Below are 70,800 nucleotides of genomic sequence, written 5' to 3'. Positions count from 1 at the left end.
GGACAGATATCGGCTGGATATTTTCGGGTTAGGTGAAGTCAGATGGCTTTTAAAAGGGAAAACATTGCAAAGTGGAAAACTAATGCTTTATTCAGAAAGATCGAATGAATCAATCAAAAAGGAGTAGCAATAATGCTGACAAAGAAAGCTAAGAAGTCATTGATGGAATGGAAACCTATAAATGAGAGATTGATGTGCGCAAGATTCTGCTCATCAACCCTAAAAGTAAGCCTTATTGTTATATACTAGTATTCACCAAGAAAAGAAACCCTGAAGATACAAAAGAAGCATTCATGGAATAATTTCAGGTAGTCAATAATAACATTCCAAAGCATGAATAACTGCTCATTATTGGAGATTTCAATGCAAAGGATGGCAGCTACATCAAAGACCATGAAAGTGCTATAGGGAAGCATGGGATAAGAGAGCGAAATGAAATCGGAGAACGACTACATGTATTGGAAATTTTCGAGATCAACAACTTTTAGTGATTACAGGAACAAAATTTCCCCATAAACAAAGGTAAAAGATCTCCTTAATCTCACTGATGGGAAGACAGAAAACCAAATTGATCGAGTGCTAATATACAAAATAACACAGAGCATCCGTCGTAAATATAAGGGTGATGAGTGCACTGGTGCAATCAGCGATCAGAAACTGATAAGAAGTGGTGTGATCAGAATAAAATTAAAACTAGATGTACTGTGAGCAATAAGTTCACTAAATGATACCCCCGCCTCCCACATGAATACAGCCTCCCTCTTGAATATAATGGCAGTGCCCATGTTTTGCTATGGGAAACCCAAAACATGTGTCGGATCAAAAAGTAAAATAGAAGGTGCACAATGGCAATGTGTAATAAAGATTCTGTGAAAGTCTCATCAAATTTCTTTCAGTGGTATGAGAGTAGTTGCGGATAAGAGATGGGTACCCCAAAGCGTAACAGACGGACGTACAGTGGATGGACGGACATAACGACTACTATATACCCTCCCACTTTTCAATCGTGGGGTATAATAAAACCTATAACAAACAAAAGCGAAATGTAGATAGGGGTTGAAAAAATATGTCACAAATCTACAACAGCTAGAGAAAGGGGCTAAAATTTGATTTTAGGTGCTTGAAGAATTGATAGCCGTGGAAGACATATGGAAAAGCATGATAAAAGATTACAACGAGAAAGCATACAGCATACTTGGAGTGAAAGAAAAAGGGATAAAAACTTTGGATAAGGCAGATACTCCTGGAAGGTGGTAGAAGTAAAGAAGCAACTAAAGGTCCAACTAAAGGCAGATCGGAAAGGATGAAAAAGCCTAAGAAACAAATATTCAACTAAATACAGAGAGGTAAAACTTAGCCTGAGATATGAAAGGAGAAAGTGGACAGAAGACATTTTTATTTAAGCAGAAAAATCAGCAAGTTTAATGGACACACGGAACAATGTATGAGATATCTATAGCACTAAGTTTTGAGAATAAAGGCATGACAACAACAATAAACGACAAAGAGGATAAGATCCTGAACAGCTAAGATGAAAGAAAGAAAAGATGGAAGGAGCACTTTCAATAAATATTAAACCACCACAACCAGAACGTCCGTTAAAGGTTAAAAACAAAGGACAAGCAGTAGATGAGATAGATACAAGCAGCCTCATACGGAAAGAAGAAATTATCAAAGCTAAACTAAATGAAAGAAAATCTGGAGGAGTTGATGGGATAACAGTTAAGATGTTAAGAACAGACACAGAAGCAACAGTAATACATGTATATTAGAATTTGGGGGGATCTCTTCCCAACAATATGGAAACAAGAAACCATATCATCGATTTGGAGTAGCAAGAAACCATATCATCGATTTGGAGTAAAGGCCTGATTGTGAAGATTCCATAGAAAAGCGATATATCGGTCTACCAGTAATTAAACAGGTATCACACTTTCGACCATGTCAAGCAAACTAGTCATCTCCAAAACAGTGATAAAAAGGATCCAAGATGAAGTGGAAAACCTTTAGAAGAGGGAAGGTACAACAGAGGGAAGAGGGAGGGGGACAACATGCAGAACAACTATAAAGTATTAAAACACCGTAACATGATGTGACATGTACGTAATGGAACACTACATTGTTTGTAAACTCAGAATAAACAATGAGAAAGTCAAAGTGATGAGGTTCAACTCTGACATAACAGACTCAGTCAAAATTGATGGATACAGAAACAGTTACTTACCTTGGAGGCGTTACAACACAACGAGGATCTGATGAAGACACAACCAACATGTTTTGAACAGCTTCTTATATAGAGGGTTAAAAAAATCTGGAGCTCATCAAAATGTTCCATGCAATTTGTTCCATTCAAACAAAAGTTAAACTATATAACAATCACTCCTGACAGTTCTAATGTACGCAGGTGTAATATGGCAAATAATAGACCGAGACAAACAGAAGACTGACATCCTCCAGAATGGAAAAAATCTTGAGAATAAGATAGCTTGATAAAAATATCAAATGAAGTACTCCAACAAAGTGTAATCGAGTTCGCCGTTTACTAAGTATGGAGTACGCCAGGATTTGTACCACTGTACTAATATGGCAACCTGATGGAAAAAGGAAAGTGACAGAAAACAACGTAGTCAAGAACAACAGAACAAGAAACACTGCATCTGGATTGAAATAGCTGGGTACCAGCGAGGGCAGTAGACAAAGACAGAGGCAGGTGTAGGCAGTGTATTGGGGTCTTATGTGCCCACGGACACGGAGAGGATAGGTGAGGTTAGGTGATGTTCCATTTAGGAATAACCACAAAATCCTGCAAAGTAGATTCATAGTTTGATACGCATTGAAATCATTCGATTATACTGTCAAATAACTATTTTTAGAATTTTCAAATGACAGTTGTCATAAACAATTTTTAAAAAATCTTTTTTTTTAAATATAGAGAATAATACCCGGTATTTTAAAACAAGTCCACAGCAAAATAAACCACCACACATTTTTACATGCTTTAATTGGAAGCCAAATCTAAGAACTACACATGGACCAAAGAAGGTTTAATTTTTATAGCAGCTATCTGTAACTTTGCTTTCCAAATCAGTCCTAATCCTATCGCCATGGTTACAACAACAGTCACCGACATGGCAGTCATAACCGTCAACTGAATCGTGCGCCATTTTGCGGGAATGTCCGTAGTTTTAGATGGTGCTGTGCTCGTCATGAGGCCATATGGCACGTTGGTTGTTCTGTTTGGTTGTTTAGGTCTTCTTGTCTTCGCCGTTTGCCTTGGAAAATTCGTACTTTGGTGTATCGGATGTTTATTAGGCCTGGGTCTTCTTGTTTTCGATGTCGTCATAATCAAATGGATTGGATTTGTCTTTTTGGATGTTTTTATTGAAGAAGTAACTGTTGGTGTTTTACGCTGGATTCCGTTTCGAAAACGGGTCGTCAAGGTCATCGACGTTGTAAGAGGCTGTACTGAATTGCTTTGAAATGTAGGTCGACCGGTAAAAGGTGCGTTTATTCCACTAGTCTTGTGATCACCTGAAACAGCAGAAGCTACCATTGCAGTTAAAGCTGAGGTATTTGTGACTGGCATAAATGAAGAGGTTATACGGTCAATTTCCTGTGTTCTTCTTGGAATTGTACTAGTTTGATCTATCTCTGTTGTCCTTCCCGATGAGTCCGTACTCTGGATGGGTTTAGATATAGCTGATGTACTATAAGCAGTACTAGAAACGGACGAAGAGAACATTTTTGTATTAGTAGAATCTGTCAATAATGTACTTTTGTCTGTTCTGTACGGTACTTTCGCATCCACAGGCATGGTTGTTAAGAATAGCAAAGAAAAGACGCTGGAGTTAAAAACTTCGATGTTATTTGATGGTGTGATTTCAGTGTATTTCTTGCCATTGTTGACCGTAGAATGTAGCACCGATTGAGTGCTTTGGCCATCCTGAAAATTCGGTTTTAAAATGCTGATTTGTGCTGATTCCTGCGTAAAAGTGTCTGTAGTTGAATATTCATTCTCCGTGGTTTGTGCGTGTTTCGAATTTAAAGAGATCTTTTCAGTAGTTGTGTCGAAAAGTTTAGGTTCTGAACCTGATGTTGTGTTTGAATTGGTTCCATTATAGGTAGTTGTTTCGACGTAAACTACGCTGTTTTGCGTTTTATTCTCTAAATCTACAGTAATTTCTGTAAAATTGTCCACATGGACCGTGGTTTCCCAATTAGTAAAGGACGAAGTTTTGATTGTTTTTTCAATATCTGTAGTAAGCATTTCTTCTGTAGAAATTTTGGTTGGAAACGGTTCACTTGAATGAAACTCTAAAGTTGCTCCCGATAAAGGAGATCGTGTTGTATTTTTGGTTCCGTCGGTTATATTTTCTCGCATGTATAAAGTACTTTGTCTGTTTATGATCGATTCTGTGGTTTCGTCTGTTGAAATAGTTTTACTGAGGAGGGTCGAAGAATAAGGGACTGCGGTTGTTTTATAGGCAGGCGGGGTAGAGGTAGAGAACCCTTCAGTTCTAATGTCAGGAGAAGCGGTGGTAGAGAGCACATCAGTTTCATCAGGTGTAAGCGCTTTAACGGATGACATTTGTATCGTGTTGGAGGACTCTGTGGATGAATTTGAAAACTTTTGAACGAACATGTTTGTAGACTTAAGTGATTCATCAGTAGAAGAAAATTCTTCAGTTGTAAAGGGTGACGAGGAGTATCTATTTTGCAGAGAAGATGGTTCGTTTGGTGTGCTCTCCGTGGTCAATTCATTCAAAGTTGCATGACCATTAAATGTTGAATATGTGTCATCGACATTTGTTGTGGATGTTTCATATGATGAGTCTAGAAAAAGAAGATATGCCACAAATTGTATATAATTTTTTTCTACAGAATGTACATGTACATTATATAAATGGTGCCTGTTTTGGAGGGTAACATTTGAAATTATAAAAAACCATTTTCAACCGACGCGTATTTTGAAATTTTTCCGAGGGGTGTCAATTTCAAATGTTACCCTCCAAAACAGGCACCATTTATTTTATTATACTGAATGTCTTATTGATTTAGGACGTCAGCAAAAAAAATACCTTCGATCGTCTTTACGTTCATGTATAGAAAGCTTTCACACTCACCGGTTCACTAACCTCCTTATTGTTTGTTTGATACTCGAATTAGAGTCATTTATCATATAAAGTTTCGTTATTTCTGGCTCGCAAGTATGTATCGTCTGTCGTTTGTTGTTTTCAAGTAAGCTATATCGGACGCAAGCTTTTATTGATGTCAAGTTAATTCCGGTTCTTTCAAACGCGCAACTGATGTTTTGAGAATTCTACGGTGAACCGTGCGCGCATAATTTCCACGCATGTGACATTACCGTTGTGTTACCCGTTGTCATATGTGTTGCTAAGGCTCAGGGTAATCGAACGGATTGTTAACTGCGTGTAAACCAATCAGATTTTAGTATTTAACATGAAAGTATAATAATAAAAAATGTTACACGATTATAAAATGCATTATACTTCAAATTTATTTAATGCTACTAACAGAACATAAAAGAAGAAGTGACGTTCGCCGTTCCGGTTCCACAAAGAGTTTCGTATCCGGATTCACATAGCACTTCCGTATTCGAGTCATCCGATGTTACTTCCAGTGATAGAGAACTGTGTTGTTTGTAATGATAACCATTATGGGACATCGACCTTGTTGTTGTGTTGTCATGAATGACTGCAAAAGTTGTGTCTTTTTCTCGCTTGATACACCATCTTATTCCCTATATTCAATATCAAATTAAGTGAATCTTGATGAAGGTATTATTACTGATTTCATAAAGCACGTGATATAAATGGGGATTAATTTTGCAAAGTAAGAAATAAAGATTAAAAATGAACTATGTAACACGAATGGCACTGTTACGTAAAGAACTTTGGTGAAAAATAATAAAAATGATGAAATAAATTCGTACATATAATTACTTTTAAAAAAAGCCTTGAGATTACTTTTTAATTAGAAAAAATCCCTAAAAAGCTAACAAATGTATTTTTTCTTACAGAATTAAGGTAAGCATCTCCTGCACAATACAGAACAATACTCGTGCCCTCGGAAAAATTCCGTGATGGTAATTCCAACCCATTACTGTCACGAAATAAAATAGGTCCCAGGTTTTCTGGTGGTTCTGTCAAAATGATAAAAGTAATTAATATGTTTTTCTACCTCTGTAATAAGGCACTTAAAAGGGATTTTTGAAACATCTGCACCTGAAGAAATATATTGTAGTTTAAACGTTCATGTAGTTATGTACGTCAGGAAACCAAGAAATCCCATTGTTTAAACGTTAAGGGTTTTCTCTCTAAAGGGTTCAAGAAATGACGAAAGATTCTCAAATCATGCCATTTTCTAGAGATTTTCTAATTACCGACAATTTTCTGAGGAACATTGGTTTTTTTAATCACTTTTCAGAACTGTTTTTAAAAAATTAAATAATAGATTTAGTTAATCAACTGTTATGTATATGTTCTGTTCTATTTCTATAGTCACAGTTTAATTGTAGAAATATAGAAGTACATACTTGTAACCACAATCGTTAATTCTTCACTTCTAGCATTGGCAACCACACTGAGATCCTTTTTAATGGCTGTCATGGCACAGAAGTAGACCCCAGAGTCCCTCCCACACCCGATCTCATTTCTGTCTATCACAAGGGATAGCCCTGGGATACCCAGCACTTTCACCAGCCCCGTCACTTTAACCCCGGGTCTTCGACCGAACCCCTCATCCTTCCATTTTATGACGTCATAGTCAATAGATACCAGTGATTTTTCGTTTTGTCCGTTTAGATCTTTCTTGTTCAACTGGATGTTAAAATTCCTGTTGATTTCTGACAGTCGCCCTATTGGTACTCGGCATATGAGTATCAAATCATCTTTCCCAGCTCTCACTTCCTTTTCCGCGTCAATATCAATCCAGCTCTGAGGATCTGAAAGCAAACAGAAAATGAATCGTTCATAATTACATTTGGTAGAAAGGATCTTCCAGCTTCATCTCACAATTGCAATCCATTACCTGAGCTGACTATTTTCAGAATTATTGCATAGTAAAGAAGTGCATGGAAACCAAACCTGGAAAAATAAACAAAATCGACAGTTTTGAAAATTATTAAAAAGGTATGATATTTTTATAGTACTTAAAATAACCAACGGGAAACATATAAATATCATACATCACATGAAGTTTAGTATATGTCCTAAGGAGTGCACAATGCTCGTTGAAATGTAAAAAAAGGGTCTGCAAAGTGTAGTTTCGTACTTGGTGGTACATTGTCATTCATATGATCAATAATAGTTCAATATTATGCCATGTCAATTGTACTTTACATGGGTTTTGTTTACTTATACCCCAAAAATCCCTGATTCTAACATTGTCTTATCTCTTTAAACTTCATAAGATTCCAAACGGTGTTAACTTTGATCAAGCCTGTTTGTTTGACGATTTAACTTACTGTGTCCATACAAATTAATTCTACACAGGAGACGACAATACCATTTTTAAAGTATTTAATAGCCATCAGTGAACTGTTGATGACGTCATGAGTATCGATTCAAAAGAAAAGAAATATGCCGTTCAGTACTAAGTATTTTTCATTTTCTTTCATTACATTATGTATTTTTTTTTCAAACAAGTTTAAAATCTTATTTCTGGAAACGAACTGCTTTCGTATAAGTTTTCATATCAAAGTTATGGACATGACAAAATTTACTTTGCTTTCATAAATCCCTTTCACCTTGACGATGGATCATAGTTCTGAAATATCACCGTGTCATAATCTCTCCAGTAGCCTGTGTAGAGCTGTGGTGAGAGCGTTTGCTCTAGACTCGAGAAGTAAGACCTCTGCGTCGTTGGCTCGAATCCACTGCGGGACATGGAGAGCGGTTCTTCAGACGAGATCGAGGAGGTTATATACAAGATCAAAGGGAAGGTCATGGTAAAATAAATTGACACAAATTTATTGCTTACAGTTTCGTTGGGATTAATTCAAATTAAAGGACATGCTATGGGTAAGGGCTGAAAAAGCTCAAAGTTGGAAAAGCCATGAATACGGTCAGACAACACGTCTTCGAATATCAGTTCTGTATTAAATCTCTTCATATTTTAAAACAGTTCTTTTGAGATTTTGAATGCCCTAAAAATAAATATATGTACTGTTCTTCGATTTTTATATTATCAGTTCTGGAGGTTACCAATGGAGTTACATAAAAGACACCTCTGTGATCTTGCACAAATGCCTGGTAAAGTACTTCAATTTTTTGTGATGGAAAATTCTTAGGAAAGATAATATATTTCAAGAAACGTGTCATCTGACCTACAAATTGGAGTCACAAATTTGGAAAAGCCAACTTGTAAGCTAAGATAATAGACAATTCTCAAGTGGAATTACCAGCTTTTAAGTTGGAATTTCAATCTTTTTAGATGGAAAGGCAAAGATTAAAAGAAGGAATTGCCAAATATAAAGTTGGTTATTCTATTCCATCTTTAAAGAAACATTGATAATTCCAACTTTAGATCAAAGATTACAGTTTAGCATTTTCCACTGTAAATTTAGAATTTCCGACTTAAACGTTGGAAGAACAAAGACTGAAGTTGGAATTACCATAAACTTTGAAATTTTTATTTCCAGCTTTAAAGTTGGAATTACCATTACGCTTTATTAGATATTTTAGTTGGCACTTATCTGTTTCTGTTTTTTTTTCACTTGGATCAAAGTTTAATATTGTTTTTTTTTCTCCCATTTAAAAAAAATGAATCCATTTATAATTGTATACATAATGTAATTGTTACCTCTTATTTTACTTTTTGTTCTGAAACTTACTTTGGTTCTCCCAGAGCAAAACATAGACTTTGATTGTATAATCATATGGGAGGCGGTGGGTATCATTTAATGAGCTATGTGCTCAAAGTACCACTGGTTAAACAGACACGATAATTCATCTAAAATACATGATTTTTTAGTCTGTCTTACCTATATTTTGATTTGAATATTTTCTGATATCATGCTCCCTTTGTTGTTGTTATTGTTTGGAGGTTGCCTCTTCATGGGTATATGTAAACTGGTATCTTAATTTATACCCATATATGGTCAATATCTGAAACTTATCAGCAACAACAAAAGGAAAATCCTATCAGAAATTGGAATATATATAACATGATAGAATAGGAATCTATGTATTTTAGATAAAGAATCATGTCTAATAACAATCCTCAAAAAGTGGGAGGGGCGTTATTCATTCGTCAGTTGCTTGTGATTATACGTAGTCCACATACATGTACTTGACTATGCATGCATAGATGTATATCCATTTGTGTTCTAGTGTTTTCTTGGAAAATGAAAAAAACAATACATGTATGATAAATGAAAAACAAGGATTTTTTTTGATTCATTCAAAAGTTTAGAATTCAGTAAAAAAAATTCTGGGGTTGTGTGAGGATATTAATGCAATGATGCAAGGGGACGTTTACGCTTTAGTTTGACCCTTTTCGGTTTTATTTAATTGATTTACGATGATTGATGGGAATTGTTTATTTATATACTAAAAATCAATATCACTCTTGTGTCGAATATCTCAGATGATAACGATTCGATACAAATTGGTACTCCTGTACTTAGAGTTAAGTAACACAAAATGTTTTCGAAAGTCATCTACGATTCCAAAAAAATTACTAAGTGTCAATAAGGGGAATATATATAATCAAATGGATCAAATCAAGGGAACTATTATACATAATTATTTAATAATGCAATCAAATTAATTGCTTAAGATATAATTTTTTGATAACATTATATTATATGATAACACCATTTTAAAGAACTAAGACATATCAGTACACATTTCATTTTTTATCTGTGATTAGAAAGGTTTCAAAAGTACTAGTAAGTATATTTAAGTTTATTTCACACAACAATTTTAGGTCTATGGGGATTCCTCGACGTCTTTGTTAGCTACGATGGTCCGATGACCTTAAGAATTGGTAAAGTCAGTACACGAAGTTCTAACCAACCCAAAAATGTTGAGGCATTACCTAACCACCATAAACAAAATTACAAAACCAGAAAAAAGGCCATGCCTTTGGACACGTGAATAGAATGGGTCCCAAAGGGAGGAACAGTTGAAGAAAGGGGAAAGGAAAAGATTGCCAAAGACCCTCTGTATTTATTGAACACAGATAAGAATTATATCTACACGAAATATCCAGTGACCATTGAATTGTAAAGGTTATAGATAAATTTTGATCCTTTCCCCCATTCTGGACCCCTGATAAGTTCTATAAATATTCGAAATGTAACACACAGATTCTGTTGAACACATGTTGAACAAGATGTTGCTCCTTGTCATTGTTGCCTCTTTTGTCGCTGTGTCACAGGCTCAAGAATTCGGCGCCTTTGGATGCCCGACCGTTTCTACAAAAGACAATTTTAACCTCACCAGGGTAAGACATTAAAACGTTTCTAGTATGTTGAATTTAAGATATAAGAAAATCTGCCAAGTTGATGGTGTTCATATAAGGAGCACTTTAAAGCATTTGAATTTTTTTTTCAAATGTAATTAAAAAGGCATTTTTTCATGAAGAAACTTTTATGTTTGTAGTATCTAGGAACATGGTATGAAATTTACAAATTCAAAGCCAACTTCGAAAACAACGAAAAATGTATTCAGGCAAACTACCAGTTGAAACCTGATGGCCACATTCGTGTGAATAATACTGGAGTTTCAATAAGGTATGAATTGTTAAAACATGCCCTTTTCATTTAGATTAATCCAATATTGTCATACTCTCTATTTTGCTAACCACATTTAAAAGAATTATGCATTTTCCCATGAATTGTTGAGATTGGCATCATAGACTATATGCGTGTACATAAAAATACACATATTAGCGTCTTAATTAAGCCAAAACAAACGTGAGAAAAGACATGAACGTATAGATTCTATGAATTTTCAAGTTATTTACTTTTTTGTAGTGATGGAAGTCCAAGCACGGCCATTGGCGACATCTACATTCCTGATCCTAGTGTTGGATCCAGGCTTAAAGTTAAATTTGCTTCTGGTAAGTCAGCACATACATGTTGTACAATTTCATCAACACATCAAATACCGTATAGCGAAATATTGGATGGTATCATGCACAAGTCATCTTACGTTAACTTCATTTAAGTACTATAGCAATCACGTATCTTGAAAATTTTCATTTGCAGCTGCTCCATATGGAAATTACTGGGTATTGGACACAGATTATGAAAACTACACACTGATTTACTCCTGCACAAGCATCCTCGGGATCAGCCATTTTGAATTTGGATGGATTCTGGCGCGATCAAGAACACTTCCAGATTCAACTATACAAAAACTTTTTGGAATCATGAATGGATACAAAATTAATACACATCATTTTATGAAGACTGATCAAAGTGGTTGCTAATTATTGTATGTATTATTGTTGTTTTCATTTGAATGTAACTCAAATTCTTTAAAAGCCTCATTGTTTCTTTTCCATTAACTTTGCCAAAAAAGATGCCATTTCTCAGAAAGAATATTTTTGTTGCAATAGCCTATGTCATGTTATAAAAGTGGTTGTTGTTTTGTAGGTGCATATACATGTATACCTTTAGTGCACGGAATTCTCAATTTTAATTTTATACTTGTTCAAAATCAAAGATATGTACCAGTATACCTGTAAAAATCTAAAAAAAAAAATTTTGCTGTTGAAGCAATTATTTTATAAAATGTGGCTGTAGTTTGGATTATTGCTAAATTTCTTTTAAGATGTATTATCTTTAAATGTTATATATGTTTTTGTTCATAATCGTTTAATTGTTCTTTGTTATCTAATACTTTTATGAACAAATAAATCATGAAATACTTATCTATAGTTCGTGCTTTTCTGGATCGCAAACTGTTTAACAACGTGTTCTGGGCTACCTCAGTACTCCGTATATGTCCACATGCAAACTCTTTGCAGGATGAAACGAATTTTCTGCCATTGGTTAACCGAAAATGAAAGTACGAGGGTTGTTCGAAAAGTTCGTGGACAACTGTCATATCTTTTTTTTAATTTGATGTCATATGTTATCCAATTTGGTAGAAATATTTTAACAATAAATCCAAATGATTTGTATCAAAATTTTTCCAAATATGCCGATTAATTCAAAATTTATCCAGATTTTAAAAATGCAAAAATCGGGTCGAAATTTAGCAAGTTACAGACAATATACTAACTAATTGTCTGTAGTCATATTCTCTGTAAAATGGAGCAAAAACGAAAAACAACCTAGAAATTCAAATAAAGAATTGCTACATCGATTCGTATTCCAAATTTTGGCTTTATATTTTGCTTTGTTGAAAAGAAATCAACTTGAGATGATAGGTAGTTCTTATTGAAAACGACAAAAACGATGACGTATTAGGACGTCACGGAGCAGCAGATAAAGATGCAATTTCGTGTTTTTCTCAGGAAAAATCCTGAATAAACTCTAAAGATGTTGGAAGAATCAAGAAAATATGTCACAAGCGAGTTGTGTTTGTATGTACAAATAGTACAGGCAGTATTTGAGTGACAGAGACTCTGTATCGGATGAGAACAATCTGTGAAGAAACGGTTTAACTGTAAAAATCTTCCCAAAAATTCTAAAAAGTTGGAACGTCAAAGAAAGACATAGGCGCTTCAGAGCTGCTTATCCTGTGGAAAGCAGAGTTAAGTAATAAAAGAAGTTAAAACCTTAACAAACTAAATTATTCTACGATAGCAATTCTTAAAGAAATAAATTTAAAGTATTAGAAAAAGGATTTAATGAGTGGGCATTATACTGAGTGAAATGTAAAAGGATAGTATTTTTTAGAAATTCTTGACGCTTTGTTTGACGTTACATTGCCGTTAAGTGTGCTCCGCGGGTACAAAACATGATGTTGATTATTGATTTCTGTTAAATCGAATGGAATGAAACTTCACACATCAACAAAACAAATATTTTTACATATCATATTATGCTTATTTAAAATTTCTTGTGAGTAATATAACAAAGATTGACATCGTCCACGAACTTTTCGAACAACCCTCGTATATCTTTTTTTTCTTCCTTCAGATTTTTTAAAGATTACAGATGCTTTTATTAACAGCCTGGACGTAACCTTGATCTTTTGGTTTAGAAATCGATCCGTAGGTTGAATGATATGGCGCAAATTTTGGACACTGTTCTAAAAGATTATTAAAGAAAAATGGAGGAGAAGTGATCTCTATCAGGAATGGGGGGGTCCTATCCTTAAGCACCTGTGTAGTATGAGGGTTTCAAAGAAATTTCGAAACGTTGAAATTGTGAAAACGCTAAGTTAACGATAGAGGCGTCTATTTCTATGGCAGGAATTCAACTCAATACAGGAAACGAAATTCCTACAATAAAAAAAGATATACATGAAAGGAAAATCAACGAGTGGATACTTACAAAGCGTAAATAAACTCAAAATGAACGACAATCTTTACAGAAGGTACAATTAATAAAAACAAGACGAACCCACTACAAAGATAATCGGTCATTTTGTATTTCAATTGTACGTTATGTATCATTTCGTCAATTATGCTTTCATATATATACAATTTATATTTTGTGCATCATTATTTTTTTTGGTACGGAAGCCCATTTAGGACCTATCAAAAAATATTTTTGAATTCGTTATAACTATTTTTAGAATTCGTTATAACGAATTTAATTTGTTATAACAGATTTATTGAATTCGTTATAACGAATTTAATTTGTTATAACAGATTCATTGAATTCGTTATAACGAATTTAATTTGTTATAACAGATTCATTGAATTCGTTATAACGAATTTAATTTGTTATTACAGATTTATCGAATTCGTTATAACGAATTTAATCTGTTATTACAGATTTAATGAATTCATTATAACGAATTTAATCTGTTATTACAGATTTGTTGAATTCGTTATAACGAATTTAATCTGTTATTACAGATTTGTTGAATTCGATATAACGAAATTCTTGAATTGATTATAACGAATTCAATAAATCTGTAATAACAAATTAAATTCGTTATAACGAATTCAATAAATCTGTAATAACAAATTAAATTCGTTATAACGAATTCAATGAATCTGTAATAACAAATTAAATTCGTTATAACGAATTCAATGAATCTGTAATACTTAATGAAATTCGTTATAACGAATTCAATGAATCTGTTATAACAAATTAAATTCGTTATAACGAATTCAATAAATCTGTAATAACAAATTAAATTCGTTATAAGGAATTCTGAAAATCTGTTATATTAAATTAAATTCGTTATAACGAATTCTAAAATTTGTTATTACGAATTCAAAAATATATTTTGATAGATCCTAAATGGGCTTCCGTATTTTGGTCAACAAGATTTGAAAAAAAAACATTTAATTTCTTCTCTGTTGGTATTTTTGCCCTAGCTTTCCACCGCCACCGCCCATAGCTTCTTTGTTGTAACTGAACAAGTTCATCTGGTCAGAATTTGTTCAGTTATTCAATATTCTAATACAAATAAACAACCACTGATAAATTTTGCTTGATTTCTTGTTTCCTAACAAGAGTTTGTGCAGTATTGAAAGTCGTGGTGACAATTGTCGTAGCAATGTCTTTGGTTGATTAGTTCCACAGCTCCGTGACATCCCCCGCTACACAATCCATAACACTTCGCCCTGCAGCCAATAGAGATGTCTTCACATTCACACATACACGATTTCCCCTCATTCCACACACTGCAGCCACCCACAAGACTTGTCATCAGAACTGCAATTCCGATTGCTATATGACATAACCTGAAAAATAACCAAAAAATTATATAGTTCAAAGGCGATTATACAGTACTTGTGCAACCATTAGAAGAATAGCTGCAACGTCTAACTTTTTATATCCCTCCCTTCACTATAGCTTACATTGTTTTAAGGATTCACTGTCTAGTTAGTATAGTATGCCAGGGCATCAACGATAGTGGTAAACATGAGATATTTTGCATAACGGGCGAAGCCCGTTATGCATAAATTATCCCAGGTTTCCTAGTGATTCCATATATTTCCATTTCATTGTGAAATAAAATTGTAGATTTAGATTTTAAAAATGTAGACTAATAGTTTTAAATTACCCGCGGCCTTCCATATCAATTTCAATAGTCTTCGCCCACTGATGTCAAACACAAAGACAGCCGCGTGAGATTTGCATGCATATTTGGCCTACTAGTACTTAACGTCAGATACAAAAACAGACGCGCCCGAGATGCACATGCATTTTAGACCTCCTTGGCCCTTGGCCTATCGATTTTCCTGATTTATATTTCCGGTGGAATTATCAAAAAATTGACTCCACTAACTTTCAAAGAGTTATCACAGAGAAAACATATAGAATTGAAAATATAATGTATATATCAGTTTCAATCCATATTTTGCCACCACTTGTCAGTTCGATAATTTTTAGAATTATTATGCCGACTTGTCAGAGAATAATGTTGATTTGTCAGATCTCTTCGCCGACTTGTCATATAATCATGTGTTTAAAATTCTTTAAAACATGAAATATGTCCATGCCCAGTTTGAGCCATCCAGTTGACATATGATAGTTATACATTTGTCCGACAAGTGGACAAAAGGATCGGTCAAATCTTCATAATTACCTAACAAGTCGACATAAATATACCGGTACGCATATACATGTGCATATATGACAAGTCAACATATTTTTTGACAGTTTTACAAATATGATTATCCAAGAAGTTGACACTATTATTTGAAAAGTCGACTTAACATTTGACAAATCCTCTTGTCAAACAGTTATGTCGACTTATCAGAAAATTATAGTGGCTTTTGATATTATTAAAATCATTGAATTATAATGTCAACTAAAAACGAAAAAAATGTTGAAAAAGCTATGATATAGTTTTAAAATTTACGATGCTGCCTGTCTTCCTTGATATATTTTCCTCTCTAATTTATCGTATTCTTCCCTTTTTCATTCATCTGTCATGTTTTTATTGTATGTATGTGTACCTCTGACCAGTTTGTGTATGAAGGATTTGGAAAAAACGAACAGTATTTAATATCAAAGTCCATAAAACAATACAAAATATGAGCAGAGCAAACACGGACCTCCATAACATCAGAGGTGGGATCTGGTGGTTTACACCTCTTCGTGAATATATTATTGCACAGTACTCTTGAAGTTTTTCCTTCACTACTTAATATCTAGGTGAGGAGTAAAGAAAGAGGCTTGGTTGAACATTTACGGAACCCTCTATGTTCTTATGAAGTTTCGGAATCCAATATACTAGTATATATGGTAGTTCAAATTCATTTTGGTTTTTGATGATATTAAAAATGTTCAAAACTGACACGATTTTAAAGAATTTCTTTCTTAGAAAGGGAACCATGAGTATAAGTTGGGTTACCATTTGTACAATGCAACTGTAGAATTAAATCCAATTCTAAAATACAATTTATGTAATGAGCCTTACAAACGAAGACAATGTAGTTACCTACTTTGTCAGCAGGGACCAGTACGTACTGATATATCCAATTCTTTTTCCACTTCTGGATTATTGAATACAGTAGGATAGATGGTTTTCATATTGCCCGTCTATCTTTTAAATACGCGATTATAAAATGTGTCTGATACATTTAATCCATTCTGGCAAAGTGTCAACGTCTTCTTTTTCATATCTGGTTCATCGTTTGGCGTAATATTTAACAGAATCCATAATATTTATGAAATTCCGACGCCAATTGAAGGAGCATGGTTTCCCATATTTAAGAATTATCATTAATGTATTTTGATTCCCATTTGCCAATTTTTAGGTTTGGGTTAATAAAATGAACTTGGATCTTGAACTTGGAACTCAGATATAATGATGTCAAGTAAATGTCAGTGGAATTAACAATCTCTGATATCAAGATACCGAGTTCCAAGACGTGAGGATTTATATCTGGCAAGTCAGCATAATTATCTAGTAAATTACTAAGGCATTTAAGGAACTTCTAAGTGAACATTATTATCTAACAAATGGTGACAGAAAAACGCCACCATATAGTAAACAAAACAGTATGTCTTAATTTAATTGTATTGCCTAATATTTTTCAATAAACATGCATGTTTATTAATATTTATACATTATAACAGATTTGGAGTCATATTAAACATATACATATCTCTCTCGAAGTGATTTCATTTCTGCCTGCATGATGGCCTTGTCTTACATGATGTATAAAAATATATAAAACCATATGCATATACAAAAAAGATTATTCTCTCATCAACCTTTCTGTAACTTGGTTTACAATAAAATCAATACATATTTTTTTGTAATCCAAGTGACGTTTTGTGACAATTATTAAAAGTACTTTAATATAAATAGAATTCATCTGCCTCTCAAAGCCACTTATCTTATTTTGAAATTTTTCCTGGTTTTATCAATTTATACTCTTAATTAATAATCTCTCTGTTCTATTTTATACATGAACAGCCGTATGTTCACACAGCTTTATGTATGACATAAAGACAGCTTTAAAAAGTGGTTCTAACCTGAGCTTATTCTTTCCTATTGACATGGCGCCTTTATCATGAAGATAAGACAAAAGAAATAGAGCACCACATCGAAACATGGCGGCTGTGTCACGTGTCCTTTATACCAAAGAGAAACGTACATCAGTTTAACAAACAATCACATGTATAGGAAGGGCAGGATACCAGGGACCTATATACTAATAGTTGATATATAGGTTAATGGGGATACAAAGAAATCTTTAAATCAAGTGTACATGGTTAAATAAAAATAAATGAAAAACTTGAATTTTGTACTGTAGACAACTACAGAAAATTACCTTAAAAGGTTTGGGGTGGTGGGGTTTGTTTATTTGTTTGTTTGTTTGAAAACCTATTATGGAGGAAAATCTTACTCTGGCAGGGAAGTAGGGCTCTACAGTGTTTCTTACAAGCGGCTCTCCTCATACATACCCCCCCGGGGGGGGGGGGAGGTCTCACTCTAGAACAAAACTTCCAGACGAAGTCTTGCTCTCGAACATGGCTTACAAAATGGAATCTGACTATGGAGGAAGCTAGTCTCACGATCTCAAGAACGGAAAACAAAAAAAAACTGATACAACACGGCCTCTGTGACCGTGTCGGAAGGGAGTGTTCACTCCTCTATTGCACCTCATTTCACCTCAGTTAAATTTGGTCCATGTTTGCTTTGCTCCTGATTTGAATTGTTTGAGCTTTTAAGTTTGAATACTTTTCGTTTTCTCCACAAATCATCATCTGGAATAGGACTGGTCTAATTCTGGTGTAATTCTGTAAATATCCATACATTAAAGTTATAATCCATTGGGTTTTAATGGTAACATCAAAGGTCCCTAGGCCACATGTAATGATCTATTTGATATATTTACATTTGAATTGAAGCTGTTGGTTGTGTCTTTACTTGTTTGCTTCTTTATATCACGTTTAATACGGTGTCATTCCTTATACGTCATCAAATTCATCAAACAGAAAAGACGTACTGATGCCCCTTTTGGCAGCTCAAGATGAAGGTCATAAGGTTTTCAAGTGCAAGTCAAACTCCAAGATCAAGAAATCAAATAAGCTGTTACCCAAAGAAAGTTCTCGCCCCCAAGAAATATCATTGTAAAATATGAAAGCGCAAGCACCAACCACTTTAATAATCCGCAACAACATTCACCTCGAAGTTGGAGATTGGCGTACTTTTGTAAAACTTTAATCTTGGCCATGTCTTTTGGACAGTTGGCGCTAGGGCTTTTATATTTCACATGAATGATTATTTCTTTTGACAAGACCTTGCATATAGGTATGGTTTAATTTGACTCTTTGACCGCGAGTTTTGAGTTTGACACACTTTAAAAAGAAAACTTAAACACTGGTCATAGCTTTTGAAAGATTTCTGCTTGGGCTTCCATATTTCACAGATATTCATTAAAACAAGTTCTTTCTTTGGGTATGTGCATGTTAAATACTAGTACTCGAACGACACATTGCTCCCCATGATAGAAAATGAAAACTCTGAAATTTTAGGCCTTATTTACTTGACATCACCGTTTACATTTTATAAATTAAAATGTCATAGCTTATCAAATGTTAAGAGATAGGAGATTGAGGAAGAAGATAGTGCGACGGTTAGACTAAGCGGGATGACAAAGTACCCAAATTTTCTTTAGAAAGTACGATATTATCAGTAAATCCTTTCCTTTCTTTGTTTAATATTGTGAAGGGGAAAATCTTCTCTTTTGTTCCAACTTTATTCTACACATCTGTATGTTAAAATACACCAATCTTTGGACTAGTTACACATAGTGATATCAAAAAACAAATGCGTTTATTTCTATTCGTATTTATAAAGAAACAATGAAATTCACAGACAAATGGAAGTCTTTCCTCATATACACGGAATCTCTCTCTCTCTCTCTCTCTCTCTCTCTCTCTCTCTCTCTCTCTCTCTCTCTCTGAGATCAAAAATGTCAATTTGTAAAATCATTCTTTATCATTTATCGTATCTTCAAGCTTTCTCCAAAAGATTTCTACGCTCCTAAAATTCCCTCCATCCGGGTATTCGAGATACGATTTGTTTTCAATGACGTGAAGGAGAGACAATGGCATCTCTCCAACGATATGGTTTTCCAATAAAACTAACAAAAGCATATTCTCTCCCCCTCTTGAATAGATGCTCTCCATTCGTGCCATATTTAACTCAAACATGCACCAATATGATTTCAAGAAATGTGATGTCATTACACAAACTATTCGTCTGCTGTTGTGAATGGTATTTGTAATGTTTTCAGCGATGTCTTTTCCAGGAATAAAATCACGGTCATGGATGCAGAACCTTAGTCCGTTTTCCTCCATTTTTTTCATCTGTTTATAAACAAAGCCTCTGTCCTGTTCTGCATATGAGATAAAAGCATCGTACTCGTAGAACACTTTCCTACGTGAACGTTTAACCTCCGGAAAAAATGATCTCTTTGTGAGGTAATAGATATAAAGAACGGTCCATCGATAACGATAAATGATTCGATAAATTGTTACGCTTAAGAAGAGGAAAATAAGTGAAGATATCCACATTATAAGTAAGGTATATGAGGAACAAGTCTTTTGTAGTTTTTGCACTATATAGGACAAATTGTGCAGTGACAATCGAGAATCGTCCCTATAAGAACACGTCATGTTTTGTAAATATATAAATCTAGAGCGAGGCTGTCTATTCATCCATTCAAGAAAGAACTGAGTAGCACACGAACAGACCAAAGGGTTTCCTGAAAGATTGATTGTAAAATTGTTATGTTGTGGCAACAAATTAATAGCTGTGTCGTCCAGTTCGGTCAAGAGATTGTACGATAGGTCAAGGTATTGAAGCTGGGACATATGACGTATGTCTGCTGTCCATTTCTCCATTCTATTGTACGAAGTGTTCAGGAGTTGTATTTCTGAGTTATTTTTAAAAAGTTTTTCTGGTAAAGCATGTATTTTATTGTCGTGTAAATTCAAAACGGTTAAATTTCTATGATTGCCAAATATTTCACCGTCTGTGTCCTTTTCTAAGCTGAAACTGAGATCATTTTGCGAAATATTCAAAATTTCTAGCTGTGGTGAATATTTAAGGGCTTGAGCTGAAATGTATGTACAAAAGTTATTGGACATATCTAAATATCTGACGTTATGGCAACCAAATATTGGACCATGAATTTGAACAATAAAGTTGTTTTGAAAATGTAAAAACTCCACATTATTGTTAATAAAATGCAGTTCTCCAACACTAATATGTAACTTCATATTGTTTGCATAAAATATTTTTAGTTTTGGAGGCACATAAAATGATATGTTTGAAGATCCTTGATGTCGATCTATGTTTTGGCCTTTATGATCCATTTCTGGACCGATATGACACGAATAAGAATAATCGTTGCAGCCATCAAAATAATTTGTATGAGAATATATTTGAAAACTAACATTCAAACTAAGCAAATTATGCAAGGAGTTCGTTTGTAACACATACATGCCGTTATCAATCTTGTTGTCTCCGACAGACAAATGCTTCAGTGATTTGGGTAAATTTGGTAAAACCCCAACCTCGATGATTTCCAATCTGTTGCTGTCAAGGTATAATTCTTCAAGGGATGTACTTTGAAGATATTTTGTGTGGTTTCGTAGCAGGATGGTACCTAGCCCAAAAGTGCAGTGTAATTTGGCAAGTCTAAGTACCTTGATTGCAGTATCCTGGAGGTCTTTAGAGATGTTTGCAAGCCCTCTGAAACCGAGTCGTTGATTATATGAAATATCTAAGTATTGCAAGTAGGTCTGGGCATCCATAGCCCCAATTTCAATGGATCTTATGTTACAAAAAGATAAATCCAGATATGTTAAATTGAATTTATCCAATACATTAAACCTCAAGTGAGAAATTTTGCATACACCATTGTAGCCAGATACATCCAGGAATTTTAAACTCTCAATTTTATCTTCTAAAAATATATCCCCAAAGTTTCCATCCTGAACGCCATCAATTCTGAGATGTGATAATGAAACTAATCCAAAAAGCAAGTTGTCAGGATATTTGGTATACCGCTTATCAATATTGCCTTTTATGGACAGGAATTCTAAATATGACATGTTAGAAATCACTGTCAAAAAACTAAGATTAGTAAGCTTATTGTGATCTAAATTGAGGTATTTCAGTCGTCCATAAATCGTGTATAACATTGGTGATTCACCTGAAATTCTGTTGTATGATAAATCAAGATATTCCAGAGCCGTCGGTAAATGAATTGGAAATTTCTCCAAGTCATTGTAACTCAGGTTTATGCGTGTTATATTTGAAGATCTATTAAAACAAGGAGGATGTTGAAGATTTAGTGATGAACAATCAGTGGTTTCCTCGAACGTTTAATAACAAGTGGTGTTCGATATGCATTCTGGTTCCGTGTGAACACCAGTTATCGCCAACAAAAGAAGTATGTAATCACCACTAGCCATTACGTCTCCCTAGAAAATACAAGAACATGGAAAGTCAGGATTTGATATTATACCTGGAACTTTCCTACAGGTTATTTCTATTGAAACAAGTTTGCCCTCTACGTAGTCTTCATCAATATTTGTTGTTGTTGTTTTTTTATTGCAGATTTTTGCCATAAATATGTCATTGAAGGTTTTCTGTTTCTTGTCCTTTGTAAGGATGATTATATGAATATTCTATCATTAAAAAGAGAAAATATCAGACTGGTATCTGGAGAAAATTATAGTGATTTTCTTTCTTTTTTTTTTTTAATGTGAGGAAATGAATATAGTTATCTTTGGAATGTAAAAAAGTATTACAAGCAAAATTGATATTATCTATTCTTGTAAAAATTTCTTCATATACTTTTTTTTCGCAGATTTTGCTTATTATTTATTTGATTTTATTAATTAATTGATAAATTAATTTGTTCAGTTGTTTATTTATTTGTTTTTTTTTTTATTAAATTTGTTTTTATTTAATGGAATTCATTTTATATTCTGATGTGAAATTATACAAATTTAAATTTCTCAAATCATACACGTTTTAAAATTTCTCAAATTAAACCTTCAAACCCAAGAAGAAATGACAAAGATTTAGTTTTGCTTTACATGTAAAATATCATTGATTTTACATCAAATAATGCGGTCTTTTATTAATTTTCAACCTAAAGTCGAAATTGATTTCATGACAAATTATTTGTCATGTAATATTTTAAAATTTAGACTGAAAATTAATATAATACAATGCTTTACCTTTAATATGCTGCGGTTTTGTTGATCTGTCGATCTAGTGAGTGGTTGAAATCCAGTTGTCTAACCGTTTATTTAGCAAAAATTCATCCAGACATTGTAACACGGAAAATGAAATATGCTAAAATGACTGCACATAAATTGTATATTTTATGGGTTAGTCCTACACTAGTAGTTCGATCCTCTCAACTTGAAGGGCTATTAATTACAGCTTTGGAGTTACGTTGAAACTGTTACGACCAATGTATGAATACAGTTTATATAATAACACATGTTGTATTCATAACCTGAACCTTTATTTACACAATACACACAAGATAATGATTTCTTACGATGTCTATGCAAATCCCTTTTAAACCGACTTAATTTTTTAAGGTCATACGTAACGTTCCTTAAATGGGTTCTTCATTCATTAACCTGTGTGCAGTGCTTTTAATATATATGGATTTACACAAACAATTTATGACAATTTTTCTTTGATAATGCAAAATTTTTCCTTTGATATCTCTTTAAAACCCCTGTAACTCATGCAAAACATGTAATGGTAATTTTTTGAGGTAAGGTACCTTGTATTTTTTTAAAACCCAATATTTTTTTTTATTAGTTAGATCAAAGTGATACCTCAACTCATTTCCTTATGAACTACAACCAATAAGTAGTGCGATAATAGTCGCTTATATATCTCAAATGAGAAAAAATGTTGACAGTTTGTGTATTCCAATAACAAATAGTGATATAATAATTTTTTTCGGGGGGGGGGGGCAAAAAATAGAAATATATCGTCTTCCAGGAAGAATCTGTGGATAAACCCAATTCTCGAAATATATCTACTTATAAATCACTAATTTTTTTCCAGAAAAATGTGTGAAATCACTGTCTATATACGTGTAGTAAACCACCAACGTTAATTTTCATAACGGGAGAGGCCATATATATCTGTGAAGTATAAAAAATCACTAATTTTTTTCCAAGCAAGTTGATGAAACAAGTGTGAAAGACATCATTTCTAAGTTCTATATACATGATACTGTCAGCAAATACAATTTATCATTTCATATACTGGATGTCCATTATTAATACCATGAATTGACGACGGATTTTTCCGTTATTTCCTGATCATGACGGGAGACACGGCGGTACGTGTGACCGGTCTTGTTTCCAAGGCACACATCTGAATGATGTTTCGGATATCCGTGTTTGCTCTGCTCCTATTTTGTATTGTTTTATGGAATTTGAGATTGAATACTGTTTTATCTCCATATCCTTCTTCTAACTGTTCAAAAGTTATGGACAAGGTTAAAGTTTTAAAAAGTGCATGGGCCAAACTCTAATTATAATGTCAAGGTCAAAAATATTCATACCCACTAAAAAGCCATGTCACAATGAATATAATGTGAAGTATAAAAGCCCTAGCTACAACTGTTCAAAAGTTTGTGCCAAGGTGAAAATGTGGTATTTTTTGTAAAAATAGGTCAAATTCCACGGTCAAGGTCAAATTTTGTGTTACCCAAAGAAAGGTCTTTTCACAAGGAAAACACGTGTGAAATATGAAAGCAAAGCACCACTCACTCAAAAGTTATGAGTAAGGTTTAAAGTTTTTGCGGACAAACAGACAGACAGATGAAGAGAAAGACACACCTGAAACTTCGACACGGAGGCATAAAACATCACACTTAAACCTTGACCATACCCTTTGAACAGTTGGAACTATGGTTTTCATACCTCACATTGCATTCATTGTGATAAGACCTTACAGTGGGTATAAATTAAAATATTTTTGACCTAGACCTTAGTGTTTGACACACTTTTTCAAAACTTTAACCTTGGTCATTACTTTTGAACCGTTGGTACTATGCTTTCATATGTCACAGATGTATTCCTTGTAACAAGTATTCCTTTTGGTACTAACACCTTTGACCTTCTGACATTGACCTTTGGAGTTTGACGTGCATTTGAGAAAATTCAACCCTCGCCATAATTTGTCAAACGGGGGCATCAGTGTTTCACAAACACATCTTGTTTTCATTTGTATCAAAGCTTTTTAAAAAGCATATCAAAAACTTCAAGGTCAAGATCACAAGGTCAAGGTTAACTGAAATCATGACCATTGAAGGTTAAAGCTTTTGGGTTGGACAGACAGCTGAATGGGTGTTATAACACAGTTTTTGAGAAAGAGGGGGGGGGAGGAGGGAAGGAGAGAGAGAGAGTGCAAAACTGAAACATAGGAGTTCAATCACTTGTAGTCTATAACAATAAATTCAGTGTATGGTTTTTTTCTTACCCGTGTTCATGCACATCTTTTAGAAGGTAATGAAATACTGAAAGGTCTTGTCACAGATAATACACATATTCAATATGAAAGCCCTATCTGATCTCTTCTCATTTATTGATTTAAAAGTCATGGCCAATTCAAAGTAATGTCTAATTTTCAATTAAAGTACCGATAGGTCAAATTGAAAAGGCTGCCGGAAAAAAAATTGAGCAATAAGATTTCTAAAAATGTTTTTCTTTTTTTTTCAAGATTTTTCCAAAATGTCCCTTTGCGGGGTCATTTTTTTTTTATGCCACATAACATTTGGGATTGCTCCAATAAAGGAGTGTGTCTTTCCAGGTATACTTCATAGGCGTCGGAAAAAGGTAAAACCCAATTTTCAATGCCTATATATTATCTATATATTTGCAAAAAAAAATTTCGGTGGGGGGGGGTTCTCCCCCCTAAAAGTGTGTGTCTTTCCATGTATGTACGCTATTGTTTTAGTGTATACACTGGTATAGGTCCCTGGTCTTTCTCTTGATATTAAAATCCATTATATTAAATTATATATACAGCATATTAAAATCATATGTACCTCCTGATACTACATGTTACGTACCTGAGAAAACATTAAAACCTAACGGATATAGTACTTGGATATTTTCAAAGTAAATACAGTAAATACCATTATACAATCTAAGAAAAATATGTAATGTTACAAACGGAGTAATCATCACATGATCATGCAACGTAATAAAAAGGTTTTTGAAAAACGCTAGTATGTCATGTAACAAGAACGACGACTCTGGGAGATTATAAAACTCTCCAGTTTGTGAAGGTTTAAAAAGTATAAGTTATGCAAAGCTGTCTGCCAATGTCGAAGTGTAAGTAATGAAATTTTTTTGTTAATTGCATCAGATTTAGACTCAATCGGATTAGGCACTGATTGTGATAATGAAGTATTTCCTTGAGTAAAAAGTTAAATGTCTATAGAATATTTACTTACGCGTTCGTTAGGAACTTACGAGTAAAACTGAAAGTTATGTCAGCTCTGATCAAAGACTAAAATGTTGCATAATTGCGAACCCCTGTCGTAGTAGTAGCATGGAGTAATATCTGTTGGTTAAAAGGTACATATATAAACAACTGCTACATGCTTGAAAATGTTAATCATATTTCAAATTTTAACAATCTGTTGCGTTATAATACGTTGTTCTCACGCAGAACACCTGATTCAGGGGGTGAAGGTTTGAACAGGTCCAGCACAACCTCTTGATTAAATATGTAGCTTTAATAATAGTTTTATTAAGCTATTCAAAATAGCTTATAAAGCTATTTATATGCAGTTTTTCACAAAAACGTTTTTGCAAGAAATAAACAAAAAGTCGCAAGTTTTTTACAATTCATGTATGTACTATGGACTATCAAAAATTTTCTCCTCTCCTTTGAAATGAACCGAAGTTCCTATTACACTCGTTTTAATACATGTACCTTATTTTCAGAAAGCAGTGGCTCTAAATGGAGAAGTTGTTATCAAGATCCTGTCTCTGCTGTCAGTCACTGAGGAGTTTCTCAAGACAGACTCAGTTATTCCAAAATGAATTTCACACATCAACAGTATTGAGACAGAAGACTGGCACTGCTAAAGTCAGTGGATGGAAGCGCATAAGGAGCGGTCTGAAATATGGACTTGTTGCTGTAACATTGTCTTCTGGTGTACTGTATGCCATAGCAGAAGAACCCCAAAAACGGAAAGTCAGAGTGCTTTTTGGTGGAATAAAAAGATTTTTTAGGTAAAAACATTTCTTCTATATGCAATGCTTTAGTTAAATTGGTAGGTAAAGTTCAAAGAACATCTATTCTGATTAGAAGAAGTATTAGATCTTTCTGTTTGAAACCAATTTTTGAAGTTTTTTTTTTCAAAGTAGAAAGTAGCCTAGAATATGAAGTATGAAAAAACCCATATCCAGTAAAAGAAAGATTCATATTCTAAGTAAAAATAATTTAGTTTAAATGTTTTCTTTGTACCTTTCAGATCTCTTTCAATAGGAACAATAATTTCTTTGGATTACAAGTACAACTTACGGGGATTAAAAGAAGACTCAGATGAATATAATGAAGCTTTAGGTCCATGTCATAAAAGGGCAGCTGAACGTTTATTGGCAGGTTGTTTAGCTAATGGAGGGCTGTATGTAAAGCTGGGACAAGGCCTTGTATCAATGAATCACATATTGCCCAGGGAATACTTAGAAACACTAGTAGTTCTTCAAGATAAAGCTCTTCCCAAGAGAGCCCATGATGTAAGTACTGTAAAGTTTGTTTATATATTTATCTGACCAATCACACTGGTGGGAAAACTACTTTGCTAAGTTGGGTGGTTGGTTTGTTGCTTGATTTATGTCCCTATGAGATTAATTTACTCATGTTTGCCTGGTGTCCCATCATTTCTGATGAAACAATGCAAATTAGGTTTGTACTTGGCACTTGTGACCTCATCTACTGCTGTACATGACCCCATTTGTATGATCTTTTCCAAGACCTCTATCTAACTATTGCACCATGCAGGCTACTACATGTATGTCAGCATCACAAAAAAACACCAAACAATTTTGTATTCATAGTTCAGTTATTTAGTATAATAATTGGAATAAATTTTATTTCTGTAGATGTGTCAGATTTACCATAACTACAGTAAAACATGCTAATAACAAACGTGCTTTTAATGAATTTACAATATACAGCAAAGTGATTTTCATTCCTCCTGGTTCTGAATAGTACTATGAACTTAACGACTATTACGTTTATAACAAAGCAAAATTGTCATCCCTCTGTTTTACTGTACAAATAATACTCAGCTTGTTTTAAAACTAAATTTGTCGCCAGGCAGAAAAAAAAATCTACTGGTATATGATTTAAAAGAAATTTTCTTGTCTTTAACAAAATGTTGAATCATTCACATCACATTCTATATTTCCCGATCCATGTTTTCAGATAGAACAGCTCTTTACTGAGGATTTTGGAAAAACACCTCAGGAAATGTTCAAGAATTTTGAGGAGGAGCCGATAGCAGCAGCCAGTTTAGCTCAGGTCCATAAAGCTGAAACTCATGACGGACAGAAAGTGGCAGTCAAGGTTTGTAAATAGGACATTGATATAAAAAATGCACATAAAAATACCCAATAAGTAAAAAAAATGACCATATCAAACTCAAGAGGAACATCAATGTATCATTTATTTTACATACGGGTATATAGGATTTTTTTTCAAGTAGAATTATGTTGGGATATATTTCTCTGTTACGCAGCATTGTTAAGGCTTGAAAAAGGGGGCGGGGCCTAATTTATACGGGAAAAGTTTACTGTGACATCACATAGAAATATGACTTTTATGTATTTCTCATATTACCTTAAAATGAAATAATTTGCAACTTTTAAGTGTTTTAGCATAATAAACAACAATATAACTTATCAATGCATTAAACAAAGTTGCTAGTTAAATTCCATGTAGTTGGTAATAAACAAACACTGATCGCGATGAACTTGTAAACATGACGTCATATGGGTAAAAATGACGTATTTCATGTGTTGTGAGAGGCAGATTTAGGAATTTTTTAACAATGAAAAATGCGTTTTATTATTAAATGGAATATTATTTACGGGTTTTAAATACTCGATTAATACCAAATTATATCCTTTACTTAGTGCGATTATTAATTAACTACCAAGAGAATGTATTTTATTAATTATGTCGAGTTTTTATGTACAGGTTACGTTTATTTTACATCAAGATGCCTCATAAAATCGTACTTTTGCAAGGGCATACACTGCATAGATCTGAACCATTTTTTGAATAAAGATAAAGGATATTTTCCTTAACTTGAAAAGTACTGCTGCTTTCTGTAAATCGAGGGCGTGATTTTATAAGTACACAAAATATTTGGTAAAAGTCAAACATATTTTGACATTGGCCAATTTACTTTAAAATTTAACTATTAAAACGCAAATTCTATTCAAAGCAGCAGCACTTTTCAGAAACTACAAAGTATGCAGAAACAATTAATAGCTTGTTTATTTAATTTCAACTAGGGTATGCCCTTGCGATATTGAAATTTGTTAATGACCTACATTCAGTACACGAACTATGCATTCATCAAGTGACTGTCCATCAATGGGACTAAACTTCATACAGTACAGAGTGGGTTATACTATGCTATTTCCATAAGTATTAAAGTTCTGTGATAATAAAAGAACTTAATTAAAATAAATTCAATTTTAAAAAAATCCCCCTTTTTTCCATGTCTATTTTCCTTTGATTTCTCATAGTAGGCCTTAACAGTGCTGCATAATAAATCTTTATCTTTGAAGGAAGAAAGTTTACTTTGTCTGTTTCTTTAAGAGTCTCTGTAAAGCAGAAATGGTCTTTATTTTTGCTATTTTACTACTTCTTGTTAATTCAGAGACAAAGCGCTTCATCTTACTTTAAAGAAGATTAAATTATGGAGAGATCATTTGTATGACAAGAAGCATCAGATTTCATTTTTTTGTACGAAAACAGGTGCAGTACATAGACTTACAGGACAGGTTTGCCGGAGATGTTCGGACATGTGAGATTATACTGAAGTTAATAGGATGGATGCATCCAAAGTTTGCCTTCGCCTGGGCTTTACAGGTTTCTTTGATATCATTATGTATTGCAAAAGAAACAGAAAGAAAATATCACATTTATTTTTAGTTATTCTAAAGTTATTTCAAATTGATAAAGAATTGTTATTTTATTCCATAGGATCTAAAGGACACATTAGAACAAGAATTAGACTTTGTAAATGAAGGAAAAAATTCAGAGAGGTGTCAACATGATCTAAGACATTTAAAGTATGTTTATGTACCAAAAGTTCACTGGGACAAAACTTCAACAGTAAGTAGATATATTTGCATCCAATCGTAATGATGGTACATTGTATTTTAATTTCCTTGAAATGATTGACAAAATCTTGAAATAGATTTTATAAAGTCAAATTGATACACATATTAAATACTGTATACAGGGAAATTTTCGCCCCCATTTTATTTTCGCCCTCTTCTTGAATGGGTGAATTTAAGACTGAGCAAATTGAAATTACACAGCATAATTTCTTAAGCAGAACTATGATTGGGCGAATTTAAAATGGGGCAAAACTGTTCGCAAGTGCAAAAGGGCGAAAATACCCTGTATGCAGTAGTCTGCTTCTTAAAGAGATGGAAATAAGTATTATTTTAGAATGACAGAGTAAATGTTTTGGCTTTCAGAGAGTTCTAACTGCAGAGTTCATAGATGGACACAAGATAAGTGATAAAGAAGCCATCAAGAAGATGGGACTGTCATTGTATGATGTAAGTAACTTCAAATTTTACATTGTGTTTATGGTACTGAAGTTGTAGCTCTGACACCTGAATTAAAATCTCTAGTGAGCTTTTCTGATCATCATTTGTCAAGCATCTCCTGTAAATTTTGACCACTTTTTAAAATTTAGCCAAAGTTTTCATAAATCATTCTTGGGGAAAAAAGTTTCCAATTTTTTCAAATGAAGTTCCAGGTATCCTTCCAATGGGAGATAATCAAGACAAGGTTGAAAATAGGGTGTGTTTATTAGTACTCAACTACTCAGCCAGACTAGGTGAAACTTAAAATAATTCAAATCGTGGCATTTTGCCAGGCCTTTAGTTTGGGATAAGTTAGGCATCAATGTTTCACATAAGAAAGGAAAAATCTTTCAAAAATCTTTTTCCCAAGAACAGCATGGCTATGTATTGTTGATAACATTAGTACCAGGGTGAAGAGTGGGAGCACAAAAGGTGATCAGAGTAACATGCATACATATATTTATGAAAATGTGAAATTATGAAAGATGAGCATTGCGGCCCATGGGACTCTTGTTTTTTAAATTTTTTTTAAATTCTTCATTGTAGATTAAAATTCCTCATTTGAATTTTAAATCTGAAGGGAATATAAGGAATGAACCTATACAATATACAAAGCAAAATTCTGTTATTTTAAATATTTTCAATGTTTATTTAGGTTGACACAAAGTTATGTAGAGCCTTTGCAGATCAGATATTCCTGTCCGGATTTGTCCATGCAGATCCCCATCCAGGCAATGGTAAAATGTTTCTTCTTAAGATTTCAGAGTCTGATGGACTCTCAAATATAAAGATTTATTTATTAAAATTAAAGTAATGGAATTGATATTTTTAAAAATGAGATATAAATTCAAATTAGGATGTTGAAAGTAAAATTTGTATAATTTGGTTTTGTGCTATTTACAAATGTGAACTGCAAGGATAGAGAGGCATTGTAATATGTACTTTTTAGCTCACCTGAGCCGAAGGCTCAAGTGAGCTTTTCTGATCACATTTTGTCCGTCCGTCCGTCCGTTCTGTCTGTCTGTCCGTCCGTCCGTCTGTCTGTCCGTCTGTAAACTTTTCACATTTTCGACTTCTTCTCAAGAACCACTGGGCCAATTTTGACCAAACTTGGTACAAAGCATCCTTGGGTGAAGGGAAATTTAAATTGTTAAAATAAAGGGCCAAGTCCCATTACAAGGGGAGATAATCAAGAAATGACAAAAATAGGGTTGGGTCATTAAAAAATCTTCTTCTCAATAACCACTGGGCCAGAAAAGCTGAAACTTATATGGAAGCATCCTGGTATAGTGTAGATTCTAAATTGTTCAAATCATGACCCCCTGGGGGAAGGGCGGGGCCACAATGGGGAATCAAAGTTTTACATAGAAATATATAGGAAAAATCTTTGAAAATTTTCTTCTCAAGAATTACTGGGCCAGAAAAGCTGAAACTTATGTGGAAGCATTCAGGGGTAGTGTAGATTCTAAATTGTTCAAATCATGACCCCCGGGGGAAGGGCGGGGCCACAATGGGGAATCAAAGTTTTACATAGATGTACATGTATATAGGAAAAATCTTTGAAAATCTTCTTCTCAAGAACCATTGGGCCAGAAAAGCTGAAACTTATGTGGAAGCATCTTAGGGTAATGTAGATTTTAAATTGTTCAAATCATGACCTCTGGGGGAAGGGGGGGCACAATGGGGAATCAAAGTTTACATAGAAATATATAAGAAAAATCTTAGAAAATCTTCTTCTCAAGAACCACTGGGCCAGAAAAGCTGAAACTTATGTGGAAGCATCCTGGAGTAGTGTAGATTCTAAATTGTTCAAATCATGACCCCCCGGGGGAAGGATGGGGCCACAACGGGGAATCAAAGTTTTACATAGAAATATATATGGAAAATCTTTGAAAATCTTCTTCTCACGAACCACTGGGCCAGAAAAGCTGAAACTTATGTGGAAGCATTCTGGGGTAGTGTAGATTCTAAATTGTTCAAATCATGACCCCCCGGGGGAAGGGGGGGGCTACAATGGGGAATCAAAGTTTTACATAGAAATATATTGGAAAAAATCTTTGAAAATCTTCTTCTCACGAACCACTGGGCCAGAAAAGCTGAAACTTATGTGGAAGCATACTGGGGTAGTAGAGATTCTAAATTGTTCAAATCATGACCTCTGGGGGAAGGGCGGGGTAACAATAGGGAATCAAAGTTTTACATAGAAATATATAGGAAAAATCTTTGAAAATTTTCTTCTCAAGAATTACTGGGCCAGAAAAGCTGAAACTTATGTGGAAGCATTCTGGGGTAGTGTAGATTCTAAATTGTTCAAATCATGACTCCCGGGGGTAGGGCGGGGCCACAACGGGGAATCAAAGTTTTACATAGATGTATATAGGAAAAATCTTTGAAAATCTTCTTCTCAAGAACCACTGGGCCAGAAAAGCTGAAACTTATGTGGAAGCATCTTAGGGTAATGTAGATTTTAAATTGTTCAAATCATGACCTCTTGGGGACGGGGGGGGGCACAATGGGGAATCAAAGTTTACATAGAAATATATAGGAAAAATCTTAGAAAATCTTCTTCTCAAGAACCATTGGGCCAGAAAAGCTGAAACTTATGTGGAAGCATCTTAGGGTAATGTAGATTTTAAATTGTTCAAATCATGACCTCTGGGGGAAGGGGGTGGGGGGCACAATGGGGAATCAAAGTTTACATAGAAATATATAGGAAAAATCTTAGAAAATCTTCTTCTCAAGAACCACTGGGCCAGAAAAGCTGAAACTTATGTGGAAGCATCCTGGAGTAGTGTAGATTCTAAATTGTTCAAATCATGACCCCCGGGGGAAGGATGGGGCCACAACGGGGAATCAAAGTTTTACATAGAAATATATATGGAAAATCTTTGAAAATCTTCTTCTCAAGAACCACTGGGCCAGAAAAGCTGAAACTTATGTGGAAGCATTCTGGGGTAGTGTAGATTCTAATTTGTTCAAATCATGACCCCCCGGGGGAAAGGGGGGCTACAATGGGGAATCAAAGTTTTACATAGAAATATATTGGAAAAAATCTTTGAAAATCTTCTTCTCACGAACCACTGGGCCAGAAAAGCTGAAACTTATGTGGAAGCATACTGGGGTAGTAGAGATTCTAAATTGTTCAAATCATGACCTCTGGGGGAAGGGCGGGGTAACAATGGGGAATCAAAGTTTTACATAGAAATATATAGGAAAAATCTTTGAAAATTTTCTTCTCAAGAATTACTGGGCCAGAAAAGCTGAAACTTATGTGGAAGCATTCTGGGGTAGTGTAGATTCTAAATTGTTCAAATCATGACCCCCGGGGGAAGGGCGGGGCCACAATGGGGAATCAAAGTTTTACATAGATGTATATAGGAAAAATCTTTGAAAATCTTCTTCTCAAGAACCACTGGGCCAGAAAAGCTGAAACTCATGTGGAAGCATCTTGGGGTAATGTAGATTCTAAATTGTTCAAATCATGACCACTGGGGGAAGGGGGGGGGGCACAATGGGGAATCAAAGTTTACATAGAAATATATAGGAAAAATCTTAGAAAATCTTCTTCTCAAGAACCACTGGGCCAGAAAAGCTGAAACTTATGTGGAAGCATCTTAGGGTAATGTAGATTTTTAATTGTTCAAATCATGACCTCTGGGGGAAGGGGGGGGGCACAATGGGGAATCAAAGTTTACATAGAAATATATAGGAAAAATCTTAGAAAATCTTCTTCTCAAGAACCACTGGGCCAGAAAAGCTGAAACTTATGTGGAAGCATCCTGGAGTAGTGTAGATTCTAAATTGTTCAAATCATGACCCCCGGGGGAAGGATGGGGCCACAACGGGGAATCAAAGTTTTACATAGAAATATATATGGAAAATCTTTGAAAATCTTCTTCTCAAGAACCACTGGGCCAGAAAAGCTGAAACTTATGTGGAAGCATTCTGGGGTAGTGTAGATTCTAGATTGTTCAAATCATGACCCCCCGGGGGAAGGGGGGGGGGCTACAATGGGGAATCAAAGTTTTACATAGAAATATATTGGAAAAAATCTTTGAAAATCTTCTTCTCAAGAACCACTGGGCCAGAAAAGCTGAAACTTATGTGGAAGCATACTGGGGTAGTATAGATTCTAAATTGTTCAAATCATAACCTCTGGGGGAAGGGCGGGGTAACAATGGGGAATCAAAGTTTTACATAGAAATATATAGGAAAAATCTTTGAAAATCTTCTTCTCAAAAACCACTGGGCCAGAAAAGCTGAAACTTATGTAGAAGGATCCTGGGTAGTGTAGATTTCAAAATGTCTAAATTATGATCAGTGGGGTAGGGTGGGGATGCATTATGTATTACAAGGAGGAAATCTGGTAAAGAACAGAAAGGTCAAAGCTTCTCAGGTGAGCGATGTGGCCCATGGGCCTCTTGTTGAATTTGTACACATTTGTTTAATGATAATCTTTATGTCCCTGGTATTCACTGATAGAGGAGGATATTAATTAGATATCACATTTTCAGATGAACTCACTAAGATTAAATCCTATTGATTTTGAGGTCAAAAGGTCTAGGTCATAACTTCTTACATTCTGTCCCTATGTAACACTCGTTTCCAAACAATGAAAGAGTTACACAAAACTACCCATTACATGTTAATTTTGTTAATTTTACTTGTTGACAGTGTTTATTAGGAAGGATGCTAAAGGTAAAGCTCAGCTGGTGCTACTTGACCATGGACTGTATGACAAACTGTCACCGCAGGACAGACAATCCATGTGTAATCTCTACAAGGCCATTGTCCTCAACAATGAAGACAACATGCAGAAGTTCTCAAAGGCTCTGGGAGTTGATGGTAAAATTTTAAGTTAAAATTAAAATCACAATTATTTTGTTTTTGATGAATGCTGGTAGTTTGTTAAATTAGACTGTTAGTCGGGACATTTCTTCTTTGATATATTTTTGAAATGAGGAAAATATCTTTAAAAGTTTGTTTTGTACTGAACATATTAGAGAACTTCATTTTGTAAAGTATTAGGATTATTGGTAATGCATAATTTAGTTGAAATACACTTTATTATGCATGTGGTACATACAACAGATGTTCGAAAAGTTTGTGGTTACAAAGCGTTGATTTTAGAATTAAGTACATATGTAACATGTTTACCATTTAATCCCATGGAATGTCACACCAACTGAAGTATTTTTCCATCTATCAAAGTGAATCCTGAATTCTTTTGAAAGTAATATATTATACTTTGATATTGTCCACAAACTTTTGAACAGCCCTTGTACATGTGCACTTGTCAATTAAAATTCTACAAGTTTGGTCAAACTGCAGAGATGTTTCTATATTTGTAAATTATGTGCACTGTAAGCTTATACATGTATTGTACAAACTTGGCCCAGATTTAGTTGATTTTCCACGGAAATATCCGGATTCGACACAACAACATGTCTGAATAATTGGTAATGGTAATGCAATGTAATGGCACACTCACTTATATTAAAATTACCACAAGTTTATACTTCTAAAGCCATTGACTCTGTTTTAAAGCAAGTACAAAGTACATATATATGTTTGCAGTACACTGGAATGTAATATGTACTCTATACTAATACTTTTATTTGTTTTTGTAAGACTACCAGGTATTCTGCCTTCTAACAAAGCAGGGCAGGGTTGTGTTTGAGAAGGCACCTCCACTATTTCGACACAAAATCCTGACAAAGAAGGAGTTTTATGACCTACCTCCGGAGATCAAGGCGGAGTGGCTGGAGGACTACCACGCCCTACACGACCGGATACGTCTTGTAGTGAGACAAATGCCCACTGGTCTTTTCTTTATTTTTAGGTAAATGTGAATCACATGCAGTGTTGAACTTCCATATATATTCCAGTGTTTTCTTTGCCAAATGAGGGCCTACATTTTACTTCTGAAGCACTGTGTTGATGTGATATTTGGTTTACTAATGCTATCAGTATAGGGAGTGTTTATATAATTACATGTATCAGATACCTATAAGTAAGTGCATTTAGCTACCTTGCATGTACTTGCAGGCTGGTGAAAAGAGACTGTGATGGTTTTAATTAATTAGGGTTTAAGGTATATAATGAAATAAGCTTGGTTATATTAAGTTTTTTTGTAGATATTTGATTCCAGAAGATCAAAGTGGACATTTTTTGCAGAGATCATTCAGGAACATTATTTAGAGAACACTGTATTAAATAATGGTTAAAAGGATATTGAATAATAATGTGCATTACTGTACATTTTAGATGATGAAATATTTTGTGAGATACTTGTGCAGCGCCCAGTTGCTAGGTCTGCTACGTACTTACCAAGTCACATGACCAAAGAAGATTTTGATCATATGAGAATAATGGCACACAAACATTTTGATAAAATCATGCAAGTTTTGAAAGACATGCCTAGACCTATACTTCTTATAATTAGGTTTGTTTGATTTTTTTCCTGCTTTGCCTAAAGTTTATATATCAGAAGCTTATTTCATTATATACATTTAAAGATCAATGAACAATGTGTCAAAATGAATGCCAGTCAAACTCTTTCAAAAATGCCACTTTCTCGGAAAAGAATTGCAAAAATATGAGTCTACCTAGGGAAAGTTGAATATGAAGAATAAAATATGTAACAATCCTCATTTAATCAGTTAGATCTAAATCACCAACATTGTGTGCTGTCATAAGGCTAATAATGCTATTGATTTTGCAATTTATCATCTATTGATTCAGTATTTAAAATAAAATTTGAACTTTTTATCTAAAAGCATTTGCACTTTATGTCACTTTTTAGAATTTTTTTACTTATCTTTTATTGAAAAAAAATATATAAATGAATCAAATCATCATCTGAAAAAGTATGGCAATTATTAAGAAATAATGTACATGTAGTTAGAATTTGTAAGAATCCATTGTTGATATGTATATTTACAGGAACATGAACACCATTAGAGCTATATGTCAGGAACATGGACATGTAGTGGACCGATACGGGATTATGGCCAAAAGGTAATAACGTGAACAGCAAATGATTGAATTACATGTACAGTAGAACTTTGGTATCTCGAACTCCGATATCTTGAATACCATTGATATGTCAAAGTGATATGGAATACCCAACAACATATTCTTAAAGTATTTAACCCTGATATCTCAAATGAAGGTATCTGAAGTTTCTTCTCTGCCCAACCAGCGGAGATAACGAAGTTTGACTGTATCTCTTATTACAGTAAAACATGCTTGTAAGGAAGGGACAGGGACCAAAAATTACGCCTTGTTATAAACATACTTTGTTATATCCATTAAGATCACAATATATTTAAAGACAAGGGGAATTAAAAACAATCTGCTATAAGCGTCAATTCCTCATAAGCATGTTTGTTATAAGCATGTTTTGCTGTATATCATATAGGATTAGTACATGTGAATGCAGAGTTGTGAAGTGTATAAAGGTTACAATTTAAGCAGTTTAAATATTAAAAATCATATTGCTTTGGCCAATTTTCTTATTTATTGTGTATAATTTTGTAAGAGTATTATATTTTGCTTCAGTGCAATGAGAGGTGCCCGTAAGTTTGGAGTTCAGGATATAACATGGTCTGGGAAGATCAAGGCATGGCTAGAGGTGCTACATTATGACTATCGCATCAGGGCTGAGAACTTTAAAATTTGGCTGGGAATTCTATATCTTCGTATTCTGGTCTGGTTAGGAAGGGTGCCATCCTTAGAAGAAATTAGAGGAATCATAGAAAAAGAGCAGAAAAGGTAGGCAAAGTGGTGAAAATCAATTCGTAAAAAAACTTTAAGTTTATATGCAGGGGGAAAAATCAGTTTCAATGTAGAATAAACAGGTAACTTATAGTTTTTCTTTTTCAGATTAAATCCTGTATGAGAAAAGTACAACTTAGGAACAACAGTATAGAATTGTTTGAAGAATATTTTATTTTTTTGAATTGTATGCACAGTGGTTTAAAAAGCAAATGTCTTTCGATTGCCATAGAAATGTTAGACTCCCTCCATATTTTATTTTTCTTGAAAAAAGACAACACAAGATGATATTACATAAAATATATTTTACTTAGGAGCTCATTGTTATATTTTATTATTTGAAATATTGTAGTAGAAGTAACAGTAGTCTTATGAAAATGTAAAATAGATTATGAGTCAATATAATATAAAGCCAATGTGTGTATTCTGCATCTGGCATTAATGTGTGTATTCTGCATCTGGCATTGACATAGATTATTTTATATATCAGAATCCCAGGGAAAGAAAAAATCATGTAAAGATGCACATGCACTTGTTATATTTATACAAAAGTTTACTAGTTATTTTATAGAGCCATGTATTTATACTTGATTGTGCACTGCAGGCCGCCAGTGTGTACATTTTAATCTGTGAATGTAAATGGAACTTTTTGTTTTAAAAAAAAAATATATGAGCATTAAATATTCTATGCATCAATTATTTAGTTTTGTTCTTAACTTCAAGTTGAAACAAAACAATAAAGCTTGTAAATTATGCTTTAAAGGATTTGACTGAAGCAGAAACATACAGTAAAACATGATTACAACAAACATGCTTATAAAGACTTCATACTTTATAGTGAGTGGTTTTAATTCCCATAATACAAAAATGCGTTAAGTGCTTATGTGTTATAAATTTTGTCATGACAAATTATTGTCCCTGGCACTTACCCAGAAGCAATGAATTCATTTGTCGATCAGTGATTGGAGTACATCAAACTGTGCTGGTCATATGATGGGTGTAAAATGGCTAAGTAGCCAATAAAGTAAAGAAGTAAAAGACAAGAATTCTCAATAGTTATTAGACTTGATCAAATCTCTGTTTTTGTTGTTGGATTTATATATATATATTTTTTAAAATTCTTCGTTCATTTTTGCATTGCTGTCCTCTGCTCTCTATCATAGTGAAATGTTATCAAACATAGATGTTTGACATTATTTAAAAGTATGAAAGAGAGCATTAAAACTTAGAGACTTGAGATAGTCTAAATAATTATCAAGTGATGTAGATATATGTTACTGTTTGCATTGTGTCCCAGCAGAACAAGAACTGTCCAAAATGGACAAATACCCCTCATTGAGTTTTTCAGAGAAGGTGCCAAGTTACTAATATTAGTAATTGATGGATCTGAGATGAGTTAACAATTTGTTTAAACATTTAGAGTGAAAATTTACTGGTAATTGCTCATTTCTCTAATGAACAAAACTAAGGCAAAGCATATTAAAATATCAATTCCCAACATCAATTCCCAACATTATTTTCTATGAGAAAGATACAGACCAGATGCTAATGATGAACTTTCTCTGCTATTGACCTTGAACTTGGACAATTGACCTTGAATCAAGTTTTGCCAAATTACGAAATTTTTCTGTCAGTGACCTTGAACTTGCCCAAATGACCTTGACTCAAGTTTATGACACACCAACCGGTCATAAGCAGTAGTTGAGTAAAATCGGAAAAGTTATCCAAGTTTGTCCATAAGAGAGATGAATTATGAATTTTCTTTCAGTGATGTTGAATTTGCCCAAATGACCTTGGGTCAAGGTCATGCCATACTCTCAGGTCATAAGCAATCTTTGTGTAAAATATCCATAGCCAAAACTATTCAATTTCTCCCATCTAAAATTGTCTTCACCCTTGAAGACACAACCCAAGTATTTATTTCCCCTGGCAGCCCTTTCATCAGGGGTGATCAACAGCATCAAATTATATAGGGGCTGACAAATCCATTGCCCGATGCCTGTGGCCTAGTGAATTTAAGGCCATAACCTATTACATGTACTGTATTTATCTTTTAAAAAAGTAGGAAGACTGTTAGACAAATACTTAGTAGATCTTGCAAGCCCCCATGTCCAGCATTCATCTTATGACTTGCACAAGGATTTTATTTTTTTAAGTCACTTGCATTTGGGCAAGTGCTTGATAAATAAGGAAGGGCTAGTAAAATTTGACCGTGCACCTGCCCTTGGACAAGTGTCTCAAAATGTATTTGTCAGCCCCTGAATGTAACAGAAAAGCTAGGAGCAAATGTATAGCTGGACCGGATATTGAACTTGGGCCCCTTACATCACTATTCAGGTGCTCTACCAACTGAGTTATCCAAGTTGATACCTACATGTATGACCAAAACCATTACGAAACAACAATTTGGGTTTCCAAAGACGAAGCAGCACAATGAACATATGCTTCAACTTCTTACACATATGTATACATGTTTTCAGTAAGTTTGTCTTATGCACTTCTCATTTCATATCAAATTTTGGTTGCAACCGTTCCACATCACTTTCAGCTGGCAAAGTATTGTTGATAGTATTTTTTTCATTCAACAAAGGCAAAAAAAAAATCATTATAAACAAGTTTATTTTTTATTATGAGACTATAGTAGCAACTAATGATTTTCAAATAGTAGGTTTACATATAATTCAACAAAGTATGCAAAGGACAACTACCAACATAAGAAATGGCAACAATGTAGTACAAGAGGCCCACGGGCCTTATAGGTCACCTGAGCATTATGCAACAATTTTCTAGTTATTGAATTTGATTCATGTTTTAAGCCAGATGCTATATGACATTCACAATTTTGAAAGAGGCACCATTGATCATCATAACAATACACTTAGCAGTTGCTTAGCTTGGTTACTGAATACCCAAATGCAGGGTAGGGGAACAAAAATGCATTCCAACTAACCAGTATTGCCCCTAACACTGTGACATAAACCCCTGACCCTAGGTCCACACATTGCACAAATTTCAAAAAGGCACCCTTAATATCAAAAAATAAATAAATGTTTTATAAATACAAAAGAGCAGATTTCACAATAAATTCATTTTCAGTATATAAGTAGAGCCCCCACCCCACCCCTGACCCTGAGGCTTTGAAATTCACAATTCTGCAAAATTAGGGCCCTTGCTCATCATAACTATAAAGGTAGTTCATCTGCTTTACACCCAGAGACAAAGAAAAAATTTTTCAAAGATTTAATGTATTTTCATTATATAATCAATTGAGCACCGCCCCCCTAACACCAGAACCCCTGACCCTGGGGCCATAAAATTCATAATTTTAAAAGAGGCATTCTTGCTCATCATAACTATGTACTTAGTTTATTTAATTCCTAGGAGCAGAGAAGAAGATTTTCAAAGAATTCATGTATTTTCAATATATAATCAATAGAGCCCTGCCCTAACACCAGAAACCCTGACCCTGGGGCCATAAAATTCACAATTTTGGTAAAAGCACTCTTGCTCATCATAACTATGTACTTAGTTGGTTTATTTAATACCCAGGAGTAGAGAAGAAGATTTCCAAAGAAATAATGCATTTTCACTATATATAATCAATAGAGCCCCACCCTAACACCAGAACCCCTGACCCTGGGGCCATAAAATTCATAATTTTAAAAGAGGCATTCTTGCTCATCATAACTATGTACTTAGTTTATTTAATTCCTAGGAGCAGAGAAGAAGATTTTCAAAGAATTCATGTATTTTCAATATATAATCAATAGAGCCCTGCCCTAACACCAGAAACCCTGACCCTGGGGCCATAAAATTCACAATTTTGGTAGAGGCACTCATGCTCATCATAACTATGCACTTAGTTAGTATATTTAATACCCAGGGGCAGAGAAGAAGATTTTTAAAGAAATCATGTATTTTCACTATATATAATCAATAGAGCCCCGCCCTAACACCAGAACCCCTGACCCTGGGGCCATAAAATTCACAATTTTGGTAGAGGCACTCTTGCTCATCATAACTATGCACTTAGTTAGTATATTTAATACCCAGGGGCAGAGAAGAAGATTGTCAAAGAATTCATGTATTTTCAATATATATAATCAATAGAGCCCCGCCCTAACACCAGAACCCCTGACCCTGGGGCCATAAAATTCACAATTTTGGCAGAGGCACTCTTGCTCATCATAACTATGTACTTAGTTTGTTTATTTAATACCCAGGAGTAGAGAAGAAGATTTCCAAAGAAATAATGCATTTTCACTATATACTTATTTAGCCCCACCCTAGCACAAGAACCCCTGACCCAAGGGCCATGAATTTCACAAATTTGGTAAAGGACTCATTGCTGATTACAATCATGCAAACAGTTTGACTGCTTGATGTCCAGGAGTAAAGAAGAAGATTTTTAAAGATTGCACTAATTTTAGTGGTTTTGGCCCCACCCCTCAGGCCCCAGGGGGGCAGGGATCATGAAATTCACAATTTTTGTTCCCCTTCACCCATAGATGCTTTGTGCCAAATTTGGTTGAAATTGGTTCAGTGGTTGCAGAGAAGAAGCTGAAAATGTTCAAATGTTAACACACGACGGACGACGAACGACGGACGACGGACGACGAACGACGGACGACGACGGACGAAAACAGATAGCAATAGGTCACCTGAGTTTACTCAGGTGACCTAATAAAGGAAATGATTAAGACAATCGCGATTCTATATAATTTTCAAAGTCATCGCAGCACCACCTTCTAAAGTGTTTCAGTTAATTGTTGTTCAAGGAGAAAAATTAGCCTCTAGAGGCTCTGATTATTGTAAGGAGGAATAACCATAATAAAAACTTGAGACAATATTATACCTTGTAATAAAAAAAATCAATTTAAATAGGTTAAATATTCCTTGCATACAAAAGTCAGTCAATATTGAATATTGTAACATTAAAGTGAAGTTCAAAATTTATATAGAAAACTGAAGTTCCAGCAGTAAAAATTTCCACTTGGCTTGTAAAAGCACATAATGCTTTACCTACTTTGTGACAGAAAATCTATATGGTTAAATATGATTAACAAGTAAACTGGAATAACTGTACCCTTATTGTGATAAAAAAAATCTGTTCCACAGAAGCAAATATAAAACTCTTTCACAAATAAAGCTGTTTCACACATGATATGCAGTTTACAAGAATGTTAAATTTCTTAAGTTCTTCCCAGATCAGCAAAGATTAATTCATAGAATGTATTTAAAGCACATTTCAAAGCCACTGGGAATCTTTATAAAAATTTGAAGTAGAGTTATTGCTGGTAATTTAAATAAATGTACAATGTATAACATTGAAAAAAGCTATATTATTAGTTAGTATACACAGGGAGGGTTTCAGCTCCAGGCTGATCATGATCTAAGGTTGAACACAAGCATCAGGAACTGTTCATATCCAATCTGAATCCATCCATCTTGATCTGTGTCATAGAATCGGAAGGCATTGGTCAAGGTCTACAAGTATACAAAATGTAAAAATAGTTTCCTTTTTTTTCATTATTAAGTTCAGATTCCTCACATAATTAATACAAGAAAAAGGACTTTAAACACTAAAGGTATTCCTGTCTGATAAAGAAAATGATTTACATAGGGGGAAATAACTTTTTTTTTCCTTTTCAACAATGAAATTCATTATACTGTGAGGTTTATATATTTTTTTGTCGATGAAACTCTTTCAGTGTGAATGGATATCAAAGTGATACTCATAATTTTCTCGCAGTGTAAAAGAAAATCAAAGTAAATAAAAATTATTTCTGGTCTGTCTTAAAATATATAACTATTAAAATAAACCCTCTTGATAGAGACTGAAACTGCCAAATTCCTCACAAATATAATGCTAAAATCAATGTTAAAATATTTTCACGATTACATGTGTACTATGCTTTGTCATCTCAACTACAACATCACAGCCTAACTACAATGTCACAGTTTAACTACAACATCACAGCCTAACTACAATGTCACAGCCTAACTATAATGGCACAGCGTAACTACAATGCCACAGCCTAACTACAATGTCACAGCCTAACTACAATGCCACAGCCTATTTACAATGTCACAGTCTAACTACAACGTCATAGCCTAACTACAATGTCACAGCCTAACTATAATGGCACAGCATAACTACAATGCCACAGCCTAACTACAATGTCATAGCCTAACTACAATGTCACAGCCTATTTACAATGTCACAGTCTAACTACAATGTCAGAGCCTAACTACAATGTACAGCCTAACTACAATGTCACAGCCTAACTATAATGGCACAGCATAACTACAATGCCACAGCCTAACTACAATGTCATAGCCTAACTATAATGGCACAGCATAACTACAATGCCACAGCCTAACTACAATGTCATAGCCTAACTACAATGTCACAGCCTATCTATAATGTCACAGTCTAACTACAAAGTCATAGCCTAACTATAATGGCACAGCATAACTACAATGCCACAGCCTAACTACAATGTCATAGGCTTACTACAATGTCACAGCCTATCTATAATGTCACAGTCTAACTACAAAGTCATAGCCTAACTAAAATGTCACAGCCTAACTATAATGGCACAGCGTAACTACAATGTCACAGCCTAACTACAATGTCACAGCCTATTTACAATGTCACAGTCTAACTACAATGTCACAGCCTAACTACAATGTCACAGCCTAACTATAATGGCACAGCATAACTACAATGCCACAGCCTAACTACAATGTCATAGCCTAACTACAATGTCACAGCCTAACTATAATGGCACAGCATAACTACAATGCCACAGCCTAACTACAATGTCATAGCCTAACTACAATGTCACAGCCTAACTATAATGGCACAGCGTAACTACAATGTCACAGCCTAACTATAATGTCACAGCCTATTTACAATGTCACAACCTAATTACAGTGTCATAGCCTAACTACAATGTCACAGCCTATTTACAATGTCACAGTCTAACTACAACATCACAGCCTAACTACAATGTCACAGGCCTATAACAATGTTTAAGAAAAGACAGACGCAAAGAGAAATCAAAGAAAATTGAATGTTTTGTTGGATATAAAATTTATTTCACTCATGAGAAAGGATTTTCTGATATTTTAAATTTCACTCATGCTTTGTTTTTGTGAAAATTTAAAAAAGAAAACGTCCCACTCATGAAATAAATTCCATAGCCATTGAACTACAAACCATTGAATATCCTCTATTTCTTTCATTATACGGTATGGAATGTATGCACAGTAAAGAGTGAACAAACCTGTAGAACCACACAGCACTGGATGAAGTCATCAAATGCCACAGTCCCTCGGCCTTGTCTGTCAAATTTCCTGATTAAGATTTCATAGAACTTATCCGATAGCCTGTAACCTGTGGAAGCAGAAGAAATATGTACATTGTATCATTAATAATTTTGTCTTGCTTATATATACCGATAAAAATCTCATAAAAATAAAGTATTGTGAAAATTAAGTGATATACATTAATCGAAGCATTTGAAAAAATCTTAAGCTTATCAGAAAAAAAACTTTGTATATACAAGTCAATGAAGGATATGCCTTTTTAAGACAGTACTCTAAAGCAAGGAATAGGTCTACATATTAGCTCTAGATACTCAGATTAATGCCTTGATTTACATGTGATTTTTTTTATTTTTCTGAACACCATACCAAAGCTTGTGAGAGCATTCTTCAGTTCATTTCTATCAATTGAACCAGAATTATCTCTGTCATAACTCCTGAATGTGTTCTGCCAGTCTGTGACATATTTCCAAAGGGAGGAGAATTCCTGAAAATTTATTGATCCACTGTTGTCTCTGTCAAACATTCCTGAAAAATCAAGTAACAGTGCTTTATTGATACTCTGATAAGAGAGATAACTCTTGACAATTCGCCTATCATTCCTCTTCGACTATTTTTTTCCAGTTAGAATGTCTTTTTTGTTCAATTTTGCCCTGAAAACTGTATTTTATTTTTAAAATATTTCTTTTGAAAACTTGTACCTGTAATAGCTTAAGCTCATTTTATGTTGGTAAGTAAAACATTTATGAATCTCAACTGCAAAGGCGGATTCAGGGCCGGCGCGCCTAAAATCAAGGAAAAAACATTTTCCCCCGGACCCCCAAAAAGGACCTAGCCTTAGACACACTTGGGGCTTCAGTACAGCCACCAGATCCCTCTGCCTTCAAATCCCCCCCCACCCGTTCCAAAATTCCTGGATCCGCCACTGAACTGCATGTTCAAATTTACAGATGGAAAAGTATGTTGTACATAATATTTTAGAGGCATTTATGGTACATGTAATAAATTATATAATCACAATCTTCAGGATTGATTAATTTAAAACTCACCTATCATCAGTCTGACAGTTTCTGGATTAAAGGGAGTCCAGGAACCTAAAAAAGATAACAATTATTTGAAACAATCACTTCAAAAAGAACTTTAAATAGTTTTTTCCCTAAGTGTATACATGTTTCATGTAAATTAAATCATAATTTTAGCCCTATTCTCATTCTGTGGTTTATAATTCGAAAAATCAAACCTGGATCCATCTGACTTGTGAATTTTTATCTTCTTTAGTCCTAAAAAATCCGCTGACGTAATTGAAAAAATATTTCTATAATTTCTTACTTATAAACATTGAATCCTTGATATGGTCCCAACCATACCCCTAAGGGCAATGAATTGAACAAACTACAATCTAAAGTCTAAACTACCAACAAATGCTTGCATAATATGGTATAACATGACCCCTTTTACTTCACACTGCATTTTCTGAGGATTCTTAAATCTAATGATTTTACTAAGTTTCACTTTGTTGTTCTTGAAAAGATTTTCCAAGATCCCCCTCCAAATATTATTCCATGAAAAACTTTGATCTCCTTCTGTGACCCCAAACTGACCTTTGGATATAGATTGAACAAATCTGAATCTACACTAATTGAGGATGCTGGCATATTAATAACAAAAGTTCAGATTTTCAAACATTTTCCTTATGTATTTCCAAAATTTGATCTACCTTGGTGGATGATTCTTCCCCCAGGGTTCATTTAAATAAATAAACACTATGTTTATATGTTTCAACTTTTCTGGCCCAGTGGTTCTTCAAAAGATTTTTTTAAAGATGCAACCAACTTTTTTTTACAGATACTTAGTTACTCCCCTTTAACCATCATTTAAACAAATTTGAATCCCCTTCCCCAAAAGAGGCTTCAAGATAAATTTGGTTGATATTGGCCCAGTGGTTCTGGAGAGAAAAGATTTACAGACAGATGGACAGTCAGATAAATAACAAACAAAATGTAATCAGAAAAGTTTTAAGCTTAGGTCAATTTAAAATATTTTGTGAGAATCTCAAATGTTAAAAATGAAAAATGTGAAAATAAAAGCAAAAGAAGAAAAGTTATTTTATTAAAGGACATGAAGAAAAAAATAATAAAGTACAAGTATTATTGCCAACTGGTAGCCTAATTTGATAGTTTGATATTGTACATGTAATTAAACCCATTTAATGTAGAGAAAGTCACTGGTAAGCACCGCTTTCCTATGAACCACTCAATTCATATCTTTTATCTAATTAACAACAGTTAAGGAAATGGGAAGTATTCAATCCTCATGTTTCGCCTTTTCCTGTAACTCTGAATTGTTCCTATTATTAACAGATAAAGGAAGCAGGAAGCATGTGCTTTATACAGCATAGACTCAATGTTATACTTATGTATATACTAAGAGATCAAGTTGAGTGATTAATGAATCTAAACAATTTTGATTATAATCAAAATCAGCAATAAATTGTCACACTCCTGGTGCTTACCATTTGATAGAGCTTGCTGAAGTTCTGAAGCCGATATTTCACCGCTTCTATCTTTATCTATCCTAAAAGGACAAACTTAAACATAACAGCATGCAATATAAGCTAGGGTACAACAAACAGTGGATTTTTACACTTACAAAAGATCACAGGACATCATCTCTGGGTATACTCATAAAGTAACTACTATACCAGGTAATTTTGAATGAGAATTTACTCAAGAATGATTCACATTGGAACTTGATCCATTCCTTGGCATAATATAATTTATGCAACATCAAAAAATGTTGATAAAATCATAAACAAAAATTCCTGACAAGAAGTGGAAAACTTTTTTTTAATTTAATATCTTGTGATCCATATTGAACATGCTTTTATTCTGCATAGTAAAATACTGTTAAAGTTCATTGGTGTTTACATGCAGAAAAGCAGAGGACATTTTTCAATTAGCATGCACAGATAGAAGACATGATAGATCTACATGTATATATCCACTGTTTATGTACCCCCTGTTTGATCAGTACACATTCTTACCATTGGATAGAGCACTTTGGAGTTCATTAACACTAATTTGACCACTTCTATCTTTATCAACTCTAGAAAAAAATTCATTGTGTAAAAATATATGGTAAAATTTTGTCAATTAATAATTCACATGTACATAAATTCAAAATAGCAACAGAAAATAGATGTAACTGTGTCAATGTTTAAGCATCATCAGCATGTATTCACTCCCTGACATTCATTTATTTATTAAAACCAGGAAGTTCCTTTACATTTTTGTACCAATGTGATCAAAGAATATATTTACAAATATAAATTCCTTCCTTAAATTAATTTCTTATAAATGCTGTGCCAAACACAAACTCTATTTTATTCCTTTACACGAAGGAGGGTGCTATCACATCATGGCTAAATGCATCCCCATACTGATGGCATTGTATCATGCATGCTAAATATAAACACTATGAGAGGTAAATGATATAGCAATCTTATTTATTGAAGTGACATATATTGATGAAAACTTGAAATTCCATGACTGATAACACAAGACACTTTACATGATTGGTGTCACATGACATGTTATGTACACTGATGGCCTCAAATACCTAGTTATTTTATGGGGGGAAAGTGAATATGAAAAGGATTGGGTTGACATCAGTTGGAGGAATACTTCATAAATTTACAAGTTATGATTGTGAATATAAAGCTAACATGTATATGTATATATCTTCTGTTTTCTACTATGAAACATGGGGCATATGCACAAACAGTGACATAAATAAGAGAGACTAGCAGATGTTGGAAATCTCACAAGATCTTACAGTTCCTGTTAGGTTATACTTGACATTTACTTTTTAAAAGAATCTCTCAGTTTAAATCACTCTTCAAGAGTTTAAAATTGTAGTTATAATGAAGTAAATCTTTTAAATTTATGATAGCAAATTATTCAGAATAAAATGTGGCAACAGGTGACTTTTGGTTGGCCAAATGATCTCTTGAGCATTTAACAACTTTTGATCATTGACCTCTTTCATTTCATTTCCCTAATTTCCCAAATAATCAATATATAATTTTAAAACTTTACAAATTATACAACCACTGAGGCACTCTTTATAAAGTAAATAAAGAGTGCAGCGAGTGCCACAACTTGCATCTCTTAAAGCAACAGCTGGGCATATGGAAAATTCCTCAAAATAGAAGAGTAACATTTTTCATTTAAATTTAGCACTGTTCAGTGTTCATGCTTTGGATTGGTAATGCAACTTACAAATGGTGTCAAGTGATGTCATAGTCTAGACGTACTAAAAATGCTTAATATTGCATGTGGTTTAACATTGTATAATGAGAACACTCTTACCTAAAAAATGAATCAAAATCTGCATTCAACCTAATGGTTGCTATGTCAACATTTTATAAAATTGACTTTAAATTGAAGTATACAGCCAATTAAGGGTAATTCTTAGGGTAGTACGGTGTCCAAGAATACTTTCAATCAGTAAATACATTAATGGAGGAGTTGCGAAACTCTGTTACTAATGTCTACAGTCTCTAGCACTAGCTAAGGAGGTATTTTTCAGAGCAGTGCAGGAATCATAATACATTTTGCTCACCGTATTTTTACTTCATTAAAAATAGGGAGTGGAAAGGAAAGTATTGATAAATTTGTTAAATGTTTTAAGAAATTTTCATCAGTTTCTTTCACGCACACAACACTAAAATAAATATCAAATTTCACTGCATTTTGTGCAACTTTCAGTTAATTGACCATGTTAAGGCGTCAAATTCATGATGTTTTCATGAGTGATGAGTGACATCACTGTGATTCATTGTCATTTTCAATTTCGTCGGAAGTTGACATTCTTATTGTTGTACCTTTGGAAAACGCCCCAGAGGAAATTAGGATCAACTCCCGGGGATGCCTGTTGTGGGTTCCCTTGATATCCCTGTTGCTGCTGTCCGTAGTATGCCATCACTTTGGTTTACCTTTCACTAACTCAGAGGGACTGCCAAATTTTGCGAAATTTTTCCAATCAATGTTTATTTGATGCTTAAATTTTCCTAATTCAACATTCCCAATTTCAAACATACAGAAGATTTAGAATGTTTGTTCGGAAGTCATCGTACATTTAGATTGCTTTCAATGAAAACTTCAGAAAGCCAAGTTCCTTAGCAAATCTGTAAACAGTAATGGACGCCAGGTTTAGATTTTGAAAGATAAAATAGTTAGTTTTAAAACGGTAGGTTGAAAATGTGAAGAGATCTATTCTTCTTCATATTGTATTTCATATTTTTGTTGGCTCGATGAGCTTTTTAGGCTTAATGAAAGTTAGATTAAACATCACAATCATTTCAAAAGTTATCAAAACTGTACAGTAGAACAGTAAACCTTGGGATATGTGCAAATGTATATTTAGATATTCAGTTGTTCGCAGCTTCAGCGTTCTTCATGATTCAAATCAAACAGTGGTCTATCAAACATAGATGATAATATTGAGGTCCAACCAGTATTTCACTAATATCTTTGTTTGACAGACCAATGTTTTTGAGGATCATGAAAAGAGTCAAAAAACAGTGGTCTATCAAACATCGATGATATTGAGATCCAACTAGAATTTCGCTATTATCTAATATAGACTATATTTGACAGACCAATGAGGATCATGAAAAAAGTCAGACATACCACAGGCACCTGACGAATAGATGATGTACACCACACCCCCACCCCTATCTTGTAAAAACATAGAGTACCTTGATTTAAGGGAAATTTTCTATGTTACAACGACATAATTAAATAAATTTATGCAAGATGTTGTTAAGGGCGATGTTCTACAAGCCCCTTACAGCCATACCTGGTGAAATTAATTAATTTTTCCTAAATTCAAGTTTATTTACCCAATTTTCCTTCAAGTAAATGGCAGCAAAAGAGGACGTTAAGATTGTAACAGGAAGGGAGAAAATGTATGGCTGGACAGGGAATCGAACCCAGATTCCTGTATCTCCAGTCAGGTGCTCTACCAACTGAGCTATCCAGGCCAATATCCACAGCCCAAACCATTACAAGATTAAAGGTTGTGGAAAACAATCAAGCAGTTCCGACTAGCTATCTCTGGATTTTTCATTACGTTAAACGAAGGAGTAATTGATGACCTCTTTTTGTGTAATAAAATATGCCTTATCTCTTCTAGACACAATTAACATACATCCCAGAAATAATGCCTGGAGAAAGATTGTATGGGGCTGCAGGGGAGCCACAGAATACCACAGTACTAATGGAAACCATCTATAAGTTAAAACAAGAAATCCAGAAAAGCAATGCAGAGAAACAGGCTCTCGCAGAACAACTCAACTGTCTTATTCTCTTGGTTAAAAGGTGTAGTTAATAGGCAGTCTAATTGAAATTAGATGTTAGATCCGCTCGCATACTAACATCTAACAACATCCCATAGAGGGTCATGTCAAAGGTCAAATTTTATCAACCAATCAAATCGTCGCCTGAAAATCATTGTATATTTGTTGAAACGAATAAGTCTAGAATTGTAGAATTTGACCTCTGACATGACCCTCTAAGGGATGTTGTTAGATGTAAGTGTATCGGGTATGGGAATAAATCTAACATCTAATTTTAATTAGACTGAGTTGATAGGCAGATTTGTATAAATCCATGTGTTGTGCAAATTAAGTCATGATGTTACTTGTACTGTATACAGGGAAATTTTCGCCCCCGTTTTATTTTCGCCCCTTTCACCCTACCCTCATTTGGGCAAATTTAAAACGGGGCGAATTCAAAGAATACGGTATAATTTCTTAAACAAAACTATGACTGGGCGAATTTAAAACGGGGCAAAATTGTTTGCAAGAGTGAAAGGGCGAAAATAAGACGGGGCGAAAATAACCCTGCATACAGTTTAAATTTTTCCATAATAAAAGAACTTTTATTTATCTTTAAATGAAAGAGAAAAAATGACCTAGTGTTGTAATTCATCCATGATGATAATTTTCAATTCATAATTTACACAGTAAAGTATTTTAATAAGTAAATGTTAGAATATCAATCATACATGTATTTTTTTGCAGATCTTGGGATGGGGATCACAATGCCACCCTTCACTTAGGAAATATTGTTGGCAAGTATTTAAACCAATTAAGCAAGAGAGAGAGAGAGAGTGTGAGAGAGATATTTAGCATGGAATTTTAAACATACAAATGTAATTAAAAACATGAATTATCATGATGAGATTTGTATTGACTTTTGCATGATGCATATTGCATAATATTGAAAGTAACGTGTGAAATGGACTGTTCTTTGTTTACAGGGGTTTCACCACCTAATTTTCATCATTCACCTAGCTCAGACAGAATTGTTACAAACACACCAGTTCCTGAAAATGTCAAGGTATGAATCTACTAGAATTTAAAATTATCTTTTCTCCTTAGAATCAGTCAAGCTACAAGTACTTCTATCAGTAGATATATCATAGGTGTGTAAAAATTCTATTTATGGAATATTAAAATATGTATGACTAGGACTTTACTTAGTAAAATGGACCAAGATTTATAAGTACACACTATCTGCTGAAAGACAAAGAGCAGCCATATGTACTAATATTTAACAAATACATGTACTTTATTTATATGATAATGTAATGTCAATATGTATTTGTTTGATTCATTTGAATGGAATCTCTCTGAATTCCCTGTCATAAACATCCTAATACATGTAGCAACAGTAAGTCTATGTAGAACATATATTTCTGATGCGACATGCATGTGATGTCATTAAAAACAGAGAGACAAAAAAGTGTACCAGTACATTGTGACATCGCAAACACAAAAGTAGTTCCTGGGCATTAATACCATGGGTTAATAGGGCTCTTTAAAGCCTGAGATCTCTCTATACAGTTTATTGAGAAAAATAGAAAAATAATTGTTTTATGCATTATGATTGATGCCACATACTGGTTTATAGAAATAATAAATCAAAATGTTTTGAATAAAATTAGAGTATCTGTACATATAGTTTATGGCTAATCAGTTTTGTGAGAAATGTCTGTATTTTCTTTTTTTCTTTTTAGAGCAATGCCGTTCAGCTTTGGGAACGGTTAGCCATTAAACTTCTGGAGCAAGATAACATGAGACTCCAACACGAAATTCAGCAGCGACAACAACTTTATATTGAAAGAAGACAGATGTACATGGACGAACTTCTAGAAACGCATCAAAAAGAAATGTCACAACTTCCTGCCACTCGCAACAAGAAAAGTTTAGAGGAAGTAGACAGAAAGTTCATGAAAACTTACAATAAGGTACTTCTTTCCTAAAAATTTAAAACTAAGGAGGCGTGCTTTCTTCAAAATACTAAAATACTTATTGAGAAGTAAGGAGGGGGGAAGACGTATATCTGCTTAACAATTTTAATTTCTTATGATATAAAGTTTAGATTCGAGAGAAAATATATATGACATATGTAAAATCCAAATTTAAATGAAAAACTCAAACTTTAATCTATAGCGCTTTAGCCCCATGCAGGCTCATCAGTAGTTTATATATATATATCGAGGATGAATTATTTGTGGTACGTAATTATGATTTATAAGAAAGTGATTTTTCATGTTTACATAATTGTTTGTTTCTTGTGAAAAATATGAAATTAGATGCTCAGTAGAAAATATAATTCATGAAAACAAAAACAATAAATACTTTGCATCTGTTTGTCTTTTTAGAACTCGAACTTAAATAGACCAGGGAGTGGAACTCGTACAACTCAGCAGAGAGCTAAGAGTGCTGTTACAAGGACGAGAAAGGACAGTACAAACGGTGTGGAGTTGACTATTAACGATATCCTTCACCCCGAGCATGCTCATCTCAGACAAGAGACTAACAGTGTATGTTTATATTTCATAACCTAAGCTGAGCAAATACACTGTCATGTATTTTATGTGCCCTGGCAGGTTTAGTGAATGAAACTATATTTTCACATTTTAATCATGGTGTGTTTCTGTAGAAGAAAATAAAATATCATTAAATTTTATATTCATCTTACTGACTACCTATGTTTACAATTGTAGGCATTTTCTGGACTTTACAAACTGGACAAAGAAAGTAACAAGGACCAGTTTTACAGTAGACTGGAGTATGATGACCCAAACAGATATAAACCAGCTGTAAGTCACATATAGGCTTACATGTAGCTTGTATTTGTTTTCCAATGTTATTGTACAAGTTTATACCACTTTTGCAGGAATCTGCTTAATTAGAGATTGTAGTTTGTATTGACTCATTGTTTCCTTACAGTATGACTTTTTCCTTTGGTATATCAATGGCAGCTAGCTATTATATGCACAACTGGTAATGATTTGAGTAAAAAAATCTTAATACATGTACTTTTAAGTGGGAAATAATAACATGTTATATTAAACAAATGTATGATAGTGACACGATTCAAAAATAGCCAATCATTGCTTTACATCCTGCATCCGCAGTATATATATATTTCCACGGAAAACGTAAAATTCGGTCAGATTTGTTTTGACAATTTAACGCTTTGATGCATATATAAGTTTTGTAATTGTTGGGATCTAGTTATGATTGTAATATTTTTGTTTATTTCAGGGAAATCTCTTTTACATAAACAGGATTTACTTCTTCGATACTGTGTTTTTTATTTTCAAATTGAATTGCGACATTAAAAACGAAGTGAAAGAGACGTGTGGCTGTCGTCAAGAAGGATTTTTTCACAATTTTCCGTTTCGTGTGGATTGTTCAAAATTAGGTACAGAGGATGTTTTCCATTGCGATTTTTCTTTTTACTTTCGATCGAAATTACGTGTAGATTCTGTGTGGAATAAGTTTTTAAAAAGTGATTTAGAAATTTTGACTTCCTTATTTCTTAAAAATTAATAATAGGAAAACATCAATTGATTATGTGTACGTGCTAGCTTTGCTAAATTGAATCAGAGAGACCGTGCTGTATTTTAGATACAGAATAGTTGGCAAATGCAATAAAACAAGGCTAATGCAGAACGGAGTAGCTCCGCCCACCACAGTCCCGTTCTGTATTGCTAATACAGAACAGTAAACTTCAAAGAAAAACACCGCTATCGTGTCACAAGTGGGAAATAATAACATGTTATATTAAACAAATGTATGATAGGACCTTCATCCAATCATTGCTTTACATCTCTCTCTCTCTCTCTCTCTCTCTCTTTGATCTTGATACTGTGTTTGGGCCAGACAATCACAACTCGGATGCAAAGCGACCAATCAGTGCCTTCCTTCCAAATGGCATGGAGAGACAGAAACCGAGACCAAAAAGTGCAGGAGGTAATAGTTTACATTTGGTAGGGGAGGCAACTCTCTCTCTCTCTCTCTTTGCATACTTATCAAATCTAGTGGTCATTGGTTTTAATATCAATAATGGAAAAAAAAAAATTTAGTCCCCTGTTATAGTAGTTTGTGAATACAAAGGGGCTTGAACAGATTTCTATTAATCAATTTAAGAAAGGATTGAACCTTCTGTAACTAACTGTACAGGCAAACTATACCAGTATATCTAGCTAACAATAAGGAATATAATGTCTAATCTTTTCAGTGTTTCTCACACAAAAACATGAAAGACAGATAAAGTTTGACACAACAAGACCAGTGTCAGGAAAACCATCTAAAGGAAAAGCAAACCAGAGAAAGAAGTCTGCTGGACCAACAAATATCAGTAATGAACCGGTTCCGAGAGAGGAGGATGCTATAATCCACATGCCCTCTGAGATGACAGATAATTCTGTGAGTGACAGTGTCAGTCAACAGCTAGAGGAGTCAGACGAGGAGCAGCAACCAATCAGAGTCAAGATGAATACGCATAAAAAACGCCCACAACATGTGGATAAATTCTGTAATGAACTCAAAGACATGGAAGAGATGGAAAAGGAATTTAGGAAGAACACTATTGCTTTGCAGAAGCAGTTGGGTATAGGGGATACAGGGATGGTTTTTTAATTTGATTGTTTTGATGTACATATTGTTGTCATTCATTATGTCATAATTTTTACTGCCTTTTAAAGAAACTGCTGTCAAAAAACAAGATGTGGATGTTTATTTGTCAACAGGATATTGGTATTTGGTTGTATGTAGATGTAGACTGTGTTAAGTGATGTTTAATTTCTTTTTTGTGGCTGCATTTTTCCTTAACCAAATTGTACACTGACTTTTTTTTCAGATGCTTTTAACTTGTAAGCATTTACTGCCATGGACAAAGAATAGATGTAACAATGAATTTAAAAGCCAACAAAATAATATTGGAAATGCATTTGACAATGTATACATACTGTATTTTCTTTTGTTTTTCATTATTTTGTTCTTATCAACTTTTATTTTACCCTTGAGATGTGCTATAACAATTGTAAACTTTCAGTTAATATAGCAAAACTCCAGATAATAAATGAAACAACTGAATTTTATTTTAAAACAAAATAATTAAAATGTACAATTATGATGAGGAAAATGTACAAAATGAAAAAAAAAACAACAAAGAAAATTGATACGATGGAAGAAAGCAATGCAACACATTCTAAAATGAGTGGTTCTAGAAATCAGACATTACAAATAAATGGGACTTACACAGGAAATACTTGAATGCATTTGAACACTGAATTTTTAATGGATTTCATCAGACCCTATAAAGTGTACCTTCGCCAAACACTAAAATGTGTTTATTTCCTCTTGGATATGCATCATTTAAACATGAATATGAATAAATTAAAATTAATTTTCTCTTTTTAAAAAAATGAAGCTATATAACTCAGCTTTGCACTAAATTATTGAATACAGTTAGGTACATGTATTTGTTTGTGGAAACTGAGTTGATTTTTTTTTAATTAAAATTTATTTACATCTCTGTCTTAAATGCAAAATAAAATGAAATGAAGGCTATATGGGTATAAGACAATGAAGAAGACATCAGTAATTACATGAATTATTATGCATAGATTCTTTTGAAGGCATCCAACATTTGGAATTTAATGATTACAAGGTACATACAGATATGTGAACATGTGAATAACAGGGCAATACATGTACAAAGCCCTGAAAATCTCTGTTGGTGATGTTGATGCTTTATTCTACATCTATTCTCGACTCTGCATGTACTTAACATTTTACATGTACAGCAATCACAAAATAAATTTACAATGAAAGCATACTGACATGCTAACTCTAAAAAATGTTAGAATGTATTAAAATACATGTTTTTTTCCCTCATGAAATTGTCCTCTGTGGAGAATTAACAATGTCAATTTTAGACAATGGTTTGTGGAAGTGGGTGAAGAGCCTGTTTAAATGAAGGCTTGATCTGAAGGGTCACATTCAAACAGGCAAACAGGGGGTTGGGGTTGGCAGCATAGCTGAAGATCTTCAATACTATAGTATAGCTTCCCTGAAAGTGAAAACATCAACAGTCATTAATCCCATGGACATGGATATGATTAGAACTTATATTACATCTAGAACTGGATATTCAGTAGTTAAAATACTGTTAGGAGATTCGTTTACTTACGGTTGGTAGTTTGGTCAGGTCTTTGTATTGGAAAGAAAATGATTGATGACCTATAAAATTTAAATTTAATTTTTAGTTCCAGTCCTTTTTATAAAGAATTCTAATCTGTAATTCCAGTCTTGCTATAAAATTCAAATAGGCAACAAGCTATGAAGTAAAAAGGCAGTAAGTATGTACCTCCTTTTTTGATTGGACAAGTGAAGATTTTTCCAACTGCTTTCTGAATGTCGGCGCAAGCCATATCTTGGTCCACGGAGAAAATAGGGTCCGGACTGTCTTCCATGTATACATCTACATGGGCCTTACCCTTGTCGAAGTCAATGGCTGTTTGGCAAAGTAAAGAATTTTTTAAATTAAAAAATTACTGGAATTTTGTTAATAAAAAAGAACCGAAGATATTTTATAATACTTACGATCGACAATGTCCAGATAAATTTGAACATATTTTTGTGGGTCGATTACTTTGGGTTTCCAGGTCACGTTTATGTGTGATCCTTCTGGTCCTGAAAAAAAGAAAATAAATAAGTTTTGTTTATAGCCTGACCCTGTAAAATTAAGGCATAAAAGAAAATTTATTTATTCCTCTTCATAAGTGTTCACATATTTTAATTACAACCACTTAAAAGTTCTTTTTTTCTGGGGAGTCTTTTACTGTTTTATTAACCCCCCCTTTTTTAATGTTCATCGACAGGCCTTTTATGCAGAATTGTCAAATAGGATAAGGTAGTAGTGTATGAAAAAAGACTTGTTACTGAAAGAAGTTTGACCCCCCCCCCCCTCTGCGAAATAGGATTTTCAAGTTCGGACAACTTTCCTTTTTTGTCTCCCCTCCCCCATCAAAATGATATTACGTCCCTAGAGTAAATATATGTAACCCCTATTTTTTCATCAGCTTTTCATTTTGCGACTCTTGATTGACTTTGAACAATTATCTATAATCATACCACAATTTATGGCCTTTCCGGTGTCATCGTCTGCGGCATCAAGGACTTGAATTCCAGACAACGGCAGCATATTTTTTATCTTCCTTAATTTAGCAGCGTTGGCCAGCATTGAGAACAGCGAAGAGACCGATGCTCCCTGGGAGGATCCAGCTTCTTCTGGGGCCTCAAACTCCTCAACACCATTCTGATCTTGGACCCGCCCCCCTCCTAGTCGGATGATTTCCCTGACGTTGATTTGTTTGTCCACTACGATGTAGCTGGGGCGTTTCTCACCGTCTTCCTGGGACAGGGAAAGCGAGACAAACAGGAGGACAGCGACCAGCACTTGTACTGCTAGCCTCTTCATCTTCAACTGACCAAAAAATGGCACTTATAAAAATATATGTTACAATACTTTCGATAAATAGAAGTAAAATTTTTCTATCCAAAATTAATTAATACACCATTCCACTATTACCTGGACGTGAAGGCTCGTAAAATGAAATAGATATTAGGCGACATCTCTTCAAATATTTATACTTTAATAATTAAACTTCCCGTTCTGATTTAAACGTGACATAAAATTCCGTGAGATGCCCATGAGTATCGAATTACTTCCAGGTGTACATGTATATATTATAAGATTAGAGGTACAACTCATCGGAATTCTTTATATAGAAATCGTCTTTTTCAGACTGACAAGATCTAGATGGGCTATGTGCCCATTATCTATACTATATTCCGATGACACTTAAAGGAACGATTTTTAAAGAATATTTTTGTAGACATGGCCAGCCAAATGATTGATCTTTGAATTTAATGGCTTAAAAATCTTTGAAAACATCATTCAAAATCGCCCTCAAACTTAGTAAAATTGTTTTCTCCTTTTATCGAGAAATTAGAAGGGAATCTTCTTGTTACTTTATTTACTAATAAGCAGGATAAAGGCGTCGGGAGCAAATTGAAAGTCAGTGGAAAGGGGGAGGGGGGTATAGAAAGTGGAGGGGCTAAACCAACAAAAAAGATAAGCCCCAATTTCCATTGCATATAATATGTATATCTGAATAGGAAACTAGGGTAAGCCCCCACCCGTTTCGACGCGTATGCAGGTTAATGAGCAAAGTTAACGACCGAGTTTTTATCTTACGGAGTGGAATCTTCGCTAGGCAAGGGTTTCCGAACGGAGTGGGTGCAATTTTGTGGAAAATTAATATGCTTGCAAGCTAAACATTCAATATCACGTATGATTTACACTTATTGCGGTATAGCTCTTGCATTAAGTCTCCCCCCTCCCCCCCCCCCCAACACACACACACACACACACAAATACACAAAAAGGGACACGATACTAGGTCTATGAATAAAATTTCAGGAGCAGAAAGATGAAAGAATTCTAATCCTCTCTGGGAGAAACAAATTACGCCTTCCTGAATGTGCAAAATGTGTTGTTATACTCTGAATGCTATAGTACATGTAGATCTGAGAAGTGCTTCATGACTTACTCAAGGGAACTTCACCAAGTTAGACATAGCTGTGTTAGTGATCATCAAACCAATCATAAGCAATTAAAAATATGACCACAAGTAAATACCTGTGTTTGGGTTTACACATGTTATATAAGATATAAACCTTCAGATATGTTTTTAAAAGGGTATGAAAGCGCAATAATATTTCAGATGAACAAACTTCAACAGAGAGGAAACCCCTCCGATTTTACTTCCTCTCATTATATGGACAGTATAACACGATACACCGAGAAAACTAGATCAAGGAGGGGGCAACAAAACAGATAACTTTAAAATTTAACCATCTCTTTTTGCACGTTTAGGTTAATATCAGTAGAAAATATTGTAATAAAACCTTACCTTAGAAAGGAGTGATGCAGTTTCAGTCTTTGAGCGAGAATAAATGTTGAAATAGAGCAATCTTGTGACTGCTGACCCCGGAAGAATCAACAACTTCCTGGATTGTAATGGTTTAAATAATTGGTTTTACCGAGACACAGGATTTTAAATGTCCGCCTATATAATAATACATATAGAACAAGTTTTAATGAAGTACTTTAAAATCGTTTGATTTTAAATAGGGGTAGTATGGTTTATTCATAATGCATTCTAATTTTTTCCCCAATAGGTTGATTCTAAGGCCAAAATAAAATTATTGTTTGTTTGGAATTGCCTCCCGCCTCATTGAAATGCCCCCTCCTGAAAACAAATTATTGACCAAAAGTAGGAAGATTTTTGTTATTGCCCGTTATCACAAGCACAATACAAAACACTGAAATGTAGTGTCAGATCTATGCAAAATTAAGTTTCTTTGTTGATGGTAAATACTTTATATATATACTAAATTCGGAAAATGTGTTTACCGAGATATTTATAAAAAAAAATTAGAATTTACCTGGTATCTTCAATTAAAAAAAAAAAATAGTTTCCCTCCCTTCCTCCTGTGTCTGAACCACCCCCCCCCCCCCAGGCGGCAATTCCACACAAACAATTTTTTATGGGTGGCCTAATAAAGCTTTTGTAGCATTCAATGAATGATTCCAATACTTTTTTTTTATTTTCTAAATGCGCTCACACGTACGAAAGCCCATTAAGCTCTCAAGGACGCAAATAAATAAATAAATAAAAACTTGACTCCTTTCCCAAATATGAGAAAACCGATTCGTGCTCGCTTCTACTAAAGCTTCATATTCATGACTTTTCATGCCCACTAAACACTCGTCCTCGTTTTCAGGGGTGGGGTGGGTGGAGGGCAAGGTTACTTTTAGTTAAACTAATACATATTTAAAATTTCTGAAAATTTCAGGGAAGGGGGGGGGGGGGCGGACGCACTGCAGATTCGAGCACAAAAAGTATAAGAGGGGGAAAGTTAGACGTTGTTAGCAAGGAGGCACATCCATATTGAAACGTCTTGTTTAATATTTATTTATACTGTGTATCAATTTTTATTCGTGAGAACTTAATTTTTGCGTACTAAAAGCGAAGCCGTTGGCCTTACATGGTATATATCGTATTTTTAATTCTTATATACCGTATAAGGCCAATATCTAAATCTTACCAGAAGCGGAAAATGGTATCAAAATGATATAAACCAGATATTAAAGATTTCGATTCGAATTATAAGAATGATAGGCTAGAAAATCATGCATTTTTGATACCTTTTGTGTCTAATAAAAATTCTCAGAAGCTAGGGGTTGAAGAGTACACACCATCCATTCGTAAGGTGTCTGTAGCTGCAGAACTATAGCTCTCCATTGAAAAAATATATTGACAAACCGGTCTGTAAATATATTTTTTCGGAGAGCTACAGTTCTGTAGATAGTGCCTGGGCAAAAAAAAGCACTTGTTAAGATTTTGCCTTGGTTATTAATACTTCATGTTAACCCCACAAAATGTTGGTGATCTACAGTACTTAATATACATGTCATTGACATGCGAAATCCCTACCCTAGGGTAGGTGATATCCCCTCCCAGTTTCTACAGGTCTGCAAAGGCACAAACGACTCGTAATATTATACACTATATCATTTAAAGTATGGAACTGATCCCCCGTACTTAGACATTTGTTTTCCATGCATATTCCTCATTGCTTGTCTTCTACTCTTTTTCCTGCATAGGCGTCGGAACCGGGGGGGGGGGGGGGGGGGGCTAGGGGGGCTTAGCCCTCCCCCCACTTTTTTTCCAAATATATACTTAGTATAGACATTGAATATTGCTGCGTAGGTTTAGCCCCCCCCCCACTTTCCACAGACACGTCGCAGTATAGTTGAAAAAGGGGGAAACTGGTGGTGTTTGGAAAAAAATTTAAATTTAGGTACTGAAGTTCGAACCTACCTACCCCCCCCCCCCCCCCCCCCCCCAAAATAGGATTTTCGCGTGTGGGAAATAGACATTTCCTTTTTTTTTTTTTTTGCTTGTCAGGTTTTATTGAAGGTATAATTTTTTATACACTTAGCCCCCCCCCCTTCCCGGCTGTAGAAATTAAAGAGAGAAAAGAGAAAGAGAGAGAGAGAACAAGAGCGGGAGAGAGTACTTAAATGTACTTATATAATGGATCCTTGATTCATATACCTCTTGAAAATTTACATCATTGTTCATCCGCCTTGCTTAAGTATTATGTACTGTATAGCCGCTACTCATTGAAAATGTGCGAAAATTTTATTTATTTAGAGCAATAATTTAGTCCTAAGACAGTACTGTCCTCGTATCTTAGACACTTTATTTATATTTTTTTAGCCCATTTTTCCCTTTATGAGCAAAACTTTCAGTATTTCAAGACTCATGAGGTGCAGATATACAACTAGCAACCAGTTTGATTTCACTTTAACAATGTATAATTTCCCACAACCAAACACATACAACCAGTGTATTTTACATAACTTACATCAAGTGTGTGGGCATAAGGGAGGAATCTTCTTTTGATAACACCCCCCCCCCCCTCCATCTCCACCCAAAAGCATATATACAGACTGCAAGATAACAAAATTTCTTTGATCTGCTCAATCACACTGATATTATTTCCTTATCATTTGCTGTCATTTGGTTGTTGATTCCTTTTTAGCTCCACTGGTCGAGGAACAGAAGAGTTTGTACGATGTACGATAGCAAGGTGTCGATCGTCTGTCCGTCTGTCTTTCAACAATTTTTCAAAAAGCTACTCCTCCTACAGTTTTGGTCTGATTTCAATATAACTTGGCACACAAGTAGACTACACTAAGATACATAATTCTGTATATCGGTTCTTGATTTCAATGAACGGTGTTGCAGTGGTTACTAAAAACAGATTTTTTTGGAAATATTTCAAAAACGCTACTCCTTCTACAGTTTTGACCTGATTTAAGGAATCACTGACTAGTTAGTATAGTATGCCAGGGACATCAACGATAGTGGGAAACATGGGATAATTTATGCATAACGTGCGAAGCATACTATACTTCGCCCGTTATGCATAAATTATCCCATGTTTCCCACTATCGTTGATGTCCCTGGCATACTATATACTAACTAGTCAGTGATTCCTTATATTTTCATTTCATAGTGAAATAAAATTGTAGATTCAGACTTTAAAAATGTATGACTAATCGATTTAAATTACACGAGGACTCCCATGCCAATTTTCAATAGTCCTCGCCCACTGACGTCAAACACAAAGGCAGCCGCACGAGATTTTACATGCATATTTGGCCTCCTTAGCATCAGACACAGAGACAGATGCGCACAAGATTTGCAAGCATATTAGGCCTCCTTAGCTCCTGACCTATCGACCTGCTTAATTTACATTCCGGTAGAATTATCAAGAAACCAACTCCGCTAACTTTCAAAGAGTTATCACAGAGAAGAAAATTAGAAATGGAAATATTTCAATATAACTTGGCATACAAGTAGACTATACTTAGATACATACTTCTGTTTATCAGTTTTGATTTCAAAGACCAGTGTTGCCATGGTTACTAAAAATTGAAATTTCTTTCAAGATACTACTCCTCCTATAGTTTTGGTCTGATTTCTTTCCAAGAAAAAGACTAAAACAATGTTCATTTAACAGCCTGTCTCTGAGAAAAGCATGCAAAATCTGAAAAATTGTCCTAAAGGGTGTATAGAGCTTTTCATTTTTTCATATATTTTTAAGATCTGGGTTGTATCAGGATATAAAAAATAAATCTTAAAAGTGTGTCACGTGTTTCTATTTTTAGGAACAACCCAGTTCTATATTTAGCAATAATTGGCATGATATAGAAGGTAAAAATAGGAAAGTTTGAGGCCTGATAAAGTTACTGCAAAATTATTTTCGAAACAGTATTTTATTATTTCATCAATACATATATGTCAAAAAATACAAATATCTATTTTTCATAATGATTACAACTATCTGCCGTCTATACTGAAGCCATATGTAAGGCGAAATTTTGAACTTCAGAATAAATATGGATATTTAGGACAGTGGTACAGCGGCGGGGGATAAAATAATTTGATAAATTAAATTTTTTTATAATAATTGATTTATGTTCTATCAAATATAAAAAATTCACCCTTGGCTATTTAGTGCAGATATATTTTATAAATTGTTGAAATGATGACCTAAGCATGTTAGCAAAGCTCTCTTTTTGTATCATAGAAATAATCAAATACTATTAATATGGATTCATTTGATGACCAATCAACATATTTTAGTCTGAATTTATATTTAGAAAGACTTTGAAAATTCAAAAGTTGATAAAACTTAAAATTACTCCAAAAATGATCAAAGAAAATAAGATGACAAGAATGTGTAAGTGTGTATAAGAGTTATCTCCCGTTGTGGAAGTCTTCATCTGAAAAAGGCGGAAATGTGTCAGGGTCGCCAATAGGACAATGCAACTTCGCCTTCGGAGATTTTTGAAACATTTCGTTCCTTGTATGTCAAGTATTTTATTTGTATGACTGTATCAAGGATCCATCACACTGTTTGCGCTTCTTTAAATCTCCTACCGAAACGCTATAGTATCAGGCTGTATGGAAAAAAGTTATGGACCGACTGGAGGTTTGATTGTGAAATGTGGATTTTTTCTCATGTCCATGTTGACCATGTATACGCTGGTATATTTAAAAAGTTTTGAATCTATCCAAGACAAACGGATAACTTGGGGGTTAACATGGTTAAAATGGTGAAGAAGAATAGGCCTAACAAACTTCTGCTACCTTGACGTTGACGAGAAACTGAAGGATCTGACCATGTTGACAGGTAGGCCAAATATCTGATCTCATTCTCTACATCAAGCAATATGAGCTGCATTTTAAAGGATTTTGTTTTGCCATAAAAATGATATAATGTGGAATAATGTTAGATTTGTATTTAAATTAAAATCTTTTTGCTCAGTAAGACTAAAATGAAGTACTATTAAAGTGTTCAGAAGAAAGACTTCCGTACAAGCAAATTAGAATTATTTAAGCAATCAATATTGTACGGGACAATGATAATGCAATCTTTAGCTTGCTTTAATCATAGGATATAAAAAGTTCTTTCATCGGAATGCAGCAAATATGAACAACAGAAGATTATAAATATTTTTCTCAGTTCTCGAAATAGTAAATATAAAAAAAATTGGACATCGAAGTTGCAGCTCTTATTGCTGTCAATATCTACAGTGACCTATATAGAATTTATAATAGAAATTTGAATAATGAATGAAAATGTTCTAACTAGGAACAGTCATGTTTATTGTTTGATATGTCATACATATATATATGTGTAAAGAAATTAAGAAAGTTCAAACAGTTGTTAAGCGATGGAGTAAAAATTATAACTTCTCTAATTAAAAAATATTCAACATTCAACTGCACATATGCTTTGATTTGCGTACATGTAATTAATTTTTGAATTGCGGCATTGTGCAGCAAGTTGTGAAATAGTGTGCTACTCAAAATAAGTCTAAACTAAAGAGTATGTATAAAAGTGCCAGGTATTCAAAGAAGGAAAGGGTTTTTTATCCAAATATTATCACACATATTTTTCTATCATATTTACTTTAACAATTAATGTATACAAAATGAATACACATTTTTGCATAATGATATTTTAAAAAGGTAATGGGTCATGATAATATGAACTCATAACAGAAAGTTCATACAGAACATTTAAGCATGCACAACATGATACTTTTACCATGTGTTGGAGAGGTCCAAATTATATAAATTGCATAACAAACCTGGGTAAAGCTATAAATAATTTACTATTGATTAACTTTCACTTTTTGTAGCAACATTTGTCAACATGCAGAGGAGGTTTTTTTTTGGACCCCAATACATTAAAAGACAAGTGTCCTGATCCAGATATAAATGGTAAGAATTTTTATCTGAAAAAAAAAATTCAAAAGTCTTGTATGAAAAAAAGGGGGAGTCAAATGCAGCATGTTCATTGACACAGTTTTGTCATAATGATAAAACCAGTGATTTCTTACTTTGCTGGGTACAAAAAGAGCTGATTTTTGCTATTCTCTTGATCACATTAATTCAATTATATGTAGATCAAGTCTAAGTGTAAATGTGAATCATTTACCCTTAAACTTAAATCTTCAATTATTCACTGTTTAGCTCACCTGAGCCGAAGGCTCAAGTGAGCTTTTCTGATCAAAATTTGTCCGTTGTATGTCGTCGTCGTTGTTGTCGTTAACTTTTCACATTTTCATCTTCTTCTCAAGAACCACTGGGCCAATTTCAACCAAACTTGCTACAAAGTATCCTTGGGTAAAGGGGATTCAAGTCTGTTCAAATGAAGGGCCACACCCTTTTCCAAGGGGAGATAATTATGAATTAGAGAATTTATAATGGCATTTTAAAAAAATCTTCTTCTCAAGAACCACTGGGCCAGGCAAGATGAAACTCATGTGGAATCATTCTAAGGTAGTTATACCCCCCGCTTGAAAAGCTGGAGGGTATTTATACCCCCCGCTTGAAAAGCTGGAGGGTATATAGTAATCGTTAATTCCGTCCGTCTGTACGTCTGTCCGTCCGTCCGTCTGTCTGTCCGTCCATCCGTCTGTCCGTCCGTCCGTCTGTTACGCTTTGGGGTACCCATCTCTTATCCGCAACTCCTCTCATACCACTGAATGAAATTTGATGAAACTTTCACAGAATCTTTATTACATATTGCCATTGTGCACCTCCTATTTTACTTTTTGATCCGACACATATTTTGGGTTTTCCAGCCACAGGAAAACATGGACTTTTTCACCAGTTATAACCATATGGGAGGCGGGGGGTATCATTTAGTGAGCTCATCGCTCACAGTACCTCTAGTTTAGATTTAAGTTTGTTCAAATCATGACCCCCAGGGCTAGGGTGGGGCCAAAATGACCGACCAAAGTTTTACATAGGAATATGTAGGAAAAATCTTTAAAAATCTTCTTCTCAAGAACCACTGGGCCAGGAAAGATGAAACTCAAGTGGAATCATCCTCAGGTAGTGTGGATTCAAGTTTGTTCAAATCATGACCCCAAGGGCTAGGGTGGGGCCAAAATGGCCGACCAGTTTTACAAAGGAATATGTAGGAAAAATCTTTAAACATCTTCTTCTCAAGAACCAGTGGGGCAGGAAAGATGAAACTCAAGTGGAATCATCCTCATGTAGTGTGGACTCAAGTTTGTTCAAATTATGACCCCCAGGGCTCGGGTGGGGCCAAAATGGCCGACCAAAGTTTTACAAAGGAATATGTAGGAAAAATCTTTAAACATCTTCTTCTCCAGAACCACTGGGCCAGGAAAGATGAAACTCATGTGGAATCATCCTCAGGTAGTGTGGATTCAAGTTTGTTCAAATTATGACCCCCAGGGCTCGGGTGGGGCCAAAATGGCCGACCAAAGTTTTACATAGGAATATGTAGGAAAAATCTTTAAAAATCTTCTTCTCAAGAACCAGTGGGGCAGGAAAGATGAAACTCAAGTGGAATCATCCTCAGGTAGTGTGGATTCAAGTTTGTTCAAATCATGACCCCAAGGGCTAGGGTGGGGCCAAAATGGCCGACCAAAGTTTTACATAGGAATATGTAGGAAAAATCTTTAAACATCTTCTTCTCAAGAACCAGTGGGACAGGAAAGATGAAACTCATGTTGAATCATCCTCAGGTAGTGTAGATTCAAGTTTGTTCAATTCATGACCCCTGGGGCTAGGGTGGGGCCAAAATGGCCGACCAAGGTTTTACATAGGGATTGATAGGGAAACCTTTTAAAATCTTCTTTTCAGGTACTTCTAAGCCATGATTAGTAATGTTTTTCTATTTATATGGAATCATCCTCAGTTAGTGTAGATTCTAGTTTGTTAAAATCATGACCCCCTGGGGGATTAAAATTCAACCCCCCCCCAGTAAACTTTCAGTTCTGATCTGATATGTGCTTTTTCCTAACCAATGTGCTCAGTTGAGCGCTGTGGCCCCAGGGCCTCTTGTTTCCAAATGAAATATTTTTTTTTATGTTTTTGTAGATCAAAAGTTGACAATTCATTAATGGGATATAAAAACAAAATGCTTTCAATCAATCAAAGGTTGATAACTGCTTTAAGAAAAAAAATATTTTATAGGATACCGGTATGAAATTTTGTTAATATTTCATTTTCACATGTTGAAACTTTTAATGAAATATAAGGAGATAACAAACAGTATATTCCAGCTCAAAAGTCCAACAATACAAAATTTGTGTAGAGTAAATATGGACCTAAAAAAATGATAGATGGTATCATGTAATTTTTTTTCTTTTTTCTTCCTGGGGAATTTATGTCACAATGTCACATCTAGCTTTGGTCAGCTTTTTGATATTCTTCTACAATTTTTAGACAGACACCTGGTTATTTCATCACTTTTTTGTCAGAAAATATGAAAGAAAGTGGTGCACATGAACACACTTGCACCAGTTTTACCCGTCAGTTTATATTATATTTTTAATAAAATATGTTTTTTTACATACATGGTATCACAATTTTTTTCAACCTTGCAATTGATCTCTCCAATGGCATTTATTTCATTTTTCAAGATAAATCTTTATAATAAAATTAGATATAATGGTAAGAGCAATCTGACTTTTTCAACCTTGCAATTGATCTCTCCAATGGCATTTATTTCATTTTTCAAGATAAATCTTTATAATAAAATTAGATATAATGGTAAGAGCAATCTGACTATATCCTCTTTTTTCTTTTTTACCTTAGTTGAGTATTCTAATGACTGTTTCACCTTTGACCTTCACTTATGATTTTTGTAATTATAAACTTAATATTCTTAAAATCAGTATTGGTGACAGCAATCATTTTGCCATTATTTTCTTACTTAGACCTTTCCAATGACCTAACTTCACTTTTCATCCATTTAGCTGTCACTTGTGCCTGACTGCCTGTACAAAAAATTATTCTTTCTGTCTTTATATTTTACTGATATATACTCAAAGAAGGAGGACACATTTCTTTTCAATTCATGGTGCATTTTGTTTTATAGGTATCAAATGCAGTTTTTCCAAGAAAGCAAAACAATGGAGCAGAGCTAAAGTGTTATTTCAATAGAACCATGATCTGATTGATCAGGTGAAAGATGATACCAGTTGTGAAAGTTGTCGAAACTCTACAGCAAGCAAAGACAGTAGTAATCATCAATACATGTATTACTTCTATTAATATCAGACCAAAAAGAATTTTCAATATTGAAATTTGAAAAATATTTAAATTGGCAGTTGAAAATCTCACTTAATTATTTTACAAATTCAATATCAAGTAAGAGCATCACAGCAACAAATTTGTATGCTACTAAAATGTTCAAAGCATTAGAGAGTTTCAAAATTTACTGATACAAACTGCAAAGTGTCCTATAAGGAACAGACAGTGGTGGAGTTCAGTAAGAGGCAACAGGAAAATGAAATGGTTTGGCTTTAAAATCCAGAAAATGATTCTCCCAGAAAGTGAACAATTACTTGTTTATGATACGTGAAGAATGTTGGAGAGCAGTAAATTGTCCAGATTGTGTTAATCCACTGCTTTATGGGAGAAGAAGAAAGTAATGAATGAAAATGACGAAATTTTATAAATGAAATAAATAGCTAAGTAGCTCAAAAAAGGAGGATATATTGTGTCACATTCATCCAAAAAAATTTCAAGTCATTTCACCTTCCTCCTGTAAAAAGAACTTATCTGAAATATCTCAATGTTTGTATCAATGATGTTGAAAATTTGCAGTCATTGTTTCTGCTTACATGTAACACTCAAATGAATATGCT

At 34.2% G+C, this 70,800-nt stretch overlaps 7 protein-coding genes and 1 long non-coding RNA gene across 13 annotated transcripts; 3 read left to right on the top strand and 5 right to left on the bottom strand.

Moving 5' to 3' along the window:
- Window positions 1-2,997: 2,997 nt before the first annotated feature.
- On the bottom strand, window positions 2,998-7,108 carry LOC134253277 (mucin-3A-like). The gene is made up of 5 exons (XM_062735792.1): window positions 7,051-7,108; window positions 6,557-6,964; window positions 6,039-6,163; window positions 5,536-5,761; window positions 2,998-4,833 (listed from the first exon to the last, which is right to left on the bottom strand). The coding sequence occupies exons 2-5, from the start codon at window positions 6,627-6,629 to the stop codon at window positions 3,023-3,025; spliced, it is 2,235 nt and encodes a 744-aa protein (XP_062591776.1). The 5' UTR covers window positions 6,630-6,964; window positions 7,051-7,108; the 3' UTR covers window positions 2,998-3,022.
- A 3,239-nt stretch (window positions 7,109-10,347) lies between these two features.
- LOC134253228 (apolipoprotein D-like) lies at window positions 10,348-12,031 on the top strand. Its single transcript, XM_062735744.1, has 4 exons — window positions 10,348-10,470; window positions 10,629-10,759; window positions 11,003-11,088; window positions 11,237-12,031. Exons 1-4 carry the CDS (start codon window positions 10,348-10,350, stop codon window positions 11,458-11,460), a joined length of 564 nt encoding a protein of 187 aa, XP_062591728.1. The 3' UTR covers window positions 11,461-12,031.
- A 2,552-nt stretch (window positions 12,032-14,583) lies between these two features.
- On the bottom strand, window positions 14,584-17,727 carry LOC134253220 (uncharacterized). The gene is made up of 2 exons (XR_009989087.1): window positions 17,594-17,727; window positions 14,584-14,844 (listed from the first exon to the last, which is right to left on the bottom strand). It is a non-coding gene; the product is annotated as an uncharacterized LOC134253220 (long non-coding RNA).
- Window positions 17,728-19,418: 1,691 nt separating this feature from the next.
- Window positions 19,419-24,490, bottom strand: LOC134253251 (toll-like receptor 4). Its single transcript, XM_062735767.1, has 2 exons — window positions 24,461-24,490; window positions 19,419-21,952 (listed from the first exon to the last, which is right to left on the bottom strand). The coding sequence occupies exons 1-2, from the start codon at window positions 24,488-24,490 to the stop codon at window positions 19,556-19,558; spliced, it is 2,427 nt and encodes an 808-aa protein (XP_062591751.1). The 3' UTR covers window positions 19,419-19,555.
- A 1,421-nt stretch (window positions 24,491-25,911) lies between these two features.
- Window positions 25,912-38,950, top strand: LOC134253221 (uncharacterized aarF domain-containing protein kinase 5-like). Of its 4 annotated transcripts, none has more exons than XM_062735734.1 (13): window positions 25,912-25,960; window positions 26,579-26,869; window positions 27,112-27,376; window positions 28,068-28,208; window positions 29,631-29,744; window positions 29,859-29,990; window positions 30,362-30,445; window positions 31,131-31,212; window positions 35,150-35,320; window positions 36,107-36,317; window positions 37,421-37,495; window positions 38,039-38,251; window positions 38,363-38,950. In XM_062735734.1, the coding sequence occupies exons 2-13, from the start codon at window positions 26,595-26,597 to the stop codon at window positions 38,376-38,378; spliced, it is 1,779 nt and encodes a 592-aa protein (XP_062591718.1). In that variant the 5' UTR covers window positions 25,912-25,960; window positions 26,579-26,594; the 3' UTR covers window positions 38,379-38,950. The 4 variants fall into 4 exon arrangements, with proteins under 4 accessions (XP_062591718.1, XP_062591717.1, XP_062591720.1 ...); XM_062735733.1 differs by lacking the exon at window positions 25,912-25,960 and adding an exon at window positions 26,076-26,206; XM_062735735.1 differs by lacking the exons at window positions 25,912-25,960; window positions 36,107-36,317 and adding exons at window positions 26,077-26,206; window positions 36,743-36,920.
- Window positions 38,951-42,943: 3,993 nt separating this feature from the next.
- LOC134253215 (programmed cell death protein 6-like) lies at window positions 42,944-50,654 on the bottom strand. 2 transcript variants are annotated; one of them, XM_062735730.1, is made up of 6 exons: window positions 50,472-50,654; window positions 48,099-48,160; window positions 46,636-46,680; window positions 45,956-46,114; window positions 45,547-45,656; window positions 42,944-43,741 (listed from the first exon to the last, which is right to left on the bottom strand). In XM_062735730.1, exons 1-6 carry the CDS (start codon window positions 50,567-50,569, stop codon window positions 43,640-43,642), a joined length of 576 nt encoding a protein of 191 aa, XP_062591714.1. In that variant the 5' UTR covers window positions 50,570-50,654; the 3' UTR covers window positions 42,944-43,639. The 2 variants fall into 2 exon arrangements, with proteins under 2 accessions (XP_062591714.1, XP_062591713.1); XM_062735729.1 differs by lacking the exon at window positions 48,099-48,160 and adding an exon at window positions 48,630-48,691 and having other exon boundaries at window positions 50,472-50,649.
- A 75-nt stretch (window positions 50,655-50,729) lies between these two features.
- Window positions 50,730-56,998, top strand: LOC134253216 (uncharacterized). Its single transcript, XM_062735731.1, has 9 exons — window positions 50,730-50,836; window positions 51,785-51,969; window positions 52,674-52,723; window positions 52,913-52,992; window positions 53,672-53,902; window positions 54,320-54,481; window positions 54,665-54,761; window positions 55,794-55,919; window positions 56,188-56,998. Exons 2-9 carry the CDS (start codon window positions 51,812-51,814, stop codon window positions 56,586-56,588), a joined length of 1,305 nt encoding a protein of 434 aa, XP_062591715.1. The 5' UTR covers window positions 50,730-50,836; window positions 51,785-51,811; the 3' UTR covers window positions 56,589-56,998.
- Window positions 56,999-57,026: 28 nt separating this feature from the next.
- On the bottom strand, window positions 57,027-61,088 carry LOC134253214 (uncharacterized). Of its 2 annotated transcripts, none has more exons than XM_062735728.1 (6): window positions 60,932-61,088; window positions 59,088-59,439; window positions 58,557-58,646; window positions 58,321-58,467; window positions 58,144-58,193; window positions 57,027-58,023 (listed from the first exon to the last, which is right to left on the bottom strand). In XM_062735728.1, exons 2-6 carry the CDS (start codon window positions 59,431-59,433, stop codon window positions 57,886-57,888), a joined length of 771 nt encoding a protein of 256 aa, XP_062591712.1. In that variant the 5' UTR covers window positions 59,434-59,439; window positions 60,932-61,088; the 3' UTR covers window positions 57,027-57,885. The 2 variants fall into 2 exon arrangements, with proteins under 2 accessions (XP_062591712.1, XP_062591711.1); XM_062735727.1 differs by having other exon boundaries at window positions 59,088-59,456; window positions 60,932-61,061.
- Window positions 61,089-70,800: the final 9,712 nt, after the last annotated feature.

Source organism: Saccostrea cucullata, unplaced genomic scaffold (genome assembly GCF_032062105.1).
Source record: "Saccostrea cucullata isolate Sc308-1 unplaced genomic scaffold, CSIRO_AGI_Scuc_v1 ctg28, whole genome shotgun sequence".
NCBI classification, from domain to species: domain Eukaryota; kingdom Metazoa; phylum Mollusca; class Bivalvia; order Ostreida; family Ostreidae; genus Saccostrea; species Saccostrea cuccullata.
Note: the sequence above shows the minus strand (reverse complement) of the source record. Positions and strands in the feature narration are given on the sequence as shown.

Bases quoted from the DNA above. Each gene is read 5' to 3' on its own strand.
- LOC134253277 (XM_062735792.1), bottom strand. From the start codon at position 6,629: ATGACAGCCATTAAAAAGGATCTCAGTGTGGTTGCCAATGCTAGAAGT. The intron at 6,164-6,556 runs GTATGTACTTCT...TCATTTTGACAG, and splicing joins ATTAACGATTGTGGTTACAA to AACCACCAGAAAACCTGGGA. The intron at 4,834-5,535 runs GTTAGTAGCATT...TTCTTTTTCTAG, and splicing joins CACTTCTTCTTTTATGTTCT to ACTCATCATATGAAACATCC.
- LOC134253228 (XM_062735744.1), top strand. From the start codon at position 10,348: ATGTTGAACAAGATGTTGCTCCTTGTCATTGTTGCCTCTTTTGTCGCT. The intron at 10,471-10,628 runs GTAAGACATTAA...TTATGTTTGTAG, and splicing joins ACAATTTTAACCTCACCAGG to TATCTAGGAACATGGTATGA. The intron at 11,089-11,236 runs GTAAGTCAGCAC...TTTCATTTGCAG, and splicing joins TAAAGTTAAATTTGCTTCTG to CTGCTCCATATGGAAATTAC.
- LOC134253251 (XM_062735767.1), bottom strand. From the start codon at position 24,490: ATGTTTTATGCCTCCGTGTCGAAGTTTCAG. The intron at 21,953-24,460 runs GTGTGTCTTTCT...TAAACGTTCGAG, and splicing joins CCTCCGTGTCGAAGTTTCAG to GAAACCACTGATTGTTCATC.
- LOC134253221 (XM_062735734.1), top strand. From the start codon at position 26,595: ATGGAGAAGTTGTTATCAAGATCCTGTCTCTGCTGTCAGTCACTGAGG. The intron at 28,209-29,630 runs GTTTGTAAATAG...GTACGAAAACAG, and splicing joins GACAGAAAGTGGCAGTCAAG to GTGCAGTACATAGACTTACA. The intron at 30,446-31,130 runs GTAAGTAACTTC...ATGTTTATTTAG, and splicing joins TGGGACTGTCATTGTATGAT to GTTGACACAAAGTTATGTAG.
- LOC134253215 (XM_062735730.1), bottom strand. From the start codon at position 50,569: ATGGCATACTACGGACAGCAGCAACAGGGATATCAAGGGAACCCACAA. The intron at 48,161-50,471 runs GTACAACAATAA...TTGTCCTTTTAG, and splicing joins CTCTGGGGCGTTTTCCAAAG to GATAGATAAAGATAGAAGCG. The intron at 46,115-46,635 runs GTGAGTTTTAAA...TTGATTTTTCAG, and splicing joins AACTGTCAGACTGATGATAG to GAATGTTTGACAGAGACAAC.
- LOC134253216 (XM_062735731.1), top strand. From the start codon at position 51,812: ATGCCTGGAGAAAGATTGTATGGGGCTGCAGGGGAGCCACAGAATACC. The intron at 51,970-52,673 runs GTGTAGTTAATA...ATTTTTTTGCAG, and splicing joins CTTATTCTCTTGGTTAAAAG to ATCTTGGGATGGGGATCACA. The intron at 54,762-55,793 runs TAAGTCACATAT...TCTCTCTCTCTC, and splicing joins AAACAGATATAAACCAGCTG to TCTCTCTCTTTGATCTTGAT.
- LOC134253214 (XM_062735728.1), bottom strand. From the start codon at position 59,433: ATGAAGAGGCTAGCAGTACAAGTGCTGGTCGCTGTCCTCCTGTTTGTC. The intron at 58,468-58,556 runs GTAAGTATTATA...TTTGCCAAACAG, and splicing joins TTATCTGGACATTGTCGATC to CCATTGACTTCGACAAGGGT. The intron at 58,194-58,320 runs GTACATACTTAC...TAAATTTTATAG, and splicing joins TTGTCCAATCAAAAAAGGAG to GTCATCAATCATTTTCTTTC.